This window comes from Pelobates fuscus, chromosome 12 (assembly GCF_036172605.1).
Source record: "Pelobates fuscus isolate aPelFus1 chromosome 12, aPelFus1.pri, whole genome shotgun sequence".
In the NCBI taxonomy this organism is placed as follows: domain Eukaryota; kingdom Metazoa; phylum Chordata; class Amphibia; order Anura; family Pelobatidae; genus Pelobates; species Pelobates fuscus.
Genome location: NC_086328.1, coordinates 97,885,814 through 97,957,902, shown reverse-complemented (window position 1 = coordinate 97,957,902; position 72,089 = coordinate 97,885,814).

Sequence of the window (72,089 nt, the reverse complement as noted above, 5' to 3'; positions counted from 1 at the left end):
GTCGTGGGAGGTCCAACACCCACCTAGGTACAACTGCTTTGCGTAGGCACATGATCTCACATCACAAACGCCTATGGGATCAACACATGAGTGCAAGCAGCACGCCTACTCTAAGCCGCCATCCTCCTCCTGGTCCAGCATCTTCAGCCATGTCAACCACTGCTGTCCTCCTTGCCCCCTCTCAACCATCCGCCACTCCGTCTCCCGCCTTGAGCAGTTCCCGCTCATCTGCCCACAATCATGTGTCTGTCAAGGACATGTTTGAGCGTAAGAAGCCAATGTCACCAAGTCACCCCCTTGCCCAGCGTCTGACAGCTGGCTTGTCCGAACTATTAGCCCGCCAGCTTTTACCATACAATCTGGTTGAGTCTGAGGCGTTCAAAAAATTTGCAGCTATTGGGACACCGCAGTGGAAGGTACCAGGCCGGAATTTCTTTTCACAAAAGGCAATCCCCAACTTGTACTTGATTGTGCAAAAGGAAGTCATGGCATGTCTGGCACACAGTGTTGGGGCAAGGGTCCATCTGACCACTGATACCTGGTCTGCAAAGCATGGTCAGGGCAGGTATATCACCTACACTGCGCATTGGGTAAACCTGCTGACGGCTGATAAGCAAGGAATGCGTGGCATTGCAGAGGAGTTGGTGACACCGCCACGAATTGCAGGCAGTCCTGCTGCCACCTCCTCTACTCCTCCTACTCCATCCTCTTCCATAACCTCCTCGGCTGAGTCCTCTTGTGCTGCTGCGTCTTGCTCCACATCAACGGCACCCCCCCAGCTCCCCAGGTACTATTCCACATCCCGGATACGGCAGTGTCACGCCGTCTTGGGTTTGACTTGCTTGAAAGCAGAGAGTCACACTGGACAAGCACTCCTGTCCGACCTGAACGCACAGGTGGAAAAGTGGCTGACTCCGCAGCAACTGGATATCGGCAAAGTGGTGTGTGACAACGGCAAAAATTTGATAGCGGCATTGAAGTTGGGCAAGTTGACACATGTGCCGTGCATGGCACATGTGTGTAATCTGATCGTACAACGCTTTGTGCATAAGTACACAGGCTTACAGGATGTCCTGAAGCAGGCCAGGAAGGTGTGTGGCCATTTCAGGCGTTCCTACACGGCCATGGCTCACTTTGCCGATATCCAGCGGCGAAACAACATGCCAGTGAGGCGCTTGATTTGCGACAGCCCTACACGTTGGAATTCAACACTCCTAATGTTCGACCGCCTGCTCCAACAAGAAAAAGCTGTTAATGAATATTTGTATGACCGGGATGCTAGGACAGCCTCTGGGGAGCTGGGAACTTTTTTTTGCCACGTTACTGGATGCTCATGCGCAATGCCTGTAGGCTCATGCGTCCTTTTGAGGAGGTGACAAACCTAGTCAGTCGCACCGAAGGCACCATCAGCGACATCATACCATTTGTTTTCTTCCTGGAGCGTGCCCTGCGAAGAGTGCTGGATCAGGCTGTAGATGAGTGTGAAGAGGAAGAGGAAGAGTTGTGGTCACCATCACCACCAGAAACAGCCTTATCAGCATCGCTTGCTGGACCTGCGGCAACGCTGGAAGAGGATTGTGAGGAAGAGGAGTCAGAGGAGGATTGTAGCTTTGAGGAGGAGGAGGAGGAGCAAGACCAAACACAACAGGCATCACAGGGTGCTCGTTGTCACCTATCTGGTACCCGTGGTGTTGTACGTGGCTGGGGGGAAGAACATACCTTCAATGACATCAGTGAGGAGGAGGAACGGGAAATGAGTAGCTCGGCATCCAACCTTGTGCAAATGGGGTCTTTCAAGCTGTCCTGCCTGTTGAGGGACCCTCGTATAAAAAGGCTGAAGGAGAACGACCTGTACTGGGTGTCCACGCTACTAGACCCCGGGTATAAGCAGAAAGTGGCGGAAATGTTACCGAATTACAACAAGTCGGAAAGGATGCAGCATTTGCAAAATAAACAGGGGGAGAGGTGGAAGTCATCCTCCTCCTCCTCCCACGACCACGCCGGCAAGGACAAACGCCGGCTTTAAAGACGTGTTGTTGATGGAGGACATGCGGACCTTTTTAAGTCCTACGCATCGCAACAGCCCTTCGGGATCCACCCTCAGAGAGCGACTCGACCGACAGGTAGCAGACTACCTCGCCTTAACTGCAGATATCGACACTCTGAGGAGCGATGAACCCCTTGACTACTGGGTGTGCAGGCTTGACCTGTGGCCTGAGCTATTCCAATTTGCGATAGAACTTATGGCCTGCCCCGCTTCAAGTGTCCTGTCAGAAAGGACCTTCAGTGCAGCAGGAGGTATTGTCACTGAGAAGAGAAGTCGCCTAGGTCAAAAAAGTCTAGATTACCTCACCTTTATTAAGATGAATGAGGGATGGATACCAAAGGGACTGACACTGGGCGATACATTCGATTAAAAAAGGCCTGATGAGATGAGCTGCCTTGGGCTAAAAATGGTCCACACGCTGCTGTATTTTAGCTCTGAATGAGAAGACGCTTAGCTTAGTCAGGTTGCTACTTTGTTACTTAGAAGCTAGACTTAGGCTGGGATAGAACTTTTGATTTCCACTTTTATTTCGCGAAGTTTTACAGCCTAGTTAGGCATCCACTTTTCTACCAATACCTAGACTTAGGCTGAGCTCGTATTTTGTTTTGTTTTTACAATACAAGGGGTTGGGAATAAGTGGGCATCTGAGTCCTGGCTGGATGGGAGACATTCCCTGCATCTGAGAGACAGGGGCAGCTCCTGTGTCTCTGGGGAAAGCTCACAAACTAGCAACTTCATACTATTGTAACTTTGTATCTTTCCCTAATAGCACTACTCTGGTACCTTAGCGTTCTATCAATAAGCACTAACAGATCGTCCCAGCTACTTTGTCTACATTATTTTTGTATAAGCAATCCACTACCTTTGTAATTTGGGGCTGACTACTACTCAGTTAAATCGACCTACTTGGGTATCTTTACATACAGGGGGAAGTTTTCCAATTCTATTATGACTTCATTGTTTTTCCACCACACTGTATGCCTTTGATCCCGATTTATCTCACCAGTGCAGTCAGCATCCCCACGGTTTACCATATACTCCAGGGAAGGACACCCTGGGGTCTGGAGTATCCCCCCAGAATATACAGTTGGGCTACATTTTATGCAGACACTCTGACACTATAGGGTTGATCTGTGTTCTGGTGCTTTATACATTTAGGTATGCTAGTATGAGCAAATAGCCTCTAGGGGTTGTGGTACAGTACTCTCTACAGTGATCTGTCCAGTACCCCCCCATCGTCAGTACAGCCATATGGACCAACCCCCACTCCTATACCCCATGATTTTTTTTTAGTCTCTGTACGTTTTTCTATTAAAGATTTATTATTTTCCTTACTCTGTACATCTATTACTCTGCACACCAAGGGAGTGAATACCCTATTGTGGGCACACCCTCAGTCAAGTGTGTTCTGGTAGATGGATTTTGCTTTCCTCTCCGAACACCTCAATTCTTGGGATTTATTCTATTTTCTAATACTTATTGCGTTGGGGTAAGCCCTTTAGTTGTTGCCCATTTAGTCCTTGCCTTGGCTCCAGAGCTGGACCTTTCTAGCTCTATAGCCATCTTCCTATTCCTAATATAGCTCTGAATGATGTTTGACTTGCGTGACTTATCCGCCACCAACTAGGGTTCAAGCCGCCATGTTTTAGGGCACTGCCTGTGAAACAAACATCAATTTTTCTGGCCGCTGCTACAGCAGCGGCTGCAACAATACCAAATTTTTCAGGCATGTGTACATGCCTAATTTTTAGGCCCACTGGTGCAGCACTGTGGCTTCAAAAACCAAACCAAAAAAAAAAATCCTCCAAGATGGCACCAATATACCAGTGGTCTAAGCATCTTCCCACCTTGGCCTAAAAAGGGGAGGTGATTCCACAATTAAAAATCGCTGCCATATACACGTCCACTGATAGGAGACGCAGAAGGTATTAAACTGATATGAACAATACTAAACTGACCACTCCTATCTGGTGGCACATTAGCTTGCCCGCGCAGTGCCCCAAATTTAAAGTAAGAGGACCGACCAAGCATCTTCTTCCATCTCCCTGTTACATAAATCAATGCCATATCCATAGAAATTGTAGAGAATATCCAGGATAGTTTTACAGGGCCAAATCATGTCGCCTGTTGAAAGAGGTGACCTTGCTCGGGTCCCAGGTGTGCGGTTCCTAAAATGGCTGCCATATACATGTCCACTGATAGGAGATGCGGAAAGTATTAAACTGATATGAACATTTACTAAACTCACCATTCAGAGTGCTGTTATTTATTAAATTTTTTGGTGGTGAGGCTTTACAGGACAGAGTGCTTCTCCACGGGACATGTTAACTCACGGGCAGCTGGCTCATCAAGGAACCAGAGCAGCTTGAACGAGGTGACCTTGCTCGGGTCCCAGGTGTGCGGTTCCTAAAATGGCTGCCATATACACGTCCACTGATAGGAGACGCGGAAGGTATTAAACTGATATGAACAATACTCCACTCCTATCAGTAGGTCCGTCCCATTGTGATTTATGCCCCCCACCCACTGCGCAGGGATGGGGGCCGAGGGGGAGGAAAGTAGGCCCCACCATTGTGATTTATGGCCCCCACCCACCGCGCAGGGGTGGGGGCCGAGGGGGGGGAGGACAGTAGGTCCCCCCATTGTGATTTATGGCCCCCACCCACCGCGCAGGGGTTGGGGAGGACAGTAGCTCCCCCCAGTGTGTATCATGGGCTTTGAGGACAGGTGTCAATCCATACCTGCCAAGTGACCCTATAAAGGGGGAACAGTCCCTATTCTGCTCTGTGTTAGTGTGTATCATGGTCTCTGTGGACAGGGAACAGTCTCTATTCTGCTCTGTGTCAGTGTGTATCAGGGGCTTTGAGGACAGGTGTCAATCCATACCTGCCAAGTGACCCTATGCAGGGGGAACAGTCTCTATTCTGCTCTGTGTCAGTGTGTATCATGGTCTCTGTGGACGGGGAACAGTCTCTATTCTGCTCTGTGTCAGTGTGTATCATGGACTCTGTGGACAGGGAACAGTCTCTATTCTGCTCTGTGTCAGTGTGTATCATGGTCTCTGTGGACGGGGAACAGTCTCTATTCTGCTCTGTGTCAGTGTGTATCATGGTCTCTGTGGACAGGGAACAGTCTCTATTCTGCTCTGTGTCAGTGTGTATCAGGGGCTTTGAGGACGGGTGTCAATCCATACCTGCCAAGTGACCCTATGTAGGAGGAACAGTCCCTATTCTGCTCTGTGTCAGTGTGTATCATGGTCTCTGTGGACGGGGAACAGTCTCTATTCTGCTCTGTGTCAGTGTGTATCATGGTCTCTGTGGACGGGGAACAGTCTCTATTCTGCTCTGTGTCAGTGTGTATCATGGTCTCTGTGGACAGGGAACAGTCTCTATTCTGCTCTGTGTCAGTGTGTATCAGGGGCTTTGAGGACAGGTGTCAATCCATACCTGCCAAGTGACCCTATGTAGGGGGAACATTCCCTATTCTGCTCTGTGTCAGTGTGTATCATGGTCTCTGTGGACGGGGAACAGTCTCTATTCTGCTCTGTGTCAGTGTGTATCATGGTCTCTGTGGACGGGGAACAGTCTCTATTCTGCTCTGTGTCAGTGTGTATCATGGTCTCTGTGGACAGGGAACAGTCTCTATTCTGCTCTGTGTCAGTGTGTATCAGGGGCTTTGAGGACAGGTGTCAATCCATACCTGCCAAGTGACCCTATGTACGGGTAACAGTCTCTATTCTGCTCTGTGTCAGTGTGTATCATGGTCTCTGTGGACGGGGAACAGTCTCTATTCTGCTCTGTGTCAGTGTGTATCATGGTCTCTGTGGATGGGGAACAGTCTCTATTCTGCTCTGTGTCAGTGTGCATCATGGTCTCTGTGGACAGGGAACAGTCTCTATTCTGCTCTGTGTCAGTGTGTATCAGGGGCTTTGAGGACAGGTGTCAATCCATACCTGCCAAGTGACCCTATGTAGGGGTAACAGTCTCTATTCTGCTCTGTGTCAGTGTGTATCATGGTCTCTGTGGACGGGGAACAGTCTCTATTCTGCTCTGTGTCAGTGTGTATCATGGTCTCTGTGGATGGGGAACAGTCTCTATTCTGCTCTGTGTCAGTGTGCATCATGGTCTCTGTGGACAGGGAACAGTCTCTATTCTGCTCTGTGTCAGCGTGTATCAGGGGCTTTGAGGACAGGTGTCAATCCATACCTGCCAAGTGACCCTATGTAGGGGGAACAGTCTCTATTCTGCTCTGTGTCAGTGTGTATCATGGTCTCTGTGGACAGGGAACAGTCTCTATTCTGCTCTGTGTCAGTGTGTATTATGGTCTCTGTGGACAGGGTACAGTCTCTATTCTGCTCTGTGTCAGTGTGTATCAGGGGTTTTGAGGACAGGTGTCAATCCATATCTGCCAAGTGACCCTATGTAGGGGGAACAGTCCCTATTCTGCTCTGTGTCAGTGTGTATCAGGGGTTTTGAGGACAGGTGTCAATCCATATCTGCCAAGTGACCCTATGTAGGGGGAACAGTCCCTATTCTGCTCTGTGTCAGTGTGTATCAGGGGTTTTGAGGACAGGTGTCAATCCATATCTGCCAAGTGACCCTATGTAGGCGGAACAGTCTCTATTCTGCTCTGTGTCAGTGTGTATCAGGGATCATTAGGATAGGTGTCAATCCATATCTGCCAAGTGACCCTATGTAGGGGGCACAGTCCCTATTCTGCTCTGTGTCAGTGTGTATCAGGGATTTGACTATCTTTATTCAGATTGAAAAATTACAATTCCAGGAAAAATTTAACAAACATTTACAAGAACATGTTATGCACATCATAGAAACAACGTGAACCTCTTTAAAGCCACAAACTTAAGACAAAAAATACGTACACACAATGTGTAAGGGTTTGAAAGAATATTCTGAATCCTTACATGTTTACTTTATCGTTTGTTTGATTTTTGTGAACCATATATAAACTACAAGCAGCGTGAAAACTATAAAAACTCAAGTGGCCATGCTGATCAAATTAAATAGTATGCTTTACACAGCGTATAAAGGTGATGTCACAGCACAACGGGAATCTAAAAGGGGAAGAGGTGAAAGTCATCCTCCCCCTCCCACGACCCCGCCATATCTGCCAAGTGACCCTATGTAGGGGTAACAGTCTCTATTCTGCTCTGTGTCAGTGTGTATCATGGTCTCTATGGACGGGGAACAGTCTCTATTCTGCTCTGTGTCAGTGTGTATCAGGGGCTTTGAGGACAGGTGTCAATGTTAGGTGATTTCTGCCCTTTATGGATTAAAAGCAGACTCTGCATCAACTGTGTAATTTTCCATGGGAGTTTTGCCATGGATCCCCCTCCGGCATGCCACAGTCCAGGTGTTAGTCCCCTTGAAACAACTTTTCCATCACTTTTGTGGCCAGAAAGAGTCCCTGTTGGTTTTAAAATTCGCCTGCCCATTGAAGTCAATGGCGGTTCGCCGGTTCGCGAACATTTGCGGAAGTTCGCGTTCGCCGTTCGCGAACCGAAAATTTCAGGTTCGCGACAACACTACTCTAGGGAGAAGTAGTATGGTCCAATGCACAATTCTAATGTGCTCTGTTAATACAACTGCCGCACATGTACTGTAGTTGCTGTGATAATTATCTGATGAGAGTATCACTCATTTTTGCCAGAAGAGTAATGGAACAGAATCATCATGTTTTGATAATGATATGCATTCAATGAAGCTAGCATGTCAACATCATTGAGTTGGGGTCTTCTGCCCTGGAGAATTTTTCCAAGTCGGACCAGTCATGAGGAAAATGGGTAAAAGACAGAATTGGTGTAAGATTAGTGCAACACCATGATTGTAATGTTGATGCTCTGGAGAGGAGTGAAATATTTTATTACGATTGCCTTGTGCAAGACAATGTATAACGGACCACTCTGAATAATGACACATTAAATACATAGCAAACCGTTATACATTAAAGTGTATCTATCATGGCATTTTATATACTTTTGGAATATATGATATAATTATAGTTATCTGTGGAAAGTGCAAACATTTCAAAATCACTGACGTTCGCAAAGGTAAGGTAATCTACCTATAGGCTAACTTGTGTGACTATATTGAGGTTTTAATACTTTCAAGTGCTAGAGAATGTACAATATATAGATAAAATACACAAACTCAGTATGGTATATGTCCTCCAAAGGAGATAGGGACATGTAAATGATCCCCATTGCAAGGTTTATTCACAATAAAATGTTGCAAGAAATTATATACCATTTATTTTCCATGATTTACTTTAACCCCTTAAGGACACATGGCATGTGTGACATGTCATGATTCCCTTTTATTCCAGAAATTTGGTCCTTAAGGGATTAAAGGAACACTATAGGATCAGGAACACAAACATGTAATTCTGACCCTATCGTGTTAAAATCCCTATCTAGCCCCCCTGTCTCTCCCACCACCACTAAATATAGTATAATATCTTTCCTTTATTCCAGTCTGCTGCTGACTCTGCCCCGGAAATGCCTGATGATCTCAGCCAATCACACTGCTTTTTCATAGGATCCAAATGACATCCTGGCCAATCAGCATCTGAATCAATGCATCACTAGGAGTAAAGTTTAGTGTCTCCAAGCAGAGGGTGTTGGCACTGAATGGCAGTTCTGCACACTGTGCAGTACTGCCCCAGGAAGCAGCCATAGTAGCCATCTGAGAAATGGCCACTGTAGGTGTATATAGCTGTAATGTAAACAGTGCATTTTCTCTGAGAAAAAAACCTGCAGGAACTAACTATACTCACCAGAACCACTACTTTAAGCTGCAGTTGTTCTGGTGACTATAGTGTCTCTTTAACACCTTAAGGACACATGACATGCGTGACATGTCATGATTCCCTTTTATTCCAGAGGTTTGGTCCTTAAGGGGTTAAAGCACAAAGAAGTCAACTATTACCCGATAACACTGTAAAATTAATGCATGTTGTAAAATTTAAGTCTACAAATTAAAGATTGTAACTTTTAGTGGGGCTCTTCTTGTAAATAAGTTAAGTGAGGGAAAGTTGGAAAATTATTTTGTAATCTATTTCCTTGTTAAGTGGCCAAATGAAATTTCATAATCATACAGTCTGCAAACCATAAGTGTCATGAGCATGATAAATAAATGTATCAGTGGGTCTCGCCTCTTAAAGGATTTTTTTTTTCTATTAAACTTGGAAACATGAAAGCATACACTGGAAAGGAGAAAAGAGTAAAAAAAAAAACTGGTGTCAAGTGACCAATTAAAGGGATACATAAAGCACCATACCAGCTTACGCTCCCTATAAATTTTATAGTGTAAAGATGTCATCTGTCCCTGTCTCCCTTCTTCTAGATCTTTATAAATATAATGATTGGCAACATTTGCTGCAACTGCTATCTCCACTCCGCGCACCAGTGCCACAGTAACTAATTTTATAGCGCAAGTGCGATTCTTTTTTAGAAAGGAGGGGTTTAAAAAAAAAAAAAGTACTTAAATGAATCTATTTTTTCCTTTTATCAAATTTCTATTCTACTTTTTTCTATGTGTGTCTGTGAAATGCTGTGTGTGTGAGAAGGGTGCTGTGTGTGTGTGTGAGAAAGGTGCTGTGTGTGTGTGTGTGTGTGTGTGTGTGAGAGAAGGGTGCTGTGTGTGTGTGTGTGTAGGGTGCTGTGTGTGTGTGTGTGTAGGGTGCTGTGTGTGTGTGTGTGTAGGGTGCTGTGTGTGTGTGTGTAGGGTGCTGTGTGTGTGTGTGTGTAGGGTGCTGTGTGTGTGTGTGTAGGGTGCTGTGTGTGTGTGTAGGGCGCTGTGTGTGTGTGTGTAGGGTGCTGTGTGTGTGTGTGTGTAGGGTGCTGTGTGTGTGTGTGTAGGGTGCTGTGTGTGTGTGTGTGTGTGTGTAGGGTGCTGTGTGTGTGTGTGTGTGAGAGAGAGGTGCAGTGAGTGTGTAGGGTGCTGTGTGTGTAGGGTGCTGTGCGTGTGTGATGAGTGCTCTGTGTGTTTGCGTGGGAAGGGTGTAGTGTGTGTGTGAGAGAGGTACAGTGTGTGTAAAGGGAGCATTGTGTTCAAAGGTTGCAGCATGTGTGAAGGGTGCTCTGTGTCTGTGAGGGTTGCTGTGTGCCTGTGAGGGTTGCTGTGTGCCTGTGAGGGTTGCTGTGTGCCTGTGAGGGTTGCTGTGTGCGTGTGTGGGTTGCTGTGTGCGTGTGTGTGTGTAGGGTGCTGTCCACGTGTGAAGGGTGCTGTGTGTGAGGGGGCAGTGTGTGGAGGGTGTCCCCTACATTTGTCTTTTTACTCCCCAGCCCTCTATGTGTCTCATTCCACCCTCTCCACTCTCCTTTGTGTCTCATTACCCCCCAGCCCTCCATGTGTCTAATTCCACCCCCCACAGCATTACATGTGTATCATTATCCCAGCCACCCCTTCATGCTTCTCAATCATGGAGACCACCACGTGTCTCAACCATGTTCCTCATTACACCCCAGCCCTCCATGTGTCTCGTTAGCTCTCTCACCCCCTCCATGAGTCTTATTAGCACCTCCATGTGTCTCATTAGCTGACCAGCCCTCCATGTGTCTCATTCCGCTGCCTCCAGTCTTCCATGTGTCTCATTCCACCTCCTCCAGCCTTAAATCTAATTAGCCCCATCCCTCCATCTTCCTCAATTCATCCCCAAGCCCTCTGTATCTCAATCCATTCTCCCCAGTACTCTACGTGTCTCATTACTTTCTCAGACCTCCATGTGTCGTATTAGCTCTCTCAGCCCCTCCATAGGTCCCTATAGCACCTCCCAGCCCTCCACAGATCTATTTGGGACCTGAATTACAAAATCAGAAACATTGTTTAATTACATGACAATATCCAAATTTTGCAGTCCAAATGGCCTCATAAGCAGTCAGATGATTTTGCCCCATTCATGGATTTGCCCGATTTGTGAATAATTCAGTTTTTATTTTCAGCTCCATTCTTAAAACTATTAAAAATGGAACTGCCATGCTGAACAAAATATGCCATAAACCCCTTGTGGATATGATAGTAGCTCAAAATTTTCATTAAAAGTAATGGAAGGAGTAAGGTAAGCCGCCAGCATTATTCGTTAGCTAATGTAAAATATTTTATGTATAATTGCACTTTCTATTACAGTTACCCTGATTATGCACCATAAACTAAAAGTTAGAACATAATCCATCAATAAATAAAAACCAAGAAGAGAAAATTATATATGTGGGAGGAATGAAATAGATACTGTTTTTAGGTTTTTTTTATGTATTTTATTAATGTGCAATATCTTATGGGTTCAGAATGCACTTGTGTTTAAAAGTGTTTATCCACCAGTGCTTATCTATTCACTTTTTTATATTTTTACTTAGTAAAAAAATTGGGAAGTCACTGTTTTGGCAATACTGGCAATAAAGGGCCCTCACAATAGAACAACACCATCTATCCACCGGCCAATCACCTGACTCCCCACAATACGGAAGGTCCTGTCAGGCATTATAGTTCTCAAGATTGATGGGCATATGAGTCCAGATAGGAGATACCAGAAAGGGTAGTTGAGAATCTCTGGGCTAAAATCCTGTGGGACTTTAAGATTCAGATAGACAAGCAAGTACTGGCCAACCAACCTGACATCTTGGGGGTCTACAAGGATCGGTAGACTGCAGTGGTGGTGGATATGGAAATACTCAATGACTATTACATCAAGAAGAATGAACATGAGAAGGTGGACAAATACCAAAACTGAAAGAGAAGCTAGAACGGATGTTTAAAGTGAAGGCAGTGGTAGTCCCAGTTGTGATAAGAACACTCAGGGCTGTAACCCCCAGATTTGGGGAGTGGCTTTAGCAGATTCCAACTATGAACATAGGCCATATAACACTGCACAATGGTAGCTATCATAGCAGATTCCAGGTGGAACATCTGAGATCAATGCCAAGTAGAGTGCAGTTCTAAGAACAGCTATGATACTATGCAGAACCCTCAGAGTTCCAGGACTGAAACAATTTCCACTTTTTGATTATTATAAACATTTAGAATAGCATATATTTGTTTCAATATTGTTATTAAAGTATATATATTGTAACGGACCGTTTCAGCATAAAAGGGGAAAAATGCGTTTAGGCGATAATCCCCTTTTCCATAGACCAGCAGCTACCATAAGCACCAACTTCCCGAACTCCCAAACTGCACGAATTCACCAACTCTCGAACAGCAGACACACGAACCCTGGAAGCAGCCGAACAGGAAAAGCAATATGGACAGCTTACACTCCTGGCAGTCGGCATACAGTCCCCTTCCCCCCAAGAAAGAGACACACTCCAGCTTCAGGGTTAAACAGCAACTCCTTTACTCAGGGCTACCTGCCCAGTATTTATGCAGGTCTCCCACCTGGTGGACACTCCCCTAGGGGACCAAATGGAAGACTGTAACAAAGGACAGACATAAACCAATTACAGACACACAGCAGTAAACATTCCCACAATGCATCCTGGTTTCCTCTCTTCTGCCCTGGAGATAATTGTAGAGGTAATCCAATTACCTCCCAGGACAAAGACAAGACTCCATTACACATGTGGGGATCTAAATACAGTATTATGCTTTAAAATATATAAAGTCACTTTTATTCCACCCAACACAGACATGTTACATATCCCCAGATAGCTCAGGTCTGGGTGCACATTATTAAGTGACTGGCACCCGGACTACATGAATACAGTTTAATCGCCATGGAGCCAAAGTCTTTAATCACAAAAATAGGCTCCATGGCATGGCTATCTGGGTTACTACACTTCACATGAAACATAAAATACAGAGTGAACGGCTGTTCGGCTACATCCCCACGAATAGGAACCAGGAGACGGACGGCTCAGCGGTGTTCGTGCAAATAAGTGTCCATTTATAGGTCCATAGAATCCTCGCTGAACACCGCTGGTCTTTCGCACGATTAAAATGGCCGCCGCCTCGTGGTCGGCAAACGAACAAAGGCCACCCAGCGTTCATCAATTAAGCTGCGGTTAACCGCAGCTTCTGGGCGGTTAATTGACGGCACACTCCAGCTCCTAGGTGGTCCCTCATACGGTAGTTTGTTCGGTAGCTGGAATCCACCGAACACCCCGGCTGAAAGGCACGAATATGCCTTTCTGCAGGTAACATAAGCTTTTTCAAGTCTGGTCCATAGTCCAAAGGAAGCAGGCGAGCAACCAGGCTTCTCCAGCTCATAGTGGCGAGGTTGGTTTCGCCACACTTCTCCCCTTTACCAATTAGACTAAGAGGGTACCTGACCTCCTGCCGGTCAGTGCCCTGGTTAGTCCAGCAACCCACCCACAAAACACAACTATTAGTACAGCCCCCCCACAATAACTGGATACTACACCTGAAAAAATTACAAACTTGTCCAGGTCCAGGTGTCTCACCATGACTGTGTGGGGAACAGTTAGGCTGCCTTGGTGGGTTGCTGAGGGGGCAGAGACCAGCGGTACTCTGTCCTGGTGCCAGCACTACCACGGGAGTAGTCTGGTTGGAGCCTGGTTGCTGGAGACTGACTGTCTCTCCTTTAGGTACATAGCTCGGCTGCCGGAGGGGGAGACCGACTGTCTCCCCTTTGGATACATCGCTCTGTGGCTGGGGGACAGGACCGACCGTCCCTACCCCTGGTGCTGTAAGTGCAGAGACTACGGTCCCATCTGCACAGATGTGGGGCTTAACATCTCCCCTTGGTGGGTTAGGCTGCCGCTGGAGAGAGGGTGTAACAAGCTCCTCTCTCTGGACGGTAAACTGCCGCTGGGGAGAGGGGGTAGCAGGCTCCTCTCCCTGCCACTCTCTCTGCTGGTGGAAAGGGGGACCAGCTGTCTCCCCTTTCATTCTCTTGTCCGGCTGCTGGGGTGCGAGACTGACTGTCTCTGCTCCCGGCAGGACACACTGCCGCTGGGGAGGAAGGACGCTGCTCTCCTCTCCCTTTGCTTCACACTGCCTGCTTGGCATATCACGTTGCTGCTGGGGGGCAGGAACAACAACCTCTGTCCCCTGTAACTCAGCCTGCCGCTGGGGAGGAAGGACTGCACCTTCGGCTCCCTGGGACACACACGGCTGCTGGGGAGGATGGACGACACCATCAGCTCCCTGGGGCACACACTGCCGCTGGGGAGGGAGGGCGCTGCTCTCCTCTCCCTTCACTTCACACTGCCTTCTTGGCATCTCACTTTGCTGCTGGGGGGCAGGAACAACAACCTCTGCCCCCTGTAACTCAGCCTGCCGCTGGGGAGGAAGGACTGCACCTTCGGCTCCCTTGGACACACACGGCTGCTGGGGAGGATGGACGACACCATCAGCTCCCTGGGGCACACATTGCCGCTGGGGAGGGAGGACGCTGCTCTCCTCTCCCTTCACTTCACACTGCCTTCTTGGCATCTCACTTTGCTGCTGGGGGGCAGGAACAACAACCTCTGCCCCCTGTAACTCAGCCTGCCGCTGGGGAGGAAGGACTGCACCTTCGGCTCCCTTGGACACACACGGCTGCTGGGGAGGATGGACGACACCATCAGCTCCCTGGGGCACACATTGCCGCTGGGGAGGGAGGACGCTGCTCTCCTCTCCCTTCACTTCACACTGCCTTCTTGGCATCTCACTTTGCTGCTGGGGGGCAGGAACAACAACCTCTGCCCCCTGTAACTCAGCCTGCCGCTGGGGAGGAAGGACTGCACCTTCGGCTCCCTTGGACACACACGGCTGCTGGGGAGGATGGACGACACCATCAGCTCCCTGGGCCACACATTGCCGCTGGGGAGGGAGGTCTGCAAACCCCCTGGCCCACTCTGATTCCCGCGGCAAGTACTCTCGCACTGCTTTCTTCACACACTGTATTAGCTCCTCTGAGAGGTTGGGTCCGCATATAGCCAGCACCGCGGTGACCTCTCTGTCATACGCCTCTTGAGTGTAACTGGGTGCCATGCTTGCTCTGCTGCAGTTGGTTCCTTGTAGATAGGGGCGCTGTACGGGTACTGGCGTTGCCCTCACTTTGTAATCCAGGAATGGTGTTGTCTGTAGCTGTCCCTCTGGTTGTAGGAACGATCCCGCCGCTTGCCACCAATTGTAACGGACCGTTTCAGCATAAAAGGGGGAAAATGCGTTTAGGCGATAATCCCCTTTCCCATAGACCAGCAGCTACCATAAGCACCAACTTCCCGAACTCCCAAACTGCACGAATTCACCAACTCTCGAACAGCAGACACACGAACCCTGGAAGCAGCCGAACAGGAAAAGCAATATGGACAGCTTACACTCCTGGCAGTCGGCATACAGTCCCCTTCCCCCCAAGAAAGAGACACACTCCAGCTTCAGGGTTAAACAGCAACTCCTTTACTCAGGGCTACCTGCCCAGTATTTATGCAGGTCTCCCACCTGGTGGACACTCCCCTAGGGGACCAAATGGAAGACTGTAACAAAGGACAGACATAAACCAATTACAGACACACAGCAGTAAACATTCCCACAATGCATCCTGGTTTCCTCTCTTCTGCCCTGGAGATAATTGTAGAGGTAATCCAATTACCTCCCAGGACAAAGACAAGACTCCATTACACATGTGGGGATCTAAATACAGTATTATGCTTTAAAATATATAAAGTCACTTTTATTCCACCCAACACAGACATGTTACATATCCCCAGATAGCTCAGGTCTGGGTGCACATTATTAAGTGACTGGCACCCGGACTACATGAATACAGTTTAATCGCCATGGAGCCAAAGTCTTTAATCACAAAAATAGGCTCCATGGCATGGCTATCTGGGTTACTACACTTCACATGAAACATAAAATACAGAGTGAACGGCTGTTCGGCTACATCCCCACGAATAGGAACCAGGAGACGGACGGCTCAGCGGTGTTCGTGCAAATAAGTGTCCATTTATAGGTCCATAGAATCCTCGCTGAACACCGCTGGTCTTTCGCACGATTAAAATGGCCGCCGCCTCGTGGTCGGCAAACGAACAAAGGCCACCCAGCGTTCATCAATTAAGCTGCGGTTAACCGCAGCTTCTGGGCGGTTAATTGACGGCACACTCCAGCTCCTAGGTGGTCCCTCATACGGTAGTTTGTTCGGTAGCTGGAATCCACCGAACACCCCGGCTGAAAGGCACGAATATGCCTTTCTGCAGGTAACATAAGCTTTTTCAAGTCTGGTCCATAGTCCAAAGGAAGCAGGCGAGCAACCAGGCTTCTCCAGCTCATAGTGGCGAGGTTGGTTTCGCCACATATATATATATATATATATATATATATATATATATATATATATATATATAACAAGAAAATGTATAATAATACATCAGAATCATACATCAAAAAACATTAAAATTTTAGAAAATAAAACTGAACATGATTAATTTGAGTAGTACGATACAAATATTACCCTTCCTTTCCCTCTTTCCCCTCTCCCTTTGAGAGGGACAACCTACCCTCCTTAGTCCTGTAAAATTGACTAAAAGAATGTTATAATTCAAATTAAATTGAAAAATAAATAAATAAAAAAAAGAACCAAAACAAATAAATACTTCCAAATAATATTTAAATTCTTTATTTTAGTAGTGCAGATAGTCACAATATTTCGACAAGCGCCACAACAGCGTATTTCAAGTGTTTTAGATGGTATACCACGGCATGAAAATTTGCACAATTTTTATATATAACAGCTTAATAAACAGGCTTATGATGGATCTAGTGACAGTAAGATTATGTAGAGTATAAGGTATTACATTCCTGAGAGGAACTAACAGTCATACATATGCCAGGATTGTATTTATTGAAATTCTTGCTTTAGTGCAGAATCGAGTAAGGTGAAAGGCAACGTTTAAACAGGCTTATGGCATAGTCAGTAACTGCAAATATTGTTAAGTAGTGTTGTCGCGAACCCGAAATTTTCGGTTCGCGAACGGCGAACGCGAACTTCCGCAAATGTTCGCATATCGGCGAACCGCGCGAACCGCCATTGACTTCAATGGGCAGGCGAATTTTAAAACCAACAGGGACTCTTTCTGGCCACAATAGTGATGGAAAAGTTGTTTCAAGGGGACTAACACTTGGACTGTGGCATGCCAGAGGGGAATCCATGGCAAAACTCCCATGGAAAATTGCACAGTTGATGCAGAGTCTGCTTTTAATCCATAAAGGACAGAAATCACCTAACATTGACACCTGTCCTCAAAGCCCAGCCCTGATACACACTGACACAGAGCAGAATAGAGACTGTTCCCCCTACATAGGGTCACTTGGCAGATATGGATTGACACCTGTCCTCAAAACCCCTGATACACACTGACACAGAGCAGAATAGGGACTGTTCCCCCTACATAGGGTCACTTGGCAGATATGGATTGACACCTGTCCTCAAAACCCCTGATACACACTGACACAGAGCAGAATAGAGACTGTTCCCCCTACATAGGGTCACTTGGCAGGTATGGATTGACACCTGTCCTCAAAACCCCTGATACACACTGACACAGAGCAGAATAGAGACTGTTCCCCCTACATAGGGTCACTTGGCAGATATGGATTGACACCTGTCCTCAAAACCCCTGATACACACTGACACAGAGCAGAATAGGGACTGTTCCCCCTACATAGGGTCACTTGGCAGATATGGATTGACACCTGTCCTCAAAACCCCTGATACACACTGACACAGAGCAGAATAGGGACTGTTCCCCCTACATAGGGTCACTTGGCAGATATGGATTGACACCTGTCCTCAAAACCCCTGATACACACTGACACAGAGCAGAATAGAGACTGTTCCCTGTCCACAGAGACCATGATACACACTGACACAGAGCAGAATAGAGACTGTTCACCGTCCACAGAGACCATGATACTGTCAGGGTACCTGAAGTCTCTACCTCTGAGAGAGGTAGAGACTTAGACGTTTATCCGTCCAGACAAGCCGTTTCCTCCGTTCCTCGCGGTCCATCCGGTCACTTAAACGCTGGCCGCGAGGGATCCACTTCCTTTTCTAACATGACGCTCGGTACTTGACGTCATGACGCCAATCCCAAGCGACCTGTCACTCAATTGTCTGATATCTAATCAGCACTCGTCGGAGGCGTGTCTACTCTCCGGAGCCAGGGTATTTAAGCTTGCTTCTCTCTTCAGCTCATTGCCCTGTCGTGGTTCTAGCTTGTCTAGTCACTCAGTGCTCTTGTATTCTAGTGTTCTCTTTGGTTCTGACCCGGCTTGTTGTACTACACTGCTTATCTCTGTTACCCCTTTGACCCAGCTTGTCTCTCGCTTACCTGTCTTCTCGTTCCCTCGACCTCAGCTTGTCTCTGACCATTCTCTATTATTCTCTGTACGTTAGTCCGGCCATTCTAAGGTCCGGTATACGTACCTTTCTACTGTTTGTACTCTGCGTGTTGGATCCCTGTCCCGATCCTGACATTACGACAGGGCCAATGGATCCTGCAGGTACAAACAGTCAGCTTGGTTCTTCCGACCCCAGGTTTGACGCCATGGAACACAGGATGGATCAGATGGCCCTAGCACTACAGGCGTTATTGTCTCGTGCTAGTAACCCACCAGAGGAGACGCGTACTCCTTCTATTTCTCCTATAAGTTCAGGTCTAGAGGTAGCCACTGTAGGTGCTTCTTCCCGTATTACCCCACCAGTACGTTATGGCGGTTCCCCTGAGAAGTGTCGTGGTTTTTTGAACCAGATCAGCATCCACTTCAAATTACAACCCCGCTCCTATCCTACAGATAGAGCGAAGGTTGGATTTATTATTACGTTACTCATTGAGAGAGCTCTGAGATGGGCCAATCCTTTATGGGAGAATGATAATCCGTTAGTCTATAATTATAATGCCTTTGTAGCTGCTTTTAGAAGAACTTTTGACCCCCCTGGTAGAAAGGTCAATGCAGCTAGATTACTGTTGCGCCTTAGACAGGAGAATCGAACACTTGTGGATTATGCACTAGAGTTCAGGTCCTTGGCGGCAGAAGTTAAGTGGAACGAACAGGCTTATATAGATGTATTTTTGAATGGGTTATCAGATGTAATCCTTGACGAGGTCGCTACTAGAGAGCTCCCTGAGAATTTGGAGGATTTAATTTCTTTTATCTCTCGCATTGATGAACGCTTAAGAGAGAGGCAGAACACTCGAGATAGGACTCGTAGACCCTCCGTTAAACTAGCTCCCTCATTTCAAAATTCTGAGACCGAAACCTTACGTTTTCCAGAGCCTATGCAGATAGGTAACACTCATCTCACAGAGGAGGAGAGACAGTACAGGAGAAGGGAGGGTTTATGTATGTACTGTGGAGTCAGAGGTCACTTACGCCTAAATTGTCCTAATCGTTTGGGGAAACGCCCGCACGTAAGTTTCTCTAGAGGACAGGCCTTGGGTGTTTCTATTTTGTCCTCTATTCACAACTATAAAGATCACAGGCTTCTGTTACCCGTTTCTTTGACTTGGGAGAGGGGAGTATTAAAGACCATGGCATTGATCGATTCTGGAGCTGCTGAGAGCTTTATCGACCAAGTATTTGTTACCAAGCATGCTATCCCATCCCAGTTAAGGGAGACACCCCTGGCCGTTGAGGCCATAGATGGTAGACCTTTACTTGAGCCTGTTATTTTCCGTGAGACCATACCTGTTAACTTAACTGTTGGTATCTTACATGAAGAAGACATATCTTTATTGCTTATTTCCTCTCCATCTATTCCCATAGTCCTGGGGTATTCTTGGTTAAAGAGACACAACCCTATCATTGATTGGGAGTTAGGGGAGATAGTCTCATGGGGTCAGAGTTGTCAAGAGAGATGTTTGCAGAGGGTCTCGCCCCTTTGCCTAGCTAACACATCGGCTAATTCTTCCAACTCTACAGAGACACAAATACCGCCTCAGTACCTGGATTTAAAGGCGGTATTTGATAAAAAGAAAGCCGATACCTTACCTCCACACAGGTCCTTTGATTGCAAGATTAACCTACTCCCTGGTACCATGCCTCCCAGGGGTCATGTATACCCGTTATCTACTAAAGAGAACTCAGTTCTAGAAGAGTATATTCACGAGAATTTAGATAAGGGATTCATTAGGAGATCCTCCTCTCCTGCCGGGGCTGGATTTTTTTTTGTTAAAAAGAAGGATGGTACACTGAGACCTTGTATTGATTATCGAGGTTTGAACAAGATAACCATTAGGAATGCTTATCCCATTCCTTTGATTACCGAACTCTTTGATCGTTTAAAGGGTTCTAAAATTTTCACCAAGTTAGATCTCAGAGGGGCATATAACTTGGTGAGAATCCAGCAGGGACACGAGTGGATGACGGCGTTCAATACTCGATATGGTCACTATGAATATACAGTAATGCCTTTTGGGTTATGTAATGCACCGGCTGTATTCCAGGATCTGATTAATGAGGTTCTTAGGGAATTTCAGCATGATTGTGTTATTGTATACCTGGATGATATACTCATACATTCTAGAGAGATTGAGACTCACCACAAACAAGTCAGAAGGGTTTTGCACAAACTTCTTCAACATGGCTTGTACTGCAAATTGGAGAAATGTAGCTTTGATCAATCCCAAGTAAACTTTCTTGGTTATGTGATCTCTGGGGAGGGATTTAAGATGGATCCGGATAAACTCCAGTCCATTCTAGATTGGCCTTTACCTAAGGGTCTCAAGGCCGTTCAGAGATTTATTGGATTCTCCAATTATTATAGGCGCTTCATTAAGGGATATTCTTCAATTATTGCGCCTATCACCAATATGACCAAACAGGGGGCTGACACTAAGAATTGGTCTACTGAAGCTCTCCTTGCTTTCAAAACTCTCAAGGAGCTTTTTGCTTCCACTCCAATTTTAGTTCACCCTGATACTACTCTGCCTTTCCTACTTGAGGTAGACGCCTCAGAGACTGGTATAGGTGCTATCCTATCCCAAAGGTTAGGTGTGGATAAACCGTTACATCCATGTGGATTTTTTTCTAAAAAATTATCTGGTGCTGAGAGCAGATATGACATTGGTGACAGAGAACTACTAGCTGTTATCAAGGCTTTAAAAGAATGGAGACATTTATTGGAAGGGACATTACATCCTGTTACTATTTTAACGGACCACAAGAACTTGTCCTATATTGGAGAGGCCAAGCGATTGTCTTCCAGGCAAGCTCGTTGGTCGCTATTCCTCACCCATTTCAATTACGTTCTCACTTATAGACCTGGTTCGAAGAATTCTAAAGCCGATGCCCTATCTCACCAATATGAACCTTCTGCTTCATCTGAACCGGTACTGTCCTCTATAGTACCTAAATGCAATATTATTGCTAACACAAGTCTCAAAATTCATTCTCCGTTGCTTGCCCAGATCATGAAGTCACAACATCTGGCACCTAGACAGACTCCTGAGGGAAGAAACTTTGTTCCTCCTGAACTCCAACTGGAGCTCTTACAGTGTTTCCACGAAAGTAAGGTGGCTGGTCATCCTGGCATTCGCAAGACATATTTCCTGATCTCCAAGGATTTCTGGTGGCCTTCCCTACGAAAGGATATTAAGGAGTTCATCGGAGCTTGTGAGATTGGTACCAAGACTAAACAACCTCATACATCTCCGTGTGGCTTATTACACCCCTTGGACATTCCAGAGAGACCATGGTCCTGTTTGGCCATGGACTTTATTGTGGATTTGCCTGTTTCCAAGAGACAGACTGTCATTCTCACGGTGGTTGATAGATTTACTAAGATGGCTCATTTCGTGCCGTTACCTAAACTTCCGACTTCTCCTGAATTGGCAGAGATTTTCTCGAGAGAAGTTTTTCGCTTACATGGGATACCTTCTGAAATTGTTTCTGATAAAGGCTCTCAATTTGTCTCACGATTCTGGAGATCCTTCTGCTCTCAATTAGGCATCAAATTGAACTTTTCTTCTGCCTATCACCCTCAGTCTAACGGAGCTGCTGAACGTACCAATCAAAAGATTGAACAATATCTGCGCTGCTTTGTTTCCGAACACCAGGACGATTGGGCCGGTTTGATTCCTTGGGCGGAGTTCGCACACAATAATCTTGTTTGTGATTCTACTCGTTCTAGCCCCTTCTTCATGAATTATGGCTTTCATCCTTCCATTTTTCCTTCGGTCTCTTCTTCCCAAGGAGTACCGTCGGTTGATGATCATGTCGCCGATCTGAAGAAGTTGTGGGATCAGACTCGTCAAATTCTCCTGCATAATTCTATGTTGTTCAAAAAACACGCTGATAAGCACAGAAGGGCGGCTCCAGTTTTTGTTCCTGGGGATAGAGTATGGCTGAGTACTAGGAACATTCGTTTAAAAGTTCCCTCTATGAAATTCGCTCCTCGCTACATAGGTCCTTACAGGGTTCTGACTCGTATCAACCCGGTTGCGTATCGCTTAGCTCTTCCACCTGCCTTACGCATCCCTAACTCCTTTCATGTTTCTTTGCTGAAACCGCTAATTTGCAACAGATTTTCCTCTACGGTTTCCTCACCTCGTTCTGTTCAGGTGGAGGGTCAGGAGGAATACGAGGTCAACTCCATCATCGATTCCCGATTCTCCCGGGGGAGGCTACAATATCTGGTCAACTGGAAGGGATATGGTCCTGAGGAGAGGAGTTGGGTACCTCAAGAGGATGTTCATGCCCCTCGCCTCCGCAGGGCGTTTCACTCCCGCTTCCCATCTCGTCTCGGTTCCTTCCGCCCGGTGGGCGTATCTGAGAGGGGGGGTACTGTCAGGGTACCTGAAGTCTCTACCTCTGAGAGAGGTAGAGACTTAGACGTTTATCCGTCCAGACGAGCCGTTTCCTCCGTTCCTCGCGGTCCATCCGGTCACTTAAACGCTGGCCGCGAGGGATCCACTTCCTTTTCTAACATGACGCTCGGTACTTGACGTCATGACGCCAATCCCGAGCGACCTGTCACTCAATTGTCTGATATCTAATCAGCACTCGTCGGAGGCGTGTCTACTCTCCGGAGCCAGGGTATTTAAGCTTGCTTCTCTCTTCAGCTCATTGCCCTGTCGTGGTTCTAGCTTGTCTAGTCACTCAGTGCTCTTGTATTCTAGTTTTCTCTTTGGTTCTGACCCGGCTTGTTGTACTACCCTGCTTATCTCTGTTACCCCTTTGACCCGGCTTGTCTCTCGCTTACCTGTCTTCTCGTTCCCTCGACCTCGGCTTGTCTCTGACCATTCTCTATTATTCTCTGTACGTTAGTCCGGCCATTCTAAGGTCCGGTATACGTACCTTTCTACTGTTTGTACTCTGCGTGTTGGATCCCTGTCCCGATCCTGACAGATACACACTGACACAGAGCAGAATAGGGACTGTTCCTCCTACATAGGGTCACTTGGCAGATATGGATTGACACCTGTCCTCAAAACCCCTGATACACACTGACACAGAGCAGAATAGGGACTGTTCCCCCTACATAGGGTCACTTGGCAGATATGGATTGACACCTGTCCTCAAAACCCCTGATACACACTGACACAGAGCAGAATAGAGACTGTTCCCTGTCCACAGAGACCATGATACACACTGACACAGAGTGTCCGCGTGAAATAGGGCCGTGAGTAATGACGTCACGGGTAGCCTGCCCATAGTATCGCATAGGGTGGAAGAGCTGATAGGACATCTGAAACGTATTGGGATGGAGATGCTTAATTGTTCTCCAAAATGCTTGACACCACCCCATAGTGAATCTCTGCGAACTTTAATACCATCAGAGGAGGAAGAATGTGGCAGCCCACTGGGATTATTCGAAAAATTTCAAATTGATGATTTTCCAGACCCTGGGGTTGACATTAGTCCAGATTTACATCTTGTGACCCATGAGGATGTTCCAGGCACTACTTGTGAAATAAAGACAGATAATAAAGTGAATGATCCTTCTCCTTGGGACTTGCACCCTGTCGTTGAAGGTGGAGTAGGCAATGGCAAGAGCATGCTGTGGGTAGTCAGTGCAAACACTCTCTTCACGGTGAATAATGAGGAGACTAACTATGATGACGTTATTTGCGTTGAAAGTAATGATGCCAGAGATCTTTTGAAACCATATGGAAGGAACGAATTGGTTAAAAGAAAGGCAAGAGACCACCTGCATATAGACAAGAATACGCATAAGAGAAAGAAGAGAACAGGTGAAAAAGAGAAGCTGCAGACTGCCTATCTGCAAATAGTTGAGTTATGTCCTGAAGATGTCCGTGTTACCACAGTGCAGACTCTGTTTGATACACTACTGAGGAGAGTCAGAGAAACCCCAGATCTTCACGTATTGGATGAGTCGGTGCGTGGAGTTGCAGAGAACGTAGAACAAGAAATATTTAAACTTTTCCTGTGTACTGACAGCAGATATACATAGGGTCACTTGGCAGATATGGATTGACACCTGTCCTCAAAACCCCTGATACACACTGACACAGAGCAGAATAGAGACTGTTCCCTGTCCACAGAGACCATGATACACACTGACACAGAGCAGAATAGGGACTGTTACCCCTACATAGGGTCACTTGGCAGATATGGATTGACAAATCCCTGACAAACAGCTACCACATGCAAGGAAGGCAGCAGGGGCGCAAATGACCCACTCCCGACGCGGGAAGGTAGTGACAACAAATAACAATACAGGACTCTTTAGAGGCCCTGTAATTGTAATCAGTCCACTTGAAATCCTTTAACTTTGATCAATTGGAGGGAAGTCTGGTGCAGAGCCACTGACCCATGCGCAGGGCCAGCCTTAGGCCTTTGGGCGCCCTGTGCAAGAAATCTTCACACTGTCACACCCATGTGCAAGAAATCTTCACCCTGTCATAGGGTCACTTGGCAGATATGGATTGACAAATCCCTGACAAACAGCTACCACATGCAAGGAAGGCAGCAGGGGCGCAAATGACCCACTCCCGACGCGGGAAGGTAGTGACGACAAATAACAATACAGGACTCTTTAGAGGCCCTGTAATTGTAATCAGTCCACTTGAAATCCTTTAACTTTGATCAATTGGAGGGAAGTCTGGTGCAGAGCCACTGACCCATGCGCAGGGCCAGTCTTAGGCCTTTGGACGCCCTGTGCAAGAAATCTTCACCCTGTCACACCCATGTGCAAGCAGGGCCGGCCTTAGGGGTGTGCGAGCTGTGCGGCCGCACAGGGCGCCATGGTGCAGGGGGCGCCCTGCGGCCGCATAGCTCACACGGCATGTCTGTTAGCCGCAATGCTAACAAGACATTTGCCTTGGGCGGCATTTTCCAGGGGGCGGCAAAAAAACCCGCCCCCAAATGCCCAAGGCAAATGTCTTGTTAGCCTTGCGGCTAACAGACCTGCTGGGCTGCTGCTGGGCTGCTGCTGGGCTGCTGCTGGGCGGGCAGGCGGCCGGCCGGCGAGGGAGCACTTCCTCTGAGCTGTCTGCTCAGCTCCCTCGCCAGCCGCAGAGTGAGGCTGGGAGGCGGAGCCGGAATATGACGTCATATTCCGGCTCCCAGCCTCACTGTGCGGCGCGCGAGGGAGCTGAGCAAACAGCTCAGAGGAAGTGCTCCCTCGCCGGCCGCCCGCCCGCCCGACCGCCCAGCAGCCACTGGACCACCAGGGAGGAAGAGACCCCCCCCAGCATTCCCAAAGGTAAGGAGGCTGGGGGGGGGTCTAAATACATTTTTAAAAATGTGTTAATGTGGGTGAGTGTGTGTGTGTCTGTTAGTGTGTGTGTGTGTGTGTGTGTGTGTAAATAATGTTAGTGTGTGTCTGTGTATGTTAGTGTGTGTATGTGTATGTTAGAGTGTGTATGTTAGTGTGTCTGTGTATGTTAGTGTGTGTCTGTGTATGTTAGTGTGTGTCTGTTAGTGTGTGTCTGTGTATGTTAGTGTGTGTCTGTTAGTGTGTGTCTGTGTATGTTAGTGTGTGTCTGTGTATGTTAGTGTGTGTCTGTTAGTGTGTGTCTGTGAGTGTGTGTCTGTGAGTGTTTGTTTGTTAGTGAGTGTGTGTGTCTGACTGTGTGTTTGTGACTGTCTGCGCACGTGTGTGTGTGTGACTGTCTGCCAGCGTGTGTGTGTGTCTGTCTGCCAGTGTGTGTGTGTGTGTCTGTCTGTCTGTCTGTGTGTGTGTGGCTGTCTGACAGTGTGTGTTTGACTGTTTGTCTGTGTGTGTTTGACTGTTTGTCTGTGTGTGTTTGACTGTGTGTGTGTGTGTGGCTGTTTGCCTCTGTGTGTTTGGCTGTCTGCCTGTGTGTTTGTGTGTGGCTGCCTATGTGTGACTGTCTGGGCAGACTAGATGGGCCGAATGGTTCTTATCTGCCGTCACATTCTATGTCTGTGTGTGTGTCTGTGTGTGTGTTTGTGTGTGGCTGTCTGTGTATGACTGCCTGAGTGTGTTTGTGTGTGTGTGTGTATGGCTGTCTGCCTGCCTGTGTGTGTGTGTGTGTGTGTGTGTGTGACAGGGTGTGTGGGAAGGGGTAAGGAGTGGGGGCGGGGGGGCGCTGTGAAGATTTTTTGCACAGGGCGCCCAAATGCCTAAGGCCGGCCCTGTGTGCAAGAAATCTTCACCCTGTCATAGGGTCACTTGGCAGATATGGATTGACAAATCCCTGACAAACAGCTACCACATGCAAGGAAGGCAGCAGGGGCGCAAATGACCCACTCCCGACGCGGGAAGGTAGTGACGACAAATAACAATACAGGACTCTTTAGAGGCCCTGTAATTGTAATCAGTCCACTTGAAATCCTTTAACTTTGATCAATTGGAGGGAAGTCTGGTGCAGAGCCACTGACCCATGCGCAGGGCCAGCCTTAGGCCTTTGGGCGCCCTGTGCAAGAAATCTTCACCCTGTCACACCCATGTGCAAGAAATCTTCACCCTGTCATAGGGTCACTTGGCAGATATGGATTGACAAATCCCTGACAAACAGCTACCACATGCAAGGAAGGCAGCAGGGGCGCAAATGACCCACTCCCGACGCGGGAAGGTAGTGACGACAAATAACAATACAGGACTCTTTAGAGGCCCTGTAATTGTAATCAGTCCACTTGAAATCCTTTAACTTTGATCAATTGGAGGGAAGTCTGGTGCAGAGCCACTGACCCATGCGCAGGGCCAGCCTTAGACCTTTGGGCGCCCTGTGCAAGAAAACTTCACCCTGTCACACACACACACACAGGCAGACAGCCATACACACGCACACACACAACTGCGACTGACTAGGTTTGTCACCTCCTCAAAAGGACGCATGAGCCTACAGGCATTGCGCATGAGCGTCCAGTAACGTATCAAAAAAATTCCCAGCTCCCCAGAGGCTGTCCTAGCACCCCGGTCATACAAATAATCATTAACAGCTTTTTCTTGTTGGAGCAGGCGGTCGAACATTAGGAGTGTTGAATTCCAACGTGTAGGGCTGTCGCAAATCAAGCGCCTCACTGGCATGTTGTTTCGCCGCTGGATATCGGCAAAGTGAGCCATGGCCGTGTAGGAATGCCTGAAATGGCCCCACACCTTCCTGGCCTGCTTCAGGACATCCTGTAAGCCTGTGTACTTATGCACAAAGCGTTGTACGATCAGATTACACACATGTGCCATGCACGGCACATGTGTCAACTTGCCCAACTTCAATGCCGCTATAAAAATTTTTCCGTTGTCACACACCACTTTGCCGATATCCAGTTGATGCGGAGTCAGCCACTTTTCCACCTGTGCGTTCAGGGCGGACAGGAGTGCTTGTCCGGTGTGACTCTCTGCTTTCAAGCAAGTCAAACCCAAGACGGCGTGACACTGCCGTATCCGGGATGTGGAATAGTACCTGGGGAGCTGGGGGGGTGCCGTTGATGTGGAGCAAGAAGCAGCGGCACAAGAGGACTCAGCCGAGGAGGTTATGGAAGAGGATGGAGTAGGAGGAGTAGAGGAGGTGGCAGCAGGACTGCCTGCAATTTGTGGCGGTGTCACCAACTCCTCTGCAATGCCACGCATTCCTTGCTTGTCAGCCGTCAGCAGGTTTACCCAATGCGCAGTGTAGGTGATATACCTGCCCTGACCATGCTTTGCAGACCAGGTATCAGTGGTCAGATGGACCCTTGCCCCAACACTGTGTGCCAGACATGCCATGACTTCCTTTTGCACAATCGAGTACAAGTTGGGGATTGCCTTTTGTGAAAAGAAATTCCGGCCGGGTACCTTCCACTGCGGTGTCCCAATAGCTACAAAATTTTTGAACGCCTCAGACTCAACCAGATTGTATGGTAAAAGCTGGCGGGCTAATAGTTCGGACAAGCCAGCTGTCAGACGCTGGGCAAGGGGGTGACTTGGTGACATTGGCTTCTTACGCTCAAACATGTCCTTGACAGAAACACATGACTGTGGGCAGATGAGCGGGAACTGCTCAAGGCGGGAGACGGAGTGGCGGATGGTTGAGAGGGGGCAAGAAGGACAGCAGTTGTTGACGTGGCTGAAGATGCTGGACCAGGAGGAGGATGGCGGCTTAGAGTAGGCGTGCTGCTTGTACTCATGTGTTGATCCCATAGGCGTTTGTGATGTGAGATCATGTGCCTACGCAAAGCAGTTGTACCTAGGTGGGTGTTGGACCTCCCACGACTCAGTTTCCTTTGGCACAGGTTGCAAATGGCATCGCTGTTGTCCGAGGCAGACACACAAAAAAAATGCCACTCTGCTGAGCTCTGCAATGACGGCATTCTGGTGGTGGACACAGCATGCGTTGATTGGCGTGCTGTCGGGCTGACCCCGGGTGCCGATGCATGCTGTCTGACTGTGCCACTAGCTCCTTGCGACGACCCCCCCTGCTTCCAACTCGTCTCCTCCTCCTCCTCTCTGTCTCCCCATCTGAACTTTCGCCCTGTTCTTGCCGAGCGGGCACCCACGTGACATCCATGGACGCATCGTCATCATCAACCGCTTCGCTTGTATCTGACAACTCAGAAAAGGAAGCAGCAGCGGGTACAACATTATCATCATCACACCGTACCTCCATGTGTTTAATGCTGCCTGCCTGAGACATATCCCTGTTATCTACATCCTCTAGCAATAATGGTTGTGCATCACTCATTTCTTCAAACGGGTGTGTGAATAACTCCTCTGACATACCAAGTAAAGCGGCTGTGGTGCTAGTTTTGGTGGTGGCGGCAGGCGGGTGAGTGGAATCTTGAGAGGTGCCTGAAGCTAAGCTGGAGGAGGATGGTGCGTCAAGGTTCCGAGCGGAGGCTGTACAAGATTGGGTGTCCTGTGTTAGCCAGTCAACTATGTCCTCAGAACTTTTCAAGTTCAGGGTACGTGGCTTCTGAAAACTGGGCATTATTCTAGGGCAAAAGGGAATCACAGCACCACGACCACGACAGCCCCTGCGGGGTGGCCTGCCTCTGCCTGTCATTTTTTGGGGGATTAGTGGTACTATGCATGCAAGCTACTGTGAGACCAGATATGATTGGCAATGTGAACTGTAACAGTTCTGCAGAGCACACACTGTAGGCCTGAGACACCCGCTTGAAGACAAGTAACTGCTATTCAATCTATAACAGTGAAAAATAAATTTTGGTTTTAAAAGCACGCTATAGAGACACCAGATATGATTGGCAATGTGCACTGGAACAGTTCTGCAGAGCACACGCTGAAGGAAGGACTCACAGAGCCGCTTGAAGACAAGTAACTGCTATTCAATCTATAACAGTGAAAAACAAATTTTGGTTTTAAAAGCACGCTATAGAGACACCAGATATGATTGGCAATGTGCACTGGAACAGTTCTGCAGAGCACACACTGTAGGCCCGAGACACCCGCTTGAAGACAAGTAACTGCTATTCAATCTATAACAGTGAAAAACAAATTTTGGTTTTAAAAGCACGCTATAGAGACACCAAATATGATTGGCAACTGTCAAAGCACGCTGGAACAGGTCTACAGAGCACACGCTGAAGTAGGCCTGACACCCAGACGCTTGCTTGCAGACAACTAACTGATCTTCTATTACAGTGAAAAAAAATGATTTCTTTAAAATCTAAAGCTTAAGCTATTGTTAAAACAGATATGAGTGGTGGCACTGACTGTGCAAATGGGCAAGGCATCCAACCTGACACAGAAGCTGGCAGGCAGGCAACTGCTCTTCTATTACAGTGAAAACAAATTATTTATTTTAAATGTAAAGCTTAACCAATTGTTAAAACAGATATGAGTGGTGGCACTGAGCAAGTAGGCACAGTATCCAATGTGAACCTCACACAGAAGCTGGCAGGCAGGCAACTGCTCTTCTATTACAGTGGAAACAAAATTTTGGTTGTAAAAGCACGCTATAGAGACACAAGATATGAGTGGCAACTGTCAAAGTACGCTGGCAGGGTTGTGCAGGGCACACGCTGAAGGAAGGCCTGACAGAGCCGCTTGAAGGACACTGACTGTCTGCTATTAGCTTACACTGGAAACCTTTTTTCTTTGTAAAAGCACGCTAAAGAGACACCAGATATGAGTGGCAACTGTCAAAGCACGCTGGCATAGGTCTGCAGAGCACACGCTGAAGTAGGCCTGAAACACAGACGCTTGCAGACAACTAACTGCTCTTCTATTACAGTGAAAAAAAAATATTTATTTTAAATCTAAAGCTTAACCAATTGTTAAAACAGATATGAGTGGTGGCACTGGGCTAGTGGGCACAGTATCCAATGTGAACCTCACACAGAAGCTGGCAGGCAGGCAACTGCTCTTCTATTACAGTGAAAAAAATGATTTATTTAAAATCTAAAGCTTAACCAATTGTTAAAACAGATATGAGTGGTGGCACTGACTGTGCAAATGGGCAAGGCATCCAACCTCACACAGAAGCTGGCAGGCAGGCAACTGCTCTTCTATTACAGTGAAAAAAATGATTTATTTAAAATCTAAAGCTTAACCAATTGTTAAAACAGATATGAGTGGTGGCACTGACTGTGCAAATGGGCAAGGCATCCAACCTGACACAGAAGCTGGCAGGCAGGCAACTGCTCTTCTATTACAGTGAAAAAAAATTATTTATTTTAAATCTAAAGCTTAACCAATTGTTAAAACAGATATGAGTGGTGGCACTGACTGTGCAAATGGGCAAGGCATCCAACCTCACACAGAAGCTGGCAGGCAGGCAACTGCTCTTCTATTACAGTGATAAAAAAAATATTTATTTTAAATGTAAAGCTTAACCTATTGTTATAACAGATATGAGTGGTGGCACTGGGCAAATAGGCACAGTATCCAATGTGAACCTCACACAGAAGCTGGCAGGCAGGCAACTGCTCTTCTATTACAGTGAAAAAAAATGATTTCTTTAAAATCTAAAGCTTAAGCTATTGTTAAAACAGATATGAGTGGTGGCACTGACTGTGCAAATGGGCAAGGCATCCAACCTGACACAGAAGCTGGCAGGCAGGCAACTGCTCTTCTATTACAGTGAAAAAAAAATATTTATTTTAAATCTAAAGCTTAACCAATTGTTAAAACAGATATGAGTGGTGGCACTGGGCTAGTGGGCACAGTATCCAATGTGAACCTCACACAGAAGCTGGCAGGCAGGCAACTGCTCTTCTATTACAGTGAAAAAAATGATTTATTTAAAATCTAAAGCTTAACCAATTGTTAAAACAGATATGAGTGGTGGCACTGACTGTGCAAATGGGCAAGGCATCCAACCTCACACAGAAGCTGGCAGGCAGGCAACTGCTCTTCTATTACAGTGAAAAAAATGATTTATTTAAAATCTAAAGCTTAACCAATTGTTAAAACAGATATGAGTGGTGGCACTGACTGTGCAAATGGGCAAGGCATCCAACCTGACACAGAAGCTGGCAGGCAGGCAACTGCTCTTCTATTACAGTGAAAAAAAATTATTTATTTTAAATGTAAAGCTTAACCTATTGTTAAAACAGATATGAGTGGTGGCACTGGGCAAATAGGCACAGTATCCAATGGGAACCTCACACAGAAGCTGGCAAGGCAGGCACCTGCAATTACATTACACAGGAAAAAAAAAAAAAAAAGCAGCCTCATGTTATAGCCCTAAAAAGGGCTTTTTGGGGTGCTGTCCTTACAGCAGAGATCAGATGAGTCCTTCAGGATTGTAGTGGACACTGAATACCCTAGCCTAGCTATCAATTTCCCTATCTAATCAGCAGCAGCTAAACTTTCCCTCCTCTCACTAAGCATGCATCTTCCGAATGAATCGAAAATGGATGCTGAGAGGGAGGTTGGAGGGTGTGGAAGGGAGGGAGTGCTGCTGATTGGCTGGAATGTGCCTGCTGACCGAGAGGCACAGGGTCAAAGTTTGCCCAATGATGACGAATAGGGGGCGGATCGAACTGCGCATGTGTCCGCCCGCCGCGGCGAACGCGAACACGCTAATTTCGCCGGGAACTGTTCGCCGGCGGACAGTTCGGTACATCACTATTGTTAAGGTAAGTGTTGAGGTAGCCTATGTGCACTTGTCAGGATGAAGTGTGCAGAGGCGTGACTGAGGGTACAGACAAGACACATGCAATCTTATTTTTAGCAAAGCTATGCAATTCGGTTCGTGCTGAGAGGAAACAGGCCTATGAAACAGGCGTCCAAAACAGGTTTCCAAAACAGGCTTATATAATGACATTTCTAATAAAAGAAAGTAAAATATATGAAACGCTATGTTTGACATATTGTAAAACATGCTAGGCTATAAAGGTTTAAAACATTGCTTTATTGAGACGGAGATCGTTCACTTTAGCCCGGACCGGCTGGAAAACTATACTGTGTAAGTAAGCGTAGTTCAGGCAACAACATTATGGTAATATAGGCAGTATGAAATTTAAAGAAAAAACATAGGGAAAAAAGGCAATCATATGGGAAAAATATAAGAGAATACCACTGGTGGTAAGGAACTGGAGAGCGTGTATGGCTCTAGTCCGTGTGGCAGACCGGTTGCGGAGACAGTTCAGCCTATGCCCGATGTGTAGTTTCCCGATAGCCAGGGAGAGTGACTTCGTGCTAGGGAGGTGCTGGTCCGCTGTGGCATCTTCGGTCCTTGTAGTGGTAAGAGGTGGTTGCTGGCTAGGTGCGTCGTTGGTGGCTGGGCGCCTCTTCCCTGCGGGTTTGTTTCAGCGGTGGTGGCTGTGCGGCGGGCGGGTGATGCCGGCGGTGCTTGTTGTGCTGCTCCTGTCCCAGGTAGCCGCATGTTGGTCAGCTGGTCGGAGGTGCGCTCAGGGCTTTTGGGTGGTACGGCTTGCACCTTACCGCAGGCGTGTAAGTAAGTTTGGGTGCCCAAGTTGGGGTGAACTGTCTCTGTCTTAGTCGCTTGTCTGTGCTTGTGTGGGCGAACGTCCGCTTGGAGTACCTGTAGTGGAGCGCCATAACAGCGTCGGCGGGTCAGCGGTTGAATCCACATGGCCACCGCCCGTGCCGCTTGAAGACTGGGCATGCCCCTGCTGCACTGTAGCTTGTAGAAGGCCGAGCAGAGCCTGTCGAGGGCCTCTAGGGAGGAGGGCTGCACACCTTTGCGCGTGGCTCCCCTCTGTGAATCATGGCGGGCGGCCATCTTGGATACGCTCCGCCTGACTGCTCCTTGCTGCTCCCAGTTGTGAGTGCTTGAGTCTGGTCAGCCTGCCTGGTCCATCCAGCTAGTAGGACCGGGATATCCCCCACCGGTCCAAGGGGGTTGGAAACCTGCTTCGTCGTTGAGGGGATCCGGTGTCGGAGAGAGCGGCCGCCTCTCCCCAGCTCCGGCCTCTGTAGGCCGCGTTTGCCGTTCCGGTTTTCCGGCTCCTACGAGCACAGAAAGGGTCTCGGTGTGCCCAGAGGTGCACCCCCGACTTGTGTGTTGCACCCTGGTGGTTCCTTGGGCTATTCCACCCTCGATTTTGCAGGTTTTCTGGCCCGGGAAGCAGGAGCTCGAGTCCCCTGCATCTGCTTAGGTCGACGGGCAGGCTCCGCCCCCTTCCAAATAATATTAACCCTTTACGGACTGAGCCAAATGTACACTTTGTGATCAAAACAAAAACTTAAACAAAACTTGGAATTTGACTATATGTCGGTTCAACTGTAATTCACCTCTTTCATATAAAGTGCACCCACACTTATTATATATCATTTTATTTAGTGGAAACAGGGCTTTCATTTAACATCAAATATTTAGCTATGAATCATAATTTAATGTGAATAAAATATACAAAAATAGGAGAAAATAAGAAATGTTATTTTTTTAGTTCTGCATGACATTTTAACCGTGTATGTCATAATACTGTTTGCTTTTACTGCATTAAAATGCACATATTTGTATTCAGCGATGTCTCACGTGTATTCCAGTATTTAGCAATACAAGTCTTAACAGCCAGAAAGAAAAAGGATATAACTCATTTAGTTTGTAAGGTAATTGTTGTCGATAGCTATTTAACAAAGCTACATCTAAGGAAAAGGGAATGCAGACCTTAAGGTTAGATTCAATAAAATCATATATTTTCCTCCACACCCAAGAATTATTTGGGCAATCCCACCATATATGGGATAGTGACAAATCTCACCACATTGTCGCCAACAGCAATCAGAGACACTTGGGTACATATGTTGTAATCAGACAGGGGTTAAGTTGGGTAGCATATTTTGGGGAAGAGTCTTTACTATTCATACATTGCCTTAATAATCAGACCTCCAGTGGAAGAATATTGACGGTACAGAATATAAGCCACTTAACACTGTACAATGAGACAACAATGTGTATCCAACTCCCAGTGAATGCTGTTCAATATTAAAGTAGGGGGATCATCCCAAGACAATAGTTTAAATATCTCTAATAATAATAATGCAGCATACATTTTTTTTTAGAATTGAGCAGTATGGGCTTACTTCTGTGTACAGTGCTTGCATGCAGCATGTGGAATATAAGCATCCTTGCCTAGCAGGGGGCTCTACCCTGTGCATAAACAGTTTAACAGTACCAAAGAAGTATGTTAGGCAAAATCTATATCATACAGTAGTTATAAATGCCCATATGTCTTAATGACGTAGAGCGTCAGTGTACCTGTTTGGGTATTTGTACCTTTGCAATGAAGTAATGAGGTCCAGGAGGATCCAGACTGCACAGTTCTGCAGTGGTTGGCAAGGTTATTCACTGTTGGGAGAAATAAAAATGGGCGACATAAATTTTGTGAGATTCAAAATGGCCACATCACATGCAAAGGCACGCCAAGAGACATCTTCCAGTGAGCCCAGAGAAACAAAATATAAGTGGACAGGTAGCTCCAGCACCCCAGACTCCTCAGAAAAGACCCCAAAGCCACAGAAAATAGCGAATTGCAGCAATTGCTTCACTGCTGTGGTGGCGTCAACAAGTGGTGAAGAAGGACAGAGAGACACAGACCAGCTTCAGAGCAGACGTGACAAGGAGGAAGGAAGCAGAAATGGACCGAAAAAAATCACAGCGAAGGGGAATACAATGAGAGGATCTGAAGAAATTGCCCGATTTTGATTGAAATTGACAGATTTTATGTTTCATGGGTGAAATCTAAGGGACAGAAAATATCAACCAACTCTAATTTATACCCTGAGGAGGCAGGCCAAAAGGCTAGCCGGTAATAGGGGCTAGAGATGTCCCGAATAGTTCGCTGGCGAATAGTTCCTGGCGAACATAGCTTGTTCGCGTTTGCCATGGATGGTGAACATATGTGATGTTCGGTCCGCCCCTATTCGTCATCATTGAGTAAACTTTGACCCTGTACCTCACAGTCAGCAGATACATTCCAGCCAATCAGCAGCAGACCCTCCCTCCCAGACCCTCCCACCTCCTGGACAGCATCCATTTTAGATTCATTCGGAAGCTGCATTCTTTTTTTTTTATTATTATTATTTTTTTTTTAGACAGAAGTGTGTTATATTTGAGCATGCTAGTGTGAATGTGCGTATATCATGGCTAGTTGCACTGAGGGTATGAGTATATAGCAGTACATTGTTGTGAAAGATGGCTGTCATGTTTAGGGTGTAGCTTGCACGTTATCAACTGTGTATTTATATCAGCAGCTCCACCACTAGTTATAAATCAAGTGTGAGTCGCCCCATGAGATGAGACTAGTGAATAACATAATGCATTAACGGTTAAGGTAAAGGCATGTAAGGAACTACGACAATAAACTCTTAAGGAGGTGAAATAATGACATGTTTAAACGCTTGCTACTTTACGATTAGTTAATGTGCAGAGAGCAGTTCATGTGATCAAAGGCACGGTGTGGAGGATTGGCTATAGTGGGACATGCTTGGCAGGCTGCTGTTTACTGCTTGTGCTCATCCGATCCCTTCTGGGCGCCAGGTGCAGACCCTGGGAGTCCCTGATACCTGGAAAAACAAAGGCAAGTCTCTGGCTGAGAGCCGGGTTCGCGGCTTGAGGTGGTGGAAGCTTGTTTTGTCGGCTGGTCGGATCTGTCCCGGTGGTGCTTCACGTCCGGTGCGGGATTGTGGTAGGTTAAGGTGGAGGCGAGTGCTCGACATGGGGCAGGCTCTGCATTTCTGTTTGTGCCTTCGGTCCCGTCTTTGACACCTTTTGCGCCGGTGGATTTTAATGGGGACTGCTTCGCTTAGCTGTGGTGGAGCTTGTTGGGGCCGTGGTGGAGCTTGTTGGGGCTTCCTGCTTGTTATTTGCTTCCAAAATTGAATAAAGAGTCTGTCCAGCTTAGACTCAATATCCTGCCATGCTTTGCTGGTACCAGGAGGACACGCGGCTGCCGCCATATTGGGAGAGTCGCAGATGAGTATGCCTGGGCATCCCAGGATCGGGAGATCGGCTGCCTCTCCCGGCTGGTGATCACCAGGCCACACTTGCCACGCCGAGGTAAGTAAGACTCTGTCGAGTTGCTGACCGCTATTAAGCATGTCGGGTCGGTCAGGTAGGTGTTGTACGTGGCTGGGTGGAGGAAGAGACCTTCAATGACATCAGTGAGGACAAGGAACGGGACATGGCTAGCTTGGTATCCAACCTTGTGCAAATGGGGAGTTTGTGGTTGTGCAAATGGACTGTTTGCGGTTGTTTGCTGTGCGTTAAACGGGGAGTTTGGTCTGTCACTGTGAAGCGGGCGTAACCCTTACACTACCTGATCGATACAACATCATGCCTGATGTTTTAAAGCACGTTATTCAAAACAATTTCAGAATATTAGGGGATTTATGCACGTTATGGATTAAAACCAGACTCTGCATCAACTATGTCATTTTCCATGGGAGTTTTGCCATCGACCCCCGTCCGGCATGCCACAGTCCAGGTGTTAGTCCCCTTGAAACAACTTTTCCATCACTATTGTGGCCAGAAAGAGTCCCTGTGGGTTTTAAAATTCGCCTGCCTATTGAAGTCTATGGCGGTTCGCCTGGTTCGCCCGTTGCTGGGTCATCCCCTTCTGGGGTGAAATTCGCTTCGCTTGTTGATAGCTGCTTAAAGTGAGATATTGAGGGAGCTCACACGAAGTGCGTCTTTCCTCCATGACAGCTAGGCCCAGCCCCCCCGGAAGCTGCATTCTTAGTGAGAGGAGGGACAGTGTAGCTGCTGCAGATTTAATAGGGAAACCGATAGCTAGGCTAGTGTATTCAGTGTCCACTACAGTCCTGAAGGACTCATCTGATCTCTGCTGTAAGGACAAAACCACAAAAAGCCCTTTTTAGGGCTAGAACATCAGTCTGCTTTTTTTGTGTGTAATCTAATTGCAGATGCCTGCCTGCCAGCGTGTGTGTCAGGCTCACAGCGTATAATGTGCCCACTTGCCCAGTGCCACCACTCATATCTGGTGTCCCAATAGCTTGCATTTAAAAAAAATGAAACTTTTTGGACTGTAATATAATAGCAGTCAGTTTCCTTAACGAGTGTGCGTTTCAGGGCCTGCCGGGGCACAGTGTCACACCAGTGCAACTCATATCTGGTGTAACAGTAGAGTACATAAAAAAAAAGTATGAATACAAAGAAGAAGTAGGGATGCAAAATGAAAGATAAGCACTTCTAAGGTGTGGATATAAAATATATATACAACCTTGTATCAATGAAGTGAGCGATATCTATATAGAAATAAATCGCATATAGTGTATTACAGAAACAAAATGTTATAACACGCAAAGTGATTGTATTAACTCACAAGATAGTAATGTAAAACAGGCCCATCATCCTCAGTCAGGCAGGATCTTCAATATATGAAGTAAACAGATTCTTCTATAGACTTGGAATAAAAGAGACCAAATGATAGTGCAGACAGAAAATATATAGAATAAATTTAATATACAAATGCACTTACAAAAGGATCCAAGTAAAACAGCATAAAAACCACACTCAGGTGGTATCAACAGCATCAAAGTAAGTCCCCAAGTGGTGTAATCCGACGCGTTTCGTCTAGTTGACTTCCTCAGGGATTATGCTCGTTCCGTTCTGGGGTCGCCATTTAAATCTGCCGCCGAAAGTGCCGTGATGTGATGCACCTGTGTGTATTTCTCTTCCTGTGCGTCTCAACCTGGAACGCACTGAGTATATCCGGCGTCGTTTCCGGTTCCGGTTCGGCGATAGCGAAAAACTTCTATGCGTTTCATGCTGGAACGCATTGGCAAAAATGGGAACCCCTCGTACAGAGACCACTACATAGTAATATTAAAGTATCCCAGAATGAAAGGGTACATACTTCTTAGTATAATTCTATATGTAGAATGAAAGAATTAATTAATAAGTATACAATGAAATTATATAATATAATAATAAAAATTATATAAAAAATTTCATAAATTAGAAAAATTAAAAAAATTTAATGAGCAAATATTGTATCTATATATATCCAGGGCTGGGACACTTATTTTAGCTGTGTGACATGAATATATATTAAACTTATGAAAACAGAATAATGAATTGATAATACTGAAATTTTGACAAAAAGTGGATAGTCATAATGAGCAGACAATTCTATATGACAGAGGCCAACAGACTCCTAGGAGATTCTAGTACATATAAAATCTTACCCAAAGACCCCACACCAATATTTTTACAAGATCTAAGAAATCTTTTACTAGTCGGGATGGAAAAAGAAATAATCACAAAACAAGAATTTGATTATTTGTTGAACATAGAGTGCAAAATCGCTATATTTTATTTCCTCCCGAAAATTCATAAGGACCAAAGTAACCCTCCGGGACGCCCCATTATTAGTGGGATTGACTCCTTATCCTCCAGATTGTCCGAGTATGTCGATTTCTTTCTTCAACCATATGTGCTTATGACTCCATCATATATTAAGGATACCAGACATATACTACACGACCTTCAAAAAATAGAGTGGAAATCCTCTTATATTATGGCCACTGTGGACGTTTCTTCTTTATACACCAGTATCCCCCATTGCAAGGGGTTGAAAGCTATAAGGGAGATTTTGGTTTCAAAACAGTTATTAAATATACATCAGATAGATTTTCTGATTGACTGTATTAATGTTGTATTAACTAAGAACTATTTTTGGTTCAACTCCACTTTCTTTTTACAGCTATGTGGCGTCGCCATGGGGACAAGATTCGCCCCCAGTTTCGCCAACCTGTACGTGTCCCATTGGGAGTCCAACACCATCACGATAGACGGAGCGACTGGGGGAGGTCTTGTCCTATGGCGACGCTACATAGACGACGTCCTGATCATATGGGAAGGCCATACAGAGGGACTGGTATCCTTTATAGATAACATCAATAGAAATTAGTATAACTTACACTTCACATCAGTTATAGACACTACATCCATTAACTTTCTAGACCTCACCCTGTATGTGGAAGAACAACAACTAAAAAGCAAAACCTTTTTCAAGAGCACAGATTGCAACACAGCCATAAATAAGTCTAGTTCACATCATGGCCCATGGCTCACTAATGTACCCAAGGGCCAAATGATGCGCCTAAGACGCAATTGCACAGACCTATCTACTTTTGAAGAACAAAATCAGATTATTAAAAAAAGATATTATGAAAAAGGATATGATCTAGAAAAAATGAATCAGGATGAGGAAAAAGTAAAATGTTTAGAAAGACAATCCCTATTAGAAAATCAAGATAACTCACACAAAAACAAAAAGAAAAATTATACCAACAATAAATTTGAATATGCCTTTATCACTAGATTCAATTCCCAGGCTAAAAGAATGGAAAAAATCCTGAGAAAACATTGGCACATATTGAAGAAAGACGACATATTAGGAAAAGTGATTCCTGACAGACCCATAGTAATATATAAGAAAGCAGAAAATCTAAAAAACCAGTTAGCACCCAGTCTATTAAACACAAAAAAAGCTAATACCCACTTATTTGATCTAAAAGGCTTTTATAGTTGCGGAAAATGTTCTACTTGTAAGTTCCAAAAAAGAACTACACATGACTTTACAGGTACTTATACTCAAAAAAAGTATGAGATCAGGAAATTCATTCAGTGTTCCACTACGTTTGCCATCTACCTCTTACAATGTGGTTGTGGTGCACAATACATAGGACGAACAACAAGAAAATTACACACCAGACTAGCTGAACATTTTTACAATATCCGCACAAATAAAACGGAACACAGTGTCCCAAAACACTGTAACACATGTCCGGCCTTTTCATGGGAGAATTTTATAGCAATTGGGATAGATAAAGCCGAAAAAAACTGGAGAGGAGGTAATAGATCCACGTTACTAAATAAGAAAGAGGCACAATGGATTTATAATTTAGGCACCCTTAAAAGAGGCCTTAATATGGATATAGATCTTACAGGTTTAATCTGATTCCTCAGGAACTCTTTTTCCCCTTTCCTTTTGTGGGTTTTCTCTTCTTGTGCTGGCCCTGGTTCACATATATCTTATTTCTTTTATATATCTCTTGTATATAATTTTGTTTAGAAAAACTGATATATATTTTTGTCTTTTGCGAGATCTAATTCTTGTTTTTTAAGTCTTCAGAAATCCGTTTGGGAATACTAATCATTGTCCTGTTTTACTGGAGTATTATGAATTATGAATGTTGATTTTTATACTATTTTGTTTCCGTTTTATTAGAGAATTATGAATTCATTATACCATATTATCTATGTTTTACAACAACATCAAAATATGTATTCATGTTACACAGCTGTAAAATGTGTCCCAGTATTATTTGGGTATATACATTTACTACTTTTTGTCAAAATTTCAGTATTATCAATTCATTATTCTGTTTTCATAAGTTTAATATATATTCATGTCACACAGCTAAAATAAGTGTCCCAGCCCTGGATATATATAGATACAATATTTGCTCATTAAATTTTTTTAATTTTTCTAATTTATGAAATTTTTTATATAATTTTTATTATTATATTATATAATTTCATTGTATACTTATTAATTAATTCTTTCATTCTACATATAGAATTATACTAAGAAGTATGTACCCTTTCATTCTGGGATACATTAATATTACTATGTAGTGGTCTCTGTACGAGGGGTTCCCATTTTTGCCAATGCGTTCCAGCATGAAACGCATAGAAGTTTTTCGCTATCGCCGAACCGGAACCGGAAACGACGCCGGATATACTCAGTGCGTTCCAGGTTGAGACGCACAGGAAGAGAAATACACACAGGTGCATCACATCGCGGCACTTTCGGCGGCAGATTTAAATGGCGACCCCAGAACGGAACGAGCATAATCCCTGAGGAAGTCGACTAGACGAAACGCGTCGGATTACACCACTTGGGGACTTACTTTGATGCTGTTGATACCACCTGAGTGTGGTTTTTATGCTGTTTTACTTGGATCCTTTTGTAAGTGCATTTGTATATTAAATTTATTCTATATATTTTCTGTCTGCACTATCATTTGGTCTCTTTTATTCCAAGTCTATAGAAGAATCTGTTTACTTCATATATTGAAGATCCTGCCTGACTGAGGATGATGGGCCTGTTTTACATTACTATCTTGTGAGTTACTACAATCACTTTGCGTGTTATAACATTTTGTTTCTGTAATACACTATATGCGATTTATTTCTATATAGATATCGCTCACTTCATTGATACAAGGTTGTATATATATTTTATATCCACACCTTAGAAGTGCTTATCTTTCATTTTGCATCCCTACTTCTTCTTTGTATTCATACTATTGTATTGGTGTTTGTAGAGGGCACACTGTTTAGTAGGTTTGCTATTTATTGCTGTGTTGTTTAGTGGTTGGGTACTTTTTTGCCTTACATAAAAAAAAAGGACTAGAAATTTGACTGTTTGCGGTTGTTTGCTGTGCGTTAAACGGGGAGTTTGGTCTGTCACTGTGAAGCGGGCGTAACCCTTACACTACCTGATCGATACAACATCATGCCTGATGTTTTAAAGCACGTTATTCAAAACAATTTCAGAATATTAGGGGATTTATGCCCGTTATGGATTAAAACCAGACTCTGCATCAACTATGTCATTTTCCATGGGAGTTTTGCCATCGACCCCCCTCCGGCATGCCACAGTCCAGGTGTTAGTCCCCTTGAAACAACTTTTCCATAACTATTGTGGCCAGAAAGAGTCCCTGTGGGTTTTAAAATTCGCCTGCCTATTGAAGTCTATGGCGGTTCGCCTGGTTCGCCCGTTCAACGAAAATTTTATGTTCGCAACATCTCTAATAGGGGCATGTGTGAGTAGGGGGAGTGTAGCTAAAGTTCAAGTTCAAGCTCAAGGTCCCATAGTGTGGTGGGAGAGTTGTAAGGCATAGGTGGACATATATATAGGGAGCCATTTTGCTTAGTTTCCCCAGCGATCTTAATTATTCAGCTTGGGAACATCTTCCGTTGGTGTTGCCCAGCTAAATTCGGCCATTGCCTATGGATATTGACTGTGTCTTGGCGGCCCTAAGGGCTGAGGGCTTGAAGCATGGTGGAGTGCACCTGCAGGTTCAGTTGGCTTGCCTGTAGGCTGCTGCAAGGTCAACCGATCCCCCCCCCTCCCCTCCTCTTCAATGGCTGGCGACGTTCTGCTTGCCCCCGAGTCTGCTTCAGCTCCTTTCCTGGAGACCTGGCTTCCCCCAGACGTTGGACCACCAGCCCTGCCATGTGGCCCAGGCGGTCTGTGGCCGCAAGGTCAGGGCACCCTCTCTTGGCCGCATCTGTTCCCTCTCAGCTGTTTAACCGCAGCCCTATCACAAAGCGATGTCTGACGAAGGTGCACATGCCATGCACCAAAACGTGCGTCGGGCAACTTTTTTGATTCACAGGGCACTCACAATCACGCTGGTGTACTATACCATGCATATTTGTCATGCCTTAACTATGGTATCCTCTTACTTCCTGGTTCCACGGAGCCTAGCCACACCCCTTTATGACACGGTCTCCTTATTTAATCCGACCGCACCAGCTGATCGACGCTGGATTATTGAACTACGTTCCGTACTCACGAACCGGCTACAACATCGTTGTGAAAGCCCTCTGTTACCGGACCGGACTGGAAGACTTCAAGTTCCCTTCACCTCTCCTCATCCACGACTAAAGCTGAACTCTCTTCACTCCTGATAACCGCCTCTGAGGAGATCTCGGGATCCAGTGTTCTATGTGCCGGAAGCTAAGTAAAACCTCTGTGATCAGCGTTGCATCTCAAAGCTGTTATTTCCTGTCTCCAAAGTCCTTCGATAAAACAAACCAGTTACAGCTAACTTCAACTCATACTCTATATCAGTTAGCTGCATCTGTCTTGCTTTAGTTAAATCCTATGGAACAGCTATTGCAACTTCTTATCACCTAATACTACTAAGAGACTCTTTCTGATTCAGTGTCTGCTAATTATTATCGTTTACTACTTAAAGCTACAGTGCCTGTAATTGTGGACTTCAGTTATCGCTTACTACTTAAAGCTACAGTGCCTGTAATTGTGGACTTCAGTTATCGTTTACTACTTAAAGCTACAGTGCCTGTAATTGTGGACTTCAGTTATCGTTTACTACTTAAAGCTACAGTGCCTGTAATTGTGGACTTCAGTTATCGTTTACTACTTAAAGCTACAGTGCCTGTAATTGTGAAACTTCAGTTATCGTTTACTAATTAAAGCTACAGTACCTGTAAATTGGACTTAAAGTCAATACCTTTTACTTTTTATAATAAATATTCAAACTATAAGAAATCTGCAGTTGTGTTCCTTCATAACAAATGTTTAGACGTGACAGAATAATCCAGCCCTTGTAATGGATCCAGCAGATTTCGATTCTACGATAACTACGCTGAATCAAAGAGTTGATACACTAGCCCAAGGTGTGCAAGACCTGCAAGTTACTAACGAAAGAATTCTCACTTATGTCAGAGATCTACAAACTCATACTCCTCATACTATTCTGCACTCGGCTAGTGATCCTGCTGTATGTAACCCTGAAAAGTTCTCTGGAGATCGTTCTAAATACAGGGAGTTCCTTAACTCTTGCAAACTATTAATTGCTTTGAAACCTAGATCTTATCCAACAGAAAGAACTAAAGTTTGTTCGGTTATTTCCTTTCTAAGAGGTGAACCTATGTCATGGGCCCATTCCTTTCTGGAAAACGATGACCCCATCTTAGACTCACTGGATGAATTTTTCGAAGCCATGTCTCTTCTCTATGAAGATCCTAACAAACAAGCAACAGCTGATTTAACAATCAGAACTCTACAGCAAAGACATAGACCCGTTGAAGATTACATTGCTGAATTTAAAAGGTGGGCAGTAGACACGCAATGGAATGACATCACATTGCGCAACCAATTCCGAATTGGTTTATCTGAAGCTGTAAAAGATGAACTATCTAGAACAGAACTCCCTACTACTTTGAACGCTCTAATTCACTTATCAATCAGTATTGACAGAAGATTAAGAGAAAGAAAGGCCGAAAAAGCCCTCTTACATTCTAAAGACCGCAAACCTTTCACTCCCTCAAAAGCTCCTGAATAGACTTCCTTACCAAGCGAACCTATGGAAATAGGGGTAATAAGAAGTCCTCTCACTCCTGAAGAGAAAAATCGAAGACGCATATTAAACCTATGCATGTATTGTGCTTCTCAAGATCATTTGGTTCCTGATTGTCCCTTATTGAAACGGACAAAGGCCGGTAGGCAAGCCTATACCTCTGCTATCTTCAGTGCACTCCCTTCTACAACAACCACTCAGTTCACTCCTATATCTCTCATACTACAGTGGGATAAGGTGCGAATTATGACCGAAGCTATCATCGATTCTGGTGCAAATGGAGTATTCATCGATTCAACCTTTGTAACAAAGAATAAAATTCCTTGTGTTCGAAAAAACACTTCTGTTCCTATTAGAGTGATTGACGGCTCCCTTATCTCCTCGGGACCGATTCTTCATGAAACCATCCCTCTAAAGGTAACCACCAATCATATTCATACTGAATTTCTAGTATTTGATGTTATTCCATCACCTCTCTATCCCATCATAATAGGGATCAACTGGTTAAGGAACCACAACCCTCAAATTTCTTGGTCTCCTTTCTCTCTCACCTTTAACTCCCATTATTGTAAAGAAACATGTTTACAACAAATTCCTATTCTTCAGATCTCCAAAGAACCAACTATTCCTTCTTGTTATTCAGACTTTTCAGACGTATTCAGTAAAAAAGAAGCTGAAATGCTCCCACCTCATCGTTCCTACGATTGTCCTATAGACCTCATACCTGGTGCCCCAGTACCTTTTGGGCACATCTACCCTCTCTCTGAGGCTGAATTACAAATTCTCAAAGAATATCTTGATGAAAACCTACGGAAAGGGTTCATTAGACCCTCTAGTTCACCTGCTGCCTCAAGTATGTTTTTTGTGAGAAACAAAGACCAGACTATACGTCCTATCATTGACTACAGAGCTTTAAACAAAATAACAGTTAAAAATCGTTATCCTCTTCCCCTCATCAATGAACTGGTTGAACGATTGAAAACTGCTACCATCTACACTAAGCTTGACCTTCGCGGGGCATATAATCTCATCAGGATAAAGGCTAATGATGAATGGAAAACTGCTTTCCGAACAAGATATGGCCTCTTCGAATATCTGGTGATGCCTTTTGGCCTTTGCAACGCCCCTGCAACTTTTCAACATTTCATAAATGATATCTTTAGAGACCTATTAGACGTCTGTGTTATCATTTATTTAGATGATATTCTCATATACTCCAACACTCCTGATGAACATAGAAAACATGTCAGATGGGTGTTATCCAGACTTAGAACTCACAAACTATTCGCTAAACCCGAAAAATGTATTTTTCATGTCAATGAAATAACCTTCTTAGGTTATGTTATTTCCCCTCATTCAATAAGTATGGATAATTCAAAAGTCGATTGTATCATCAACTGGCCTGTTCCCTCTACAGTAAAAGAATTGCAGCGATTTCTAGGGTTCGCCAACTTCTACAGAAAATTTATTAAAAACTACTCTGAGATAGCTCACCCACTCAATCAACTTAACAGTAAAAAACATCCCTTCAATTGGAACGAGAAGGCTCAAACTGCCTTCATTGAATTAAAGAGAAAGTTTATAACAGCTCCTGTTCTTCAACTTCCAAATCCTTCATATCTTTATGTCCTTGAAACGGATGCTTCGGAATTTGCAATTGGAGCTGTCCTTTCTCAACATAAAACTCCTCAAGACCCTCTTCATCCTGTCGCCTTCTTCTCACGATCATTATCTCCTGCCGAAAAGAATTATCCTATAGGGGAAAAAGAATTATTAAGTATCAAAGTGGCTTTAGAAACCTGGAGACACCTTCTTGAAGGTGCTCAGACCCCTTTAATCGTATATACTGACCATAAAAATCTCGAATATCTTCACTCCAATAAAACACTGTCTGCTCGACAAGTAAGATGGAATCTCTTTTTTTCCCGATTCAATTTCCAAATCGTCTTTAGACCTGGGTCTAGAAATAAAAAGGCTGATGCCCTTTCCAGGATCCATAAAGACACTATAATTGAACCACCTCCGCCTACAGTCATTGGAATCTTATCTTCTCTTATTGACGACATTAAAGATCTCAGTGAAGATGCTCTTGAACTTCCTAAATCAATTAAATTATCCAAGAAAAATGGTCTCTACTATTTTAAAGACCGGATTTATGTACCTCCTTCTTTCAGAATTAAAGTACTTGAATTTATTCATGATTCTCCTCTGGCAGGTCATCCAGGTATAAAAAAGACCCTTGAATTGTCTAAAAGATACTTTTGGTGGCCTCGTCAAGACCAAACTATTGAATCTTATGTCAAATCTTGTTCTATATGTCAAAGATCCAAACATGTCCATCATCAACCATTCGGTCAATTATTGAATTTACCGATTCCTGAACGACCTTGGCAATCCATTTCTATGGACTTCTTGGTGGAACTACCTCCTTCTCACCATCATACCACCATTTTAGTGGTAGTAGACCGCTTCACGAAAATGTCTCATTTTATTCCTTTAAAGAAGTTACCCTCATCCTCTGAACTTTCAAAAATATTCCTTGACAACATAGTTAAACTTCATGGACTGCCAGACAAAATCATTTCAGACCGAGGAACTCAGTTTACCTCCAAATTCTGGAATGCATTATGTGCTACTCTTCATATCCAACGTAAACTATCATCTGCATATCATCCTCAAACAGATGGACAAACTGAAAGAGTCAACCAATGCTTAGAGCAATATCTACGATGTTATTGTTCTCACTTACAAGACGATTGGATAACATGGTTACCCATGGCAGAATTCGCATACAATAACTCTTTTCATACCAGCAGCAAAATGACTCCATTTCTATCCAATTATGGATTTCATCCTTCCTCATTTCCTGCTCAGACAGTTTCTTCATCTAACCTCTCCGATTCAAATCAAATCTCTCATATGTCCTCTTTATTCAAGAAATTGCATGAAAATCTAGAATTGGCCTCCTCCAATCAAAAGAAGTTTTTCGACACAAAAAGACAACCGTCACCCTCTTATGAAATCGGTGATCTTGTCTGGCTTTCCTCAAAGAACATCTCTACAAACCGTCCATCAAATAAGTTAAGTTCCCTTTTTCTTGGTCCTTTTCCAATAATATCGGTTATCAACCGTAATGTTGTTAAATTGAAACTTCCACCTACTTTGAAGCTACATCCTGTTTTTCATGTGTCCTTGCTAAAGCCTCATCATCCTGACCCTTTCCAAAGAAATGTCACTACTTCTCCAGATCCCATATTGGTCCAGGGTGAAGAAGAATACGAAATTCAAAGTATACTGGATTCAAGGATCGATCGTGGCTCTTTACAATACCTCATCAGATGGAAAGGATATGGAATTGATGAAGATACATGGGAAAACTCTTCTGTCGTTCATGCTGACAAATTGATTTCCAAATTTCACAAGCGTTACCCTTCTAAACCAAGTCAATAGCACCCAGAGGTTGCTCATTAAGGAGAGGGTACTGTCATGCCTTAACTATGGTATCCTCTTACTTCCTGGTTCCACGGAGCCTAGCCACACCCCTTTATGACACGGTCTCCTTATTTAATCCGACCGCACCAGCTGATCGACGCTGGATTATTGAACTACGTTCCGTACTCACGAACCGGCTACAACATCGTTGTGAAAGCCCTCTGTTACCGGACCAGACTGGAAGACTTCAAGTTCCCTTCACCTCTCCTCATCCACGACTAAAGCTGAACTCTCTTCACTCCTGATAACCGCCTCTGAGGAGATCTCGGGATCCAGTGTTCTATGTGCCGGAAGCTAAGTAAAACCTCTGTGATCAGCGTTGCATCTCAAAGCTGTTATTTCCTGTCTCCAAAGTCCTTCGATAAAACAAACCAGTTACAGCTAACTTCAACTCATACTCTATATCAGTTAGCTGCATCTGTCTTGCTTCAGTTAAATCCTATGGAACAGCTATTGCAACTTCTTATCACCTAATACTACTAAGAGACTCTTTCTGATTCAGTGTCTGCTAATTATTATCGTTTACTACTTAAAGCTACAGTGCCTGTAATTGTGGACTTCAGTTATCGCTTACTACTTAAAGCTACAGTGCCTGTAATTGTGGACTTCAGTTATCGTTTACTACTTAAAGCTACAGTGCCTGTAATTGTGGACTTCAGTTATCGTTTACTACTTAAAGCTACAGTGCCTGTAATTGTGGACTTCAGTTATCGTTTACTACTTAAAGCTACAGTGCCTGTAATTGTGAAACTTCAGTTATCGTTTACTAATTAAAGCTACAGTACCTGTAAATTGGACTTAAAGTCAATACCTTTTACTTTTTATAATAAATATTCAAACTATAAGAAATCTGCAGTTGTGTTCCTTCATAACAAATGTTTAGACGTGACAATATTTAAGCATGGGTTACTATTATTTTTATTAGCACCTTACCCTCTTTCTTTCCTTTTCATACCCTGACTATCTATCAAGTTTACCAGGGAGAGAGGCTTTAACTTGCATCTATGCTGTGTCTTCCTTAATACTTTGGAAATCTGTTACTTTACATGGAACTATTATAATTCTCTCTGTATACTATACTTTCCTTCAGTGGAACCCATTACCTAAGGAAGATTTTTCTATAAACCATGCAATGTATAAGTAAGCATAGATATATTATACTGACTTTAATAAGCCAGCCTTGATAGGGTTCACACATTGAAGTGAACATCTAGCATAGAAACTCAAGCACCTTCTAGTATTCTGCAGACTTATGGATGTATCAACTCTTTAGCAACCTCTTTACTTTGGTCATGTTTTAATAAAGCATTTATCAGAGAGGATAGCTTTAAGTTAATCTCTACTCAGAGAAAAGCTGATTAGCTTTCATATTTACTCTGATCATATACAACCTTTCTCCTTGATTTGAGTTAAGTGTATACTAACCAACTGCTTTCTATAATATTTAAGCATATATTAACACTTTGGTAAACCTCATTACTTGGGCTATATTTGAATAAATTCTACATAAGAGAGGACAGCCTTTAGTTAATTTCTAGTCAGAGATAAGCTAATTAGCATCTGTATTCACTCTGATCACGTTAAACCCCTTTTTTACTTTGGGTTGTGATAGGTGCATACCCGTCAATTACTCTTTAAACATATACAGCTTTTATCCACGTTCAAGACAAGTAACTTTCTTTTTTTTGTTTTGAATGAGGATATTTTGTTCCATTTCATATCAAATAGGGGTTAAGCCCCAGACACCACTGGAGTGTCTCTCTGGTGATTATATTCAGGGTGAGAGGTTCTGCAGGAGCAAACAACTCCCAACTGAATATTTCTATATTCACTTAAAATTATATATTTATTTCAAAACAACCACCTACTCTTCATCTATATTAATGTAAATGGCTTGTGTATTTTGTTTAAAATTTTATTTATAATTGGACATATTGCCACTGTTTTGAATGCATTTTAAGGTGGATTAAATCGACTTTTGTACTTCAGTTAGAGTGATAACTATATCATCGGCATATAGTCAAATCGTATAATCATTATAAGTTATAATCAGAATCTGAATTCCTATTATTTTCTTGTTTTGTCTAATAATTGGTGCCAAAGGGTCTAATGCCTAATATGTAACGTACAAGAGGGGAGCCAGGGGACAGCCCCGGAGGGGAAGTTAATCTACATGGTGCAGCCAATGTAACAGTGTATGAATAATAAAATATAGTGTATATGTAATATAAAGATAAAAATACCAATACAATTATACTATTACCATAAAGCAAAAACTTGTAAAGCGTAAAGATAAAAATACATGGTGTAGTAGTCAAGATATAATAGGCAATATACATTTTGAGAATGACTCACTCGCATACTGCTGAGTCAATCAAAAGCTGACTCAGACTTAAAGGCTTGGTGTAAGTATTCCTCTGCTATCATCCAATCTTCTTAATCTTGATATGAAGAAATTAAGGTATTAAACTGTTCTTTTGCATTAAGAACACATCTTTATTCCACAAAAGGATAAATTCTTACATAGAACATAAAAATCACATTAGAGTGTAAAAGAATCGCACTAACGCTTTTCAATCCCTCACGTGTCATAACTCGCCCTTCTTATAAAGTTAAGTGTCATCCATAATTTGCACATTTTTTTTCTTGGATGCTTCTTTTCTGGGTCTGCCCAGCTTCACTTCTGGGGAAAATTGTTTCCTTTTCTGTCGCTCCCAAATTATTCATAGGCGCATAGCATCACAATGCTTCGGGCATCCTGAGCAGGGAGTTTGGGGACCACTCCTTTCATATTGGTGTGGCAGCAGTGACAGCATATTTGGGCTTTTCTGAGATGGCTATTCAGAGGATTGGCAGGTGGGAATCTCAATGGTGTCAGTCGTATATTCACCCCTGTGGGCTGTTTATGTTCCCTGCTGTGATTTCTCTATAGGGTCCGAGCAACAGGTGTTTATTGGGCCCCCGTGTTCATCCACGAGGCTTTGTTTTGGCCTGTCACCTACAGTAGCAGATGTCTGGTGGTTCAAATCGAGGGGCATGCATTGGATTCACCTGCTGCCCGAACTGGTGCAGCTGTCCCATTTGATAGGTGTGCCGGATGTTTTGGTGATCAATTTTGTGGGTAATGATCCTGGTACGATCTCTGTGTGGGGGCTGGCTGATATGATCAGATGAGATTGGGCTCAATTGCTCATATTATTTTTGGATGTCTACCTAGTGTGGTCAGAGGTGGTTTCACGGAACTACTGGTGGTGTGCTCATGATCAGAGTGCCATGGAGCGCTTTAGGGTTAAGCTCAACAAACCAAATGTCCAGATTTGTGCGGGACATTCACGATTTGATGGTTCGGCACCGTATTTTTTAGCAAAACGCAGCAGTTTTTCAGAGTGACGGGGTCCACCTCATGGAAGTGGGTTTTGATCTACTCAATCTGGCATTGCAAGACCCTTTGGAGGATGCCATAGCGGTGGTGGCAGGGTGGCCCCTCTAATTTTAGGGGTAAAACAGCAGTGCGTGGGATGGATAAAGGTTCTTGCCAATCAGGTTCCAGTAGAAAGGACCCTCAGGTATAAGGTATGGCTTAATGGACATGCCTACTAAGCCAAAGGCCAGCTGGTGGTTAGCATTGATGTTAACAGCTGGCCAGTTTGGAGGCTGGTTTGGTGTTAGGACGAGGCGGGAAGACAGGTGCCCATGTTCATTTTAGAAATGGTTGCCAAGGATCCAGTTGGGAAAAGTTTATGGTATATTATTTTAATATGTTGATTGAATAATATTTATTTGTTGAGATATAGTTGTGGCCTGTTTGTCTTGTTTCAAGTTATTTATGGGTAAGTTGATATAAGTAAAACAGATCCCAGTCCCCACTACATTCACACATGGTCTGCTTTATTAAACAAATTTACAGTATTAACAAATTATCAGGGTTATTCACTAAAGTGAATATTCAAAGTGAATCCAAAGTAAATTTAAAGTTTAAGGCCAGAGTAGCCTAACTGAAAGCATTGCTGATTTTTTCCAGTTCTTAAATTAAATTTAAACTTACATTTAAAATTCACTTTGAATTCACTTTCAATTCCCACTTTAGTTAATAGCCATGTCATTGTTTTCCTATTCAGGTTCATTTTAACATGAGAGGAAGCAAATAACAGTGAATCACAATCAAAGGCAGGGAGTGACCGTGCACCAGGTTAATCCCTTTAGAAATCACATTTCATTAAACATTCTGCTTTTATAATTTGTTTGCCCTTCTCAGGTTTGCCCATTTTTCCTTTTTATTTTTCTATGACTCACATGGTCTAAAAGTGTCATTTCACATTCCAGGTTCATTCAGTGCATTGTCTAGGTACCAGGAAATATAGTAATTTTACTACATAACAGGATCTTTGTATTTTGCTGTTCTCTCTTTACTGTTCTAGCAGTAAATAGCAATAGCAGCACTAGCATAACATAAACTACTAACTAATCAAAAAACATAAGGAGGCTAAAAAAGGTCTGCAGCGCCACACTCGCAAGATACATTTGCTTTGGTGCAGGGCTGCCATCAGAAATTTTGGGGCCCCTGACATAGTTCAAGGGCTGGGCCCCCAGAGCCCACTCACGAGTTCACCCACAGGGCCGTCCTTGAATCTGCCCACAAAGATGCTGTATGTATGTAGAGGGAATGCCGAGTCTCTGTGTGTGTAGTCAATGAACAGTGGGTGTTTAGTGGATGCAGTGTGTGTAAAGTGGCCAAATGTAAATCCGAATCTGTTGTAAGTCCCAGAATGCTTTGCTAGCTGGGGATCTACAATTTGCATGGCTGTATTTAGCACTCAGCAGTGTATGTGTGTTTGAATAAAAACATTGTTTTGAACGGAGCATGTGTGTATTTGAAAGTTGCCGTTTGAATGCAGGCGTGCATTTGTCTGTAGTGTATACACACATACACACACATATACAGATGCACACCCTGACATACATGCAAATACACAGACACACAGTTACACATATTGACACATAGTTACATACACACATACACTCAGGTGCACACTGACACACAGATACATACAGACACTGAAGTACATAAACACATAGGAGACATACAGACACACACTGACATACATGTAAATACACAGACACTCAGATATACACACTGAAAGATACAGACACACACACACACACACAGGTGCACAATGACACATTTACATACAGACACACTTAAACAGATACACATAAAAACAAAATATAAATTAAATATGTGTAAAAAATTAGAAAAACAATAATAAGGTAATCAATTCTATAGGCTGTTTCACACCAAATAAAGACAGCTTTAGTTGAGAATCTCAGAAAACAAAGAAAGCGTGAGTGCTCCAGCAATATATATATATATATATATATATATATATATATATATATATATATATATATATATATATATATATATATAATATTTATTTGTTGAGATATAGTTGTGGCCTGTTTGTCTTGCTTCAAGTTATTTATGGGTAAGTTGATATAAGTAAAACAGATCCCAGTCCCCACTACCTTCACACATGGTCTGCGTTATTAAACAAATTTACAGTATTAACAAATTATCAGGGTTATTCACTAAAGTGAATATTCAAAGTGAATCCAAAGTAAATTTAAAGTTTAAGGCCAGAGTAGCCTAACTGAAAGCATTGCTGTTTTTTTCCAGTTCTTAAATTAAATTTAAACTTACATTTAAAATTCACTTTGAATAGAAATAAGTTATTGCACTAATTAAACAACACACTTTAAAAAATAAATGCAAAGGACAGAAAATGGGCCATGCACATAATAAAATATAAGACAGGCTATGCAAGATAAAAACGTACACAACATGGACAGTCTGTATGTAAATATCAAAAAGACAGGACAGACAGCACCAAATGGAAAAGATACACATTACAACAAAGTTACCAAAACAAACAGTAGCAATCTGATTAAACATTTAAATAGAGCCCCAACTAAAACTTTAATAAATGGGGCAAATCAACTAAGTAGTGAAAATGATTGTGGACAAAAAGTGTACATAAAAATCAAAAGCACAGACACTAGAAAACCATGAACATGAAAGCTGCAGCACTGCTACAAAAAATCAAAGAATAAAACAATAACAAAAATATACTCTCAGGTGCACACTACCAACCAGATACAAACAAACACATAGACACACTGATAGATACACAGATACAGACAGACACACACACTCAGGTACACATAGATACATACACACTGGCACACTTTTTTTTAAACCACCTTCCTGTTTCTTACCTTTAGGCTGCAAGAGGCAAAGATATCTAATGAGACAGAAAAGGGTACAATGCTGCCTCCCATCCCATGTGTTCCCTATTAAGGGTTAATAAGTATATAGGGGTGTATATAAAAAACACCCCTTTCTGTCTCATTAGAGATATCTTTGCCAGAAGCTCAGGGTGAAGGGTCAGAGTAGGACCCATCTAGGGGGGGTCTGCCTTGACGTTGGCAGACGGGCATTCCCTCCAGTGGCCATTGGAGAAACTAATGTGTCCATCTGTCAGTATCTACAACTTCCTAGGATAAAGAAAGAAACAAAGTTGCTATTAGAGGATCATTAACTAAACAGTGTGTTGTCACTAGTTCCTGAAAGTGCACTGCATAGTTACATAGCTAAAACAGACTTGCGTCCATAAAGTTCAGCCTTCCTCACATTTGTTTTTTGCTGTTGATCCAAAAGAAGGCAAAAAAAAAAAAACAGTTTGAAGCACCAATTTTGCAACAAACTAGGAAAACATTCCTTCTTGACCCCATAATGGCAGTCAGATTAATCCTTGGATCAAGAAGCTATTACTCTACATTATTATTCTTCAATGTTCTGTTTTTGCAAGCATGCATCAAGTTGCTGTTTGAACATCTGTATAAACTCTGATAAAACCACTACTTCAGGAAGAGAATTCCACATCCTTATTGTTCTTACAGTAAAGAAACCTATTATTTGCCTTAGACGAAATTTTCTTTCTTCCAGTCTAAACGCATGACCTTGTGTCCTATGTAAAGTCCGGTTTGTATTGGCACCAGATATATTTGTATAATGTTATCATATCCCCTCTGAGTCTACGTTTTTCTAAACTAAAGAGGTTTCAATTTGTTAACCTTTCTTCATAGCTGATATGTTCCATTCCTTTTATTAATTTTTTAGCCCACCTCTGCACTTTTTCTAGTGCCATAATATCCTTCTTTAGAACACGTGCCCAAAATTGCACAGCATATTCAAGATTTGGTCTTACCAGTGATTTATAAAGAGGCAAAATTATATTCTCATCCCGAGAATGAAAGGCCTTTTTCATGCATTACAATACCTTACTTACCTTAGCCACTGCTGATTGACATTGCACATTGTTACATAGTTTGTTGTCTATAACAATTCCCAAGTCCTTTTCGTGTGTTATCCCTAATTCGCTTCCGTTAAGGGCATACATTGCTTGTGCATGCTTTACGCCAAACTGCATAACTTTGCATTTTTTAACATTAAATTGAATCTGCCATTTGAGTGCCCATTTCCCAAGTCTATCTAAATCCCTCTGCAGCAAAGTGTTATCTTGCTCACATTGTATGACTTTACAGAGTTTTGTGTCATCTGCAAACATTGAAACATGACTTTCAATGCTTTTTTCAAGATCATTTATAAACACGCTAAATAGAAGGGGTCCCAGAACAGAACCATGAGAAACACCACTTGCCACCTCTGTCCATCTTGCAAATTTATCATTAATGACAACTCTTTGTACTCTATTTTTATGCCAATGTTCTACCCAAGAACAAGCATTTTCATCTAGACCGATTTTTTTGAGTTTGAACACTAACCTATTGTGTGGCACTGTATCAAATGCCTTGGCAAAATCCAAATAGATCACATCCACTGCAAATGTTATTGTTATAATCTACTAACAATTTTCTGGACTGGTTCCTATCCTTTGTTTCATATCCACCTTTCATGCTGATTATGAGGATCCTACTCAATATTAAATGTCATCAAGTTTCTATCTAGCAGAGTCAAGCCTGTTACCCAGACCTTCTGGAATTACCAAACGAGAACCTGATTCTTCTGCCTTGGATGTTAGCAATTTATCTTTACACTGGATGATGTTTATATCACTATTTCTCATCGTGTGACGTTGTATTCTTCTGCTGCTTTGTATATATTTTTTTGGGTTGTGCCTCAACTTTGTGTAGTTAAACTTTGTTTCAGTATGTCGAGGATAATGTTTCTTACATTGTTTAAATATATTACCTGCATTGACAGTTATTTCCCACATATTTATGTTATGTTTACACATTTCCATTTTAGAGGTTTTAGCGGTTCAGAATTTAAAGTTTCAATTTGAAGTTCATCAACAAATTTTCAACTTTTAAGTTTGCTCTGCTTGTACTTGTTAAAATCAAAGAAAAAGGATGCAGACCTTTTATAGCCTCCTAAAGCTTTTTGATTGGTTTATAGTTTATATCATGATCTGTGCTTCTATTGTAGTACGGTAAAGAAAGAATTGCAAAATATCTGCCTCCTGTCATTATTAAAATTAAGATTACATTTCACTAAAGCTGGCATAATCTACAATTATTTACATGGTACTAAAGTGGCTGTTTTGTGTATCATTTAATAATTAAGTGGGGAGGAGGAGGAAACCGCCTAAATTGTGCTGAATTTCAAAAAAATATCTACTCAAAAGTTTTTGTATGGTTGTTTTTAAGGGTCTTTTTTATTTCATTTTTTTTCCAATTTAAATTGAAAAAAAAATGTTCATTCAGGATTCCTTATGGCACAAGCAGCATTCTGTATCATCAGACAGGTAAAATAAACATGTCTTCTCTGAATAGAGTAATTCTTGAAGTTTTTGGTTATGTAAATCAAAAAAACTGACTGTTATTCAGTACCCTAAAACAAAAAAGTTAAAATGTAAGCAATCACCATTAATTATTTTTAAACACATTTTATAAAAAGGAAAAGGAAATTAAATAGTTAAACTAAATGTGTGTGCAGCAAGATAACATATTTATTGGCGATCTTTAGCTTCTGTTACGATGCAGGATATACACTTGTATCATTGTTTGGGTCTTGCAGTTTGCTGTGAAAGTCGAAAAGGAAAGTTTTAGGTGACTATTATCAGAGAAATAGAAAGTTCAGAGATGCAAAAGGTGCCTGGAACAATTGGACATGAAAATGATTAGAGGGGAAGATGGTGATCACAAGAACACAAGTTAAAAGATTATGATCAGAGAAAAAAAAAAGTTAGAAATTATGAGTGAGCAAACATCACAGATCATCAGGTCAAGGGCATTGACAATTACAAGAGAAAGTTAATTTTCTATTTGAAATGAATAATGAAGCGGAGTCTTAAGGCATTGCGGCTAATAGCTGAGTAAATAAGGAAGCCAAAGTTATCATGGATCAAAGAACAGATCTAAAACAATGAAAAAACTAAGTAGAGAATTGATCAAGGAAAATGTCAAAGTGATATCATGGACAGGAACATAAATAAAAATAGGAATGAAAATTAGTTTAGATACATATTATGGACCTGAACATAAATGAAAATAGGAATGGAAATTAGTTTAGATACATAAAGTATTTTATTGGTTTCCCTAATTCACATTTCACCATTATGTAAATTTTATATCACATGATTTTTAGTTTTAGTTCTTTATTTTTAGCTTTAGGGCTAAAGCTGGTGTAAGAGTTAGTGCAAATGTAATGGATGGTTAAGACTCGTTTTGGTGTTAGTTTAAGTGTAAGGGTTAGGGATAGTGTAAGTTAGTGTAAGTTGTATGTTTCATTTTATCTCAATGCAGCACTCAGTCTAAATCTGCATTACATAATCATGTAACAGATACAGGTGATACTCGAAAAATTAGAATATCGTGCAAAAGTTCATTTATTTCAGTAATGCAACGTAAAAGGGGAAACTAATATATGAGATAGACGCATTACATGCAAAGCAAGATAGTTCAAGCCGTGATTTGTCATAAGTGCGATGATTATGGCTTACAGCTCATGAAAACCCCAAATCCACAATCTCAGTAATTTAGAATATTACATGCAATCAATAAAACAAGGAGTGTACATAGAACTATATCGGACCTCTGAAAAGCATAAGCATGCATATGGACTCAGTACTTGGTTTGGGCCCCTTTTGCAGCAATTGCTGCCTCAATGCGGCGTGGCATGGAAGCTATCAGCCTGTGGCACTGCTGAGGTGTTATGGAAGACCAGGATGCTTCAATAGCGGATTTCAGCTCTTCTGCATTGTTCGGTCTCATGCTTCTTTCTCTTGGCAATGCCCCATATATTCTCTAAAGGGTTTAGGTCAGGCGAGTTTGCTGGCCAATCAAGCACAGTAATCCCACGGTCATTGAACCAGGCTTTGGTGCTTTTGGCAGTGTGGGCAGGTTCCAAATCCTGCTGGAAAAGGAAGTCAGCATCCCCATAAAGCTTGTCTGCGGAAGGAAGCATGAAGTGCTCCAAAATTTCCTGGTAGACGGCTGCGTTTACCCTGGTTTTAATGAAGCACAGTGGACCAACACCAGCAGATGACATGGCTCCCCAAATCAACACAGACTGTGAAAACTTCACACCTGACTTCAAGCATCTTGCAGGGTGTGCCTCTCCATTCTTCCTCCAGACTCTGGTTCCTTGGTTTCCAAATGAGATGCAAAAGTTGCTCTCATCAGAAAAGAGGACTTTGGACCACTGAGCAACAGACCAGGTCTGTTTTTCTTTAGCCCAGGTAAGACAGTTCTGATGTTGTTTGTTGTTCAGGAGCGGCTTGACAAGAAGAATACGACATCTGAAGCCCATGTCCAGTATTCGTCTGTGTGTGGTGGCTCTTGATGCACTGACTCCAGCCTCAGTCCTCTCCTTGTGAAAGTCCCCAACACATTTGAATGGCCTTTTCCATGACAATCCTCTCCAGGCTCCGGTCATCCCTGCTGCTTGTGCACCTTTTTCTTTCACACTTTTCCCTTCCATATAACTTTCTATTAATGTGTTTTGATACAGAACTTTGGGAACATCCAACCTCCTTCGCAATTACCTTTTGAGGCTTTCCCCCCTTATGGAGGGTGTCAATTATGGTTTTCTGCACAAGTGTCAGGTCAGCAGTCTTCCCCATGATTGTGATTCCTACTGAACCAGACTGAGAGACCATTTAAAGGCTCGGAAACCCTTTGCGGGTGCTATGGCTTACTTAGCTGATTAGAGTGGGACACTGTGAGCCTAGAATATTGCACCTTTTTACAATATTCTAATTTACTGAGATTGTGGATTTGGGGTTTTCATGAGCTGTAAGCCATAATCATCAAACTTATGACAAATCGCGGCTTGAACTATCTTGCTTTGCATGTAATGCGTCTATCTAATATATTAGTTTCCCCTTTTACATTGCATTACTGAAATAAATGAACTTTTGCACAATATTCAAATTTTTTGAGTATCACCTGTATGTGCACTTTGTGATAATTTGGCATTTAGCAACAGTTTCTTTTTTAATTATTTATTTTTAGTTGTGCAAAACAAGCTTGATGTACAAACAAGCTTGCCAAGCAACAACAGCTGTAGCAAACAATTTCAAAGGCATAAAATACATTTCCATTGCACATCAAATAAGCTGCACAATTTTAAGTTATATTGTAGTAGAAACTAAGTCTTAGGGATTTGGGCTAGAAAACTGTCTTGTGACATCCATTGTAAGGTAGCATAGGCGATGGGTGGGGGCTAAATGTAAAAATACATCCCCTAGTCACCACCTCACCCCACCCCCAAAAAAATAAATAAAGCCCTACCTACCCCCCTCACCCTGAACAATTGTGGATTAAAAGATGAGGAAGGTTAACCCTAAAAAATAAGGAGAACAACCAGCAACATAGGAATACCTCCAAGTAGAAATACAATATAGGGTAATATACTTTATTGAAAATAAACACATACAAAACTACAAAAATTGTGTCGAAATCGAGGTAAGAGATTAAAAAGATAATAGGAGAAATCTAGAATCTAGATCAGAAGGTGTTGCTTATACTCGGTGAACTGCAATTGTATCAAATGTTAATGATTTAATTAAAGCAGTATGTCTGATACAAGGTATCTGTCTTCTTTAGACTATAAATTCTAACTATGAAGATAACTTAAAGGGACACTCCAGTGCCAGGAAAACAAATCGTTTTCCTGACACTGCAGGTCTCCTCTCCCTCCCAACACCCATCCCATGTTGCTGAAGGGGTGAAAATCCCTTCAGTGACTTACCTGAGACCACCACTGATGTCCCTCGGTGGTTTCAGGTCCGCCCACGCTCCTCCCCCGCCAACGTCATCCAGCGGGGGGAGACCGAGTGCGCATGCGCGGCCACCGGCGGGGGAGACCTAATGCGCATGCGCGGCAATTAGACCTCTCCGTAGAAAAGCATTGAAAATGCTTTCAATGCTTTCCTATGGAGAATTGAGCGACGCTGGAGATCCTCACATAGCGTGAGGACGTCCAGCGATGCTCTAGCACACCCTTGAGTCCAACAGGAGTGACCTTCTCTCAGATCACCCAGTGGGAGGTATAGACAATAAGACTATAAGAATGATAGCTACATACGACGCAGGCTGGCACAAAGTTAAGAACTCTATGCACAGATTTTGGACAATCTTGCTCAATGATGTTCACTTAAAACAAGTTCTTGGTCCCCGTGTGGATATTACCGCAAGGAGAAGCCGTAATATGAGAGATATGCTAGTCCCAAGCCACTTATTATCAAAACCACACTCATCAAGCACTTGGTTGGAAAATCCCCCTTGGTACATATGGATGCAGCAGATGCGTTGTGTGCAAATTTATTTTGAAAGATTCAAAATAAGTAACAGATAGTGAAGGAAGACAAACCTTCAAAATTGGACAATTCTTTAACTGCAACACGACTGGTCTGGTATACCTACTAAACTGCAATTGCAGGTTAAAATATATGGGTAAGACCTTTTGGCAGTTTAAAGAAAGAATTGAAGAACACGTTAGATGTACATAAAATCGGCTTGATCATCCAGACACTTAAAAGAACATCATGAAGCAGATTATAGGGATATGGTTCTGTGGACTGGAACAAGTGAAACGTGACATAAGACGTGGTGATGTTGATAAACTTCTCAGACAAAAGGAATGTAGATGGATCTACAAACTTAGAACACTTCAACCTTTGGGACTGAACGAAGGTTTCTCTTTCTCCCCATTTATTTAATTCTATTAATTTGACTTAATCTCATTGAGTCTATACACATCTCCTCTATTGCTTTAAGTTCCTTCCCTTTTTTAGTTATGCCCATATTGAGCTGTTTTGCTATACATTACTTATATTCTGCTCATCATCAATGCTATGGTAATTTAGTTCATTTATCTTTATTGATTTTTAGTGTATATCCACTTACCTTTCCAATTTGATTATGACCCTTAATAATCCCTCATGTGGACATATTATACTGAAGATCCTTTTGAACTGCTTGGAATAATTTTGATACATATGGAGGTAAATTATATCCACCTGATGTTTATTTAATTTTAAATATTTGATATTTGGGACAAACTATTCATTTGTCTATAAAATGCCTGAGACTGACTATAAATCTGTTATATATGGAAGTTGAACCATATTTACCTGAGGTTTACTCTAAACGTTTTACACATGGGACAATCTATTCACTTGTCTATAAAATGACTGAGACTCACTAATCAATTACAGAGTCAAGATCACAATATCTGCATGCAACTTCATGGTCCGAATATGACATCTATCTATAGTTCCACTATGCGGTATCCATTTACCCACTCACATAACAGCGGACAATTATAGTAAAGGGGACAAAAACATTCAATGTTGTACCCCATCGGCTCAGAATAATCTATAATTATACGTATATTTACTACTGATATCTAATATTGATAGTCTATAACATCTGGTCGGAAACGTAGGCAACACGAAAATCAAAATTCAATAGGGATCCTATTTTTAGTTATGGTTCTCTGGTTATTTCGGTCCATATTTTGCCCGCGCAAGCGCAATACAAGATTTTACCTTGAATAGGGATTCTCTCCCCGCTACAGTCTCCATGGGGATGCTTTTCATTTACTTTTGTGCTCGTGCAAACGCAATGAAAAGTTAACATCTCCTCCCCTTCTGAGAGTTCCCTTCCAGCTGGTAAACGAGACACTCTTCGCAATTGGTCCACCGTTCGAGGGTGGAGGGGTCATACTTACCTTTAAATTGCTACCCGTACGTGGATATGACTTCAACTCTTGAGAAAGGAAGATCTACCGCCAAAACGCGCGTCAGGCTACCGATGCGCATACTTTTGTTTTTAACGAGCACTTTGTTCTTATAATGGCTACTAGTGTGACCTTCCAGTATTGAATGACTTAGGATTCCGGTTTAGTCTAAAGGGATTGCCTCAAAGCAACAAGGTGGGAGGTGCAGCTAGCTACAGCATGGTCATTGGCATCTTAGAAATCTACTTCCTTTCTGTTTTGCTGACTGCCCTCTCCCAGGCTGGTGATAGTCTGTTCATTTACCTTCACTGATAATCAACATTCAAGGTCTATAGTACTATAAGGGATCTGATACAGTTAATTTGGAGACTGAGGTTGTGAAGTATCCGAGCATCTAATGTAATACTGACAGTTTTTCCTTAAACAGACCTCTGTTTTTCTTTTTTACTTTGATTTAAGTGGGGTTGACTTAATTCTACCAACATTTTGCTTCTGACTATATGGCATTTACCCTTACCTAGACAGGACTCACAAGTCACTATTTGTCTGTTGGTTCTAGAATTTTTCTTTATATATACATTTTTATCTCTAGACTTTTATTCACTAATTTTACTTTAATCTAGTTAAACATACTGTTAAGCCAATCCTTTGCTATATGTCTATACTTGGGATTCATATACCCTTTTATACACTTAATGGACATTTAATCAAATAGGTGGCTATATGGTAATGTGAATACTACCTATGTGGTTGTTATCTTTATAGTTAGAATTTATAGTCTAGAGAGAGACAGATATTTTGTATCAGACATACTGCTATATTTCAATCATTAACAAAATTTGATACAATTGCAGTTCACTGGGTACAAGCAACATATGTGATCTAGATCCTAGATTTCTCCCATTATCTTTTTAATCTTTCACCTCACGATTTTGAAACAATTTTTGTTATGCACGTCTTTTGACAGTGCTTTCCTGCTCCCCATGGCTCAGTATCTAGCCTGCTCAGTGCATCCACATGAGAGTTAACAAGCCTATTGATTATTTATACTCAGACACTAATTGTAATTTAACCCCTTAAGGACCGGACTGTTTTTGCGATGTTGTACATTTGCGACCAGGCATCTTTTTACACTTTTGTGGTGTTTGTGTTTAGCTGTAATTTTCCGCTCTCTCATTTACTGTTCCCATACAAATTATATATTGCTTTTTTCAGGACAAAAGGGGCTTTCTTTACATACCATTATTTATATAATCGCATGTAATTTAATTTAAAAAAAATGAAAAAAATATGATGAAAAATTGAAAAAAATACATGTTTTTTGACTTTTATGTGAAAAATCTTTTACTCATCTACAAAAGCGAATGAAAAAAACTGCTAAATAGATTCAAAATTTTGTCCTGAGTTTAAAAGTACCCAGTGTTTACATGCTTTTTGCTACTTTTTTGCATGTTATAGGGCTATAAGTACAAGCAGGATATTGCGGTTTCAAAACATACATTTTTAAAATGTATCAATAGTGACATTGTAACACTATTATCTGTCATAAATCGCTAAATAACACCCCACATGTACATATTTTTTTAAAAGTAGACCCAGGGTATTCAATATGGGGTATGTCCAGACTTTTTTAGTAGCCACTTAGTCGCAAACACTGGCCAAAGTTAGCGTTCATATTTGTTTGTGTGTAAAAAAAGTAAAAAACTAAATTGAACGCTAATTTTGGCCAGTGTTTGTGACTAAGTGGTTACTAAAAAAGACTGGACATACCCCATTTGCAATACCTTGGGTTGTCTTCTTTTGCAAATGGTATGCCATCATGGGGGTAATTCTCATTCCTGCACTACCATACGCTCTCAAAGGCAATGTAACCAACCTGGCCATTTTCAATGTAAAAATATTTGACCCATATATTTAACCCTGTAACTTTCAAAAACGCTATAAAACCTGTACATGGGGGGTACTTTTATACTCAGGAGACTTTGCTGAACACAAATATTAGTGTTTCAAAACTGGAAAATGTATCACAACAATTATATCATCAGTAAAAGTGCTGTTTGTGTGTGAAAAATGCAAAAAAAGTCACTTTCACTGACAATATCATCGCTGTGATATGTTTTACTGTTTTGAATCACTAATATTTGTGTTCAGCAAAGTCTCCCGAGTAAAACAGTACCCCCCATGTACAGGTTTTAGGGTGTCGTAGAACGTTACAGGGTAAAATACAGTGACAGCAAAATAAATTCTCTGGACTTTCGGCTTGGGTTGGCAGGCAGGTCCCTTAAATTGCAATCAATAAAATAACTTAATTATGTAAAAATATTACATAAATACGCATGTAGAATTGAAATATATATGCATATTTATATATTTGAAGTCTATGTGTATATTTATATAATTATTTATGTAATTTTGTATATGGACATATGAATAGTTCGTATTCTTTTTATTTATTTATATATACATAGATATATATACAATTTCATTCTAAGTGTATTTTGATATAAATATATATATATTAATATCAAAATACAGTTAGAATAAATTTCGTATAGATATATAATTTTTTTTAATTTTTATTATTATTTTTACATGTTTAATTTAATTTAAATTACTTTTTATTTGTATTTTATAATAATATATATACACAATATATATAGTTATTATATATATTATATATATACGTGTGTAATTTAATTATAAGTGTATTTTTATATTAATATATGTACATATTAATATAAAAATACACTTAGTATGACATTATATATATGATATATAGACATATATTATATAGGTATAATATATGTCTATATATCATATATATATATACACATATGTAATAATCATTTTTTTTATTAACTACAACTTTAATTTTTTTTTTATTTTACACTTGCAGGGAGACTGCCTGTCAGCACAGACAGTCCCCCTGCAGGCAGACACATGGACACCTATTGTGACCATGTGGTCGCCCTGTTGGGCGATCACATGGCCACAGGGGTCATAATCCGCCATGGGGAGACTGTCTGGGCTGCAGGCAGTCTCCCCACACCAGGAGCACCGCCGATCGCCGCCGGGGGAACGACGGCGATCGGGTAAGTACCTCTTAAATTTAGGACGGTTCAGGACCGTCGTCGGTCGGCAAGGGGAAAATGCCGATGACGGTCCTGAACCGTCCTGCGTCGTTAAGGGGTTAAAAAACTAAAGGTGTGGGAAATTACCCTTCAATTGGCATTTTGACCTGTGTGTGTCACCTTGTGTGTAACAAGGCCAAATATTCAAGGGTATGTAAACTTTTGATCAGGGTCATTTGGGTGATTTCTGTTATCATTATGATTTATAAGGAGCCAAACAACCTATGTGATAATAAATGGCTTCATATGATCACAATCCTTCGATAAAATACATGTTTTTGCATGGTCAGTCATATTTTCAAAATCAATGCCAAAATGTCAAAATTTCTGCCAGGATAAGCAAACCTTTGAGTATATTAGTGCGATAAATAAATGCAAAATTATTTTTTTATTTAATAAGCATACAGACAATTTTGGCAAAATGATTTCGCTGATACAATCACAAATCCATTTCAGTCATACCTTACACACATTTAAACATATTAACTACAAATCTACTAAAACTAAAGCTATGTTTACCATAGAGACAAGATACTTTAAAAAGTCTAATGACTATAGGTTATCTCTACTTTGGGAACATACTCTTTTTAATTAACAATTAGTTCCTAATGCATACAGTGAGGGGAAAAAAGTATTTGATCCCCTTCTGATTTTGAACATTTGCCCACTGACTAAAAAATCACTAGTCTATAATTTTAACGGTAGATTTATTTTAACAGTGAGAGACAGAATAACAAAACAAAAAAATCCAGAAAAATGCATGTCAAAAAAGTTATAAATTGATTTGCAAGTCAATGAGTAAAATAAGTATTTGACCTCTTCAACTTTGTACTTAGTGGCAAAACATTTGTTGACAATCACAGAGGTCAGATGTTTCTTGTAGTTGGCCACCAGGTTTGCACACATCTCAGAAGGGATTTTGTCCCACTTCTCTTTGCAGATCCTCTCCAAGTTATTAAGGTTTCAAGACTGACGTTTGGCAACTCAAACCTTCAGTTCCCTCTACAGATTTTGTATGGGATTAAGGTCTGGAGACTGGCTAAGCTACTCCAGGACCTTAATGTGCTTCTTCTTGTTCCAATCCTTTTTGCCTAGGCTGTGTGTTTTGGGTCATTCTCATGCTGGAATACCCATCCATGACACTTTCTCAATGCCTTGGCTGAGGGAAGGAGGTTCTCACCCAAAAGTTGATGTTACATGGCCCTGTCCATCGTCCCTTTGATGTGTTGCAGTTGTCCAAAGCATAATGTTTCCACCTCAATGTTTGACGTGGGGATGGTGTTCTTGGGGTCATAGACAACATTCTTCCTCCTCCAAACACGGCAACTTGAGTTGATGCCAAAGAGCTTGATTTTGGTCTCATCTGACCACAACATTTTCACTCAGTTCTCCTCTGAATCATTCAGATGTTCATTGGCAAACTTCAGACAGGCCTGGACATGTGCTTTCTTGAGCAGGGGGACCTTGCTGGTGCTGCAGGATTTCAGTCCTTTACCAATTGTTTTCTTCGTGACTATGGTCCCAGCTGCCTTGAGATCATTAACAAGATCCTCCCGTGTAGTTCTGGGCTGATTCCTCATGATCATTGAAACTCCACAAGGTGAGATCTTGCATGGAGCACCAGACCGATGGAGACTGACAGTTATTTTGTGTTTCTTCCATTTGCAAATAATCACACTAACTGTTGTCACCTTCTCACCAAGCTGCTTGGCGATGGTCTTGTAGCCCATTCCAGCCTTGTGCAGGTCTACAATCTTGTCCCTGAAATTCTTGGACAGCTCTTTGGTCTTGGCCATGGTGGAGAGTTTGGAATTTGATTGATTGCTTCTGTGCACAGGTGTCTTTTATACAGGTAACGCGCTGAGATTAGGAGCACTCCCTTTAAGAGAGTGCTCCTAACCTCAGCTCGTTACCTGTATAAAAGACACCTGGCAGCCAGAAATCTTGCTGATTGATAGGGGATCAAATATTTATTTCACTCATTGACATGCAAATCAATTTATAACTTTTTTGACATGCTTTTTTTCCGGATTTTTTTGTTTTGATATTCTGTCTCTCATAAAATAAAAATCTGATAAAATACACCTACCATTAAAATTATAGACTGATCATTTCTTTATCAGTGGGCAAACATTCAAAATCAGCAGGGGATCAAATATGTTTTTCTCTCACTGTATACTAGTATTAACATATTAGTAATTTTCTATCTTGGCTGTTTTTAAACACATACATGGGATATTGCAGGGGATATGTATATCTAGGGTGATTGTAGAATGCTGATGCATTAAAGCAGCACTTTCACGTGGAACATACCTTTCTCCTATTGTTTCCTCTTCTCTTCCTTTCTCAGAATCTGTTCTTTTTTACTTCATAACTGATCTAGGTTTCATCTAGACAAAGTAGGGACTTTGTAGCCATGATAGTACCGCTTTAAATTAAATTACAGCACCAAAACATTGTGAATAAGGTAATGTGTATAAATATCTCATTTATATATGTCTTACATACTAGTTATCATTTATATATTTGCATGAGTCATTGGGTCTTGTGGCTGATCATATCCCTGTCAACTTATGAACCCAATGGAGAAAAAGAAGTAGCAAAGACAGGCACGAGGATCGGTTTGTCAAATTCAAAGGTTCAACTGTACAGACTGCTTTGCAAATATACTGTATCACTAGTCAGGTACTCTCTTGTGAACTCTCCAATATAACTTTAATGGATAGCACAGACATTACCTATACAAGGAAACAGCCTTGGTTGACATCTAAGAAGAATTTATCCCACACCAGCTGTTTACTATAAATACTATAAGTTTCATAGTTTTAGATCCACAAGTCACATCAACTATCATAAAACCCATCTAGTTCTCCTCTTCAGTTACACGTCCTTCTGGCTGTGGCACACAAAGCTGGCTCAGCTCAATGGAATTTATCTCAAGAGAATATTAGCATCAAGGAGAGACCTCAAATATGCAGCAGTTGTATGGTATATTTACTCATGCATTACTCATCTCTGTGGGATGTTTGAATGAAAGCAACATGATGTGACAGCATAAACTGAACACGTAACCTACACATTTTTATTTTAATATGATGTCAGTGGAAGACATATAAAAGCAATACTGTCCCTAAAGTCCCATAAAAAAGCCATACAATTGGCTAGTGACTGGGTGAGGATGTCTAAGTAGAAATGAACAGCCAATGTATTTTGGGTTGTTTATGTAACCCTGAACACTGTGCTGAAAAGCTCTTTTTTTTCTTACCTATAATGCACTTCTCAGCCCTGTAACCACTTTAATAAGATTTATTGGGATAAAGGAATGTGGAGCTATCTCAAATCTGCTTTATTAAAGATGTTTTATACTCACTGAAAATCTGCATAGTTTATCTTTATACATGCCTTGAGTATGTGTGTGTCTTTTGTGATAAAACAAGAACGCAACATAGTTTGGGTTACAACAAAATAAAATAAATAATCAGTAAACGGACAAACATTTTAAATAGATGGGAAATTCCATAAAGCGGTAACCCTTCACTGCTGTGTCTAGGTTTATGAAGATCCTTGCTAAATAGAATTTAGCACTCCTATATATTAGTGTATATTATATACTATAATAGTATGTCATTCTCATTTACGTGTTCCTTCTGACTAAAATAACCTGCGTTTTTACTTGCACAATGTAAAAAAGTTATAGTCCTCACACTGAACAGGGTCACTTAAAGAAACACTCCAAGCACCATAATTACTGGAGTGTTATGGTGAGAGCAGTGCATTGGCACTTCTCATTGCAAGTAGTAAAACCAATGACTACTGGCTCTGTCTGAACTAAAACACAGTGACACAATACTTGGCTCATTGGCTTAGAGCAGGGGTGGGCAATCTGTGGCCCTCCAGATGTTTTGGACTACACCTCCCTTGATGCTTTGCTAGCATTATAGCCCTAAGAGCATTATGGGAGATGTAGTCCAAAACATCTGGAGGGCCACATATTGCCCACCCCTGGCTTAGAGTGATCAGGTGATGCTCTCAGATAATGAGCAAGACCTAATTATTTCACCATATCCACTACATGTCTTTGGTTCTTGGACTATTCCATTAACTGTTTCTTAAAAAAAAAAAAAAAAAAAAAAAAAAAACACCAATATACTGCATTTAGTAAGAGAAAATCACAATTGTCTTCAATCATACAATAACCTTGGTAAATAAAAATAAGAAGCTTAAATCCTTTGTGGGTGAAAAATTCCTAAATACCAGCGACCTGTTGCTGAACAGGCCCAAGCCTCAAATGGCAGTAGAAACTGATCCTCACTGTTGATCCTGCAAGGATGACATCTTGGATACTCGAGATGAACTCCATGCACAAAGGATCTTTTTACTCATCTTCAATCAAAAGATCTGGAAGCTCCAGCTACAAAAAAGAGAAATTTTAGACAAGATGAAAAACTTAAAAACATCCTTGCCTTTTTTAATGCGAGTTTGGCAGTTATGAAGAAATTAACACCTTCACTGCAACTTTAAATGAAAGGTAAGCATAAAGGGAGCCGATCCCGAATGTGGGAAAAGACGTGAACGGCCTTTCCCATGTGTACCTACGTAACGTGTCGGGTCTCGTGGCCGGAAGACGGAGGAGGAGAGGCGTCGGGGGACTGTAGCCCGGTGAGGTCCTTGAATGCTTTCCTCAACTGGGAAACCGTGAAGAGTACGGAGCCAGGGAGATGTCTTCTATGAACTGCTTGCGTCTGTTGAATGCTGGGAAGTTTGGACCGGAACATCTGATAACAAGAACATCTGAAAAAGTGAATTTCATTTGAATGTTTTGTTGAGGACAATTCCCCAATCAATGTGATTTAAAATTTCAATAAATAAAATCTGTGAATTACTATCTCCCTTCCAAATAAAGAATATATCATCAATATATATAGAGGCCAAGTTTCTTGCCCAGCTATGAGAGGAATAGATTAAATGCTCCTCCCAATATGCCATAAATAAATTGGCATAGCTAGGCGTGAACTTGATCCCCATATCCATTTTTGTAAATAAAATTCATCGTTGTATGAGGAATAGTTATTTTTACTTAAATTCATGCTCTCCAACTTGGATTATCCTGCTTCTTCACTTTGTTAGGGGAAAAGGGATGAGTGGGTCTTCAATCGCCCACTGGCCTTTTTTCTTAGATTTTTAGATAAGTCCCCTATTTGGAACTTAAAACAAGTCCTGCTCCTCATTTGTCATACAAATAAAGAAATACATATGCTCGATTCATAAAACCCTTATACAGTATGTCTTGAGAGATCTACTGTCAAGTTACTAACTTTCATATAAAGCTTACAAAACGCACACCAAAAAGTGATAAAAAGTGTGTCGTTGCATGTCTTAGAAATTTAGAAAGGACTAGATTACTATTTGGAATGTAATGGTGGCTGTACCACACGGAGATAATGAATGACTTGTCAGTAATGTAAATGTTGTGAAACTGTAATTTTTTTTTCTTTAATTATTTTTTATTAATTTTAATACATCATATATCAAAAGCTTATATCCAAAACATGCTATACAAAACATGAATCATATTACACAAACATAAACATTACATAACATACTACGTTACAACTTGACCGAGCTCACCAAGAGGTGTATCTACAGATTTCCCATGTGTTAATTTGAGTAAATGTCATACAAAACATTAAGGGACAAATAATTATACCCTGTATACCCTGTATACAAAACATTAAATGTCATACAAAACATTAAGGGACAAATAATTATACCCTGTATACCCTGTATGCCCAAATGTAATAATGCTAATGTAATAGTGCTTTCTGTAGACAATTTTCTCGTAATGTTTTATTCTTAACTGAGGTACTATTTATCCAGCCTATACCATTTTCCATCTTTAGTTGAACTATTAGTTGTTCTTTCCTTTGACCATATCTCATTTCAGTAGGTTGTTTCTCGCTATTAGAATTTTTATAGCCATGAAGCCATTTGTGGCCAAATAATATTGAGATGGTTTAAAGTTGACCAGCCCAAATGTAATAATGCTACCTGGGGATGGGGGGGGTGGTCTCCATTTTAATCTTATTAATCCTATATAGCTAGCTATACACCTGCTTACGAAGTCTCTTAATAATAGGACAGTTCCACTGTGCGATATGTGTACATAACTACCAACCGCTTCCATACATCTCAAACAAATCTTTGAAACATTAGGGTCTGTTTTATTTAGTCTTGTTGGTACAATGTACCACCTGTTACATATTTTCTA